Here is a 67,528-nt window from a genome sequence, read left to right as displayed (position 1 = left end):
CCCCAATTTCCTTGCTCCCACAATGGCGTTACAAAGGAAACACACCTGACTCCCGACCCAAATTAGGGTAGAAATGAGATCCAAACCCTGGTATTCACCGTCTTGGGTGAAGACGCTGGCATTAACGATAAAGCTTCTAGCAACTGCATTGCACACCAAATTTTACCCTTATGGGTAACTATAATCTTTGATTGGGAAGATATTTTGATTCGAGATAATAATCTCCAAGTTGATTTTGAATGTGAGCTAAAAAGAATCGTTATAAGTCAAGCACTACCTGTACTTATTTATTACAATTATTGGCTGCCCGTTTCGTAAAGAAATGACACTGGGCAGCTTACAGCATTATGGATATGCAGAGAATTCAATCCGAAGGCGGTGAAATTTTCCTGGCAAGCAAGTCCCTTCGTTGCTAACCGCATTCTGAACAAATAAATAAAAAAAAATCTCCTTTGCCATTCGATCTTGCAGGCTTTACCAAATCCACCCAGGGGGATGTGGAGAGGAGGATCGCAAGGCCATCAGGATGGCGCGATGGGAAGAGGGATCTCGAGGTGGTGGGCCAGCTGGATTTGGGACCTGGCCCTGCCAAGCATCCCATCTCTAGTTGTGCATGTATTTGGATGCAAAAGGAACACATACAGGGGTGTTTTTTCCCCCCACAAGCAATGCAACAATTATAATGCAAGTGTCACTCAGTACGTAAATGCAAGCAGCAGGATTATTTCCAAGTTGCAAATGCCAGAGGCTCTAAAACACTAAAGTGAAATAAATTTATAAGCGCACAGCACGGTTTTTGCCAGGCATTTAAGCCTTCCTACTGTTTTTCTCAATTTAGCATGAAGTGGAGAACCGGAGAGGGAATCAATCCTGCTACCCCCTGGCCTGGATTGGGGAGAAGCATCATCCAGTCAGAACCCACTTAGTGGGAAAGGGGAAAGGGGGAGAGTAGGAGAGAGGGAAGGAGAAGATATCCCGGTTATAATCTGTCACACTGTTTACCCCACGAGCAGAGAATTTTTAATTGAGCCTTCCTCCCTACAGACCTCATTACGACGATGGGGGGGGGAGGCAAAATCTCCATCCAAAGGCTCTGCTTTCAAGGCAGGGTTTTTAAGAAATGAGGGGCGGGGGGGGACAGAGGGGTTGTGTGCAAATTCAGGCAAAACTTGGGAGAAAGACAAAAAAAAGGGGGAGATGAAAGAAGGAAGGATCCTAGCATCTTAACGTCCTGGGTTTCCCCCCCCCCCCACTTTACCTTGTTCCAGAGCAAAACAAACATGCACCCTCCCCCTTTTAACCCCCCCTCTGCAGAAGATGAGAAATAATGCCCCCCTGCCTCCCACCCTCCACCAATCCTGAGAAGGTTGGAAAACAGGTGGAAGGACAGCCCAAATCCTTCTTGGTGGGCATGCAGGGTGATTTTTACACCTGCATGATGTATACCTCCAGGCCTTCTTAGGAGGAATCAGAGATAGAGGGAGGGTCTCCTAGGTTGCTGCCCCCAGACCCCAACCATCTGCAGCCCCACAGATCTTTAGCCACCAGCAATCTCTGCCTCCCCCCAGCCCCAAATCAGCAGAACCTGCAAGAAAACCCCCACCAATGCAGCAGGAAAGGCAGCTAGGACAGGTCAAACTGGAATAAAACAAGGAGACTGCAGTGGTGGGAGGAAGGAAGCAGAGGGGGGGGGACCCCCATTATCCCCCCTCCCTCCAGCGCTGAGCAGCCTGCAGCAACGGCCAGGATCTCCATCTCTCTCTCTCTCCCTCCCAGCCTCGCCTTCTCGCTCCCGCCTGGCAATCCCACAATAGCGGGCATAGGAAGCGATGCCCGCCCGGTGCCAGGCGGAGAAAATCTCGCTCGCTCTCTGGGTTGCCTGGCAAAGCAGCCGTCTCTCCGGGGCCCCGTTTAACGCCCTCCCGCCGCCGCCACCCGGCTTAAGCCTGCTAGCCAGGGGATGCGACCCCCAAGCTAAGCCAAGGAGCCCCTTCCTCTCCTCCCCCCGAGGCTCTCACCCTTCCGGGCAGGGCAGGAAAGGCAGAGGAAAGCGGCGCCCCCTCCCCAGCCGCCCAGGGGTTTTTTCAGGGGCATTGTTCTCCCACTGAGCGGGGAAGGTCGCTTAAGGCTGCCTATGCCAGACCCCTCCTCACCCCAAGACCCCTGCCAAGTGCCCACCGGTTGCACTCACAGCTCCTGGGGACCCTCGGCTCTTTCCTGCTGCAAATCTCGAGGGGTCCCAAGCTGCGAAGGGCCGGAGGGGCTACTCCGGGCTCTCTAGACCCCCCCTCCAGCCCAGAGGAAGTGGGGGTGCAGGAGGGGCCTTGAGCGCTGAGGATGCGACCCTCCTCTTCCCTGCCTCCAAGTACCAGAAGTTGTTTTTTTTAGGGGAGGGGTCTTCCAGCCGCTGGGGGGGAGGCAGGGCAGCCCGCACGGCTTAGCTAGGGGGTCCCTTGATGCGGCAGGCGGGGCAGGGGGGGGGCAGAGCAAGACCGCAGGTCTCTGGACCTCCCTCCCCCCACTCCCCTTGCAAAAGGACCCCAGCCTCAAATGCAACCCCGGATCGCTCCTTACGCCCCCCCTCCCCCCTCTCTCTGGGGAGCCCTAGGGAGGGGCGCCGAGGAGATGGGGAAGGGGCGCCAACCCCCCCTCCCCAGCTCCCTTTCCCACCCCATCCCTGCTTTGTCTGCCGTTGCCCCTTACCTGGCCGGGCGCGGCGCGATCTCGGAGCGGCTCCCTGGCAGGCGGCGATGGGGAAGGCAGAGCAGGGCGGGCGGGCGAAGCGGTGGCTGGGGGGGGGGACACACACCGAGGCGGAGCGGCAGCAGCGACACCCCCGCTCTTTGTGCGGCGGCTCCGCGCACCGCGACGGCTGCTTAGCCCGGAAGCTGAGTGCGCCAAGCGAGCGCCCCCCGCGCCCGGGAACCTGCATGGCTCGCCCAGCGCTGCCGGGGTGGGGGGGGGGGGGAGATTGATGGACTTGAGGTGGGGGGGGAGATGCCTGGATGGCTCCCGATTGGCAGCTGGGGAAGGGCGGTCTCCTTCTGCCGCTGGAAGGGGAGAATTCAACGCTAGACTGCCTTGCCTTGTGGGGAGGGGGGTAGGCTCCCTCCCTGGAGGGGGAGCAAAACCCAGCCACCGAGGGGAGGGGTACAAGGCATAAAGGGTTGGAAAGGAGAAGGAAATATTACCCCCCCCCCCAATCCCATCCGGGCCCCGAGGTCGCTTTCCGAGGTGCTGAGTTGCTAGCCAGTCTCCTCCTCCTCCTCCTCCTCCTCCTCCTCCTCCTCATCATCATCATCATCATCATCATCATCATCTCCCTGGGGTCTCCTTCAAGGTGGGCACCTCCTGTATCTTGTCCCGCATGGAGCGGGGAGGAAACCTTGAACGAGGCTCTTTTGGGATGCTCGGAGCAGCCCCTGTCTTGAGTCACTCCTGGTGACCCCTCCCTCCCCATTGGCAGGGAGTCACTTCTCCTGATGTGGTTGGACTACAAATCCTAAGAGGCACAGCCAGGATGGGGAGAGTTGACCTACACACACACACACACACACACACACACACACACACACACACACACACCAGGGGCTCCCTGCCAAGTCTAAAAATTAACCTTGGCAACTTTAAAGCGGCATGGACTTCAATTCCCAGAATTCCCCAGCCAGCGTAGCGTTGAAGTCACCACCCTGACTGATGAATTCTGGGAGGTGAAGTCCAACTTAAAAACCCCAGGTTGGGGGGGGGGGAAGTGCCTTAAACCATCTCTCTGGCCAACATTTAAATTCATCCCCCAGGTTTCAACACCTACAGTGGACACAAAGCCACATAAGACTCCTCAAGAGTATTGTGTTTCTTATCCATCTAGTTTCCTAATTACTTCCTCTTCTTGTGGCAATTCCCTGTTTTTCCAGTTTGGGCAAAGCCCATTTGGATTAAATTGACGTGGGAATTGAAGAATGAAGCCGAATGAGAATATTATAAGATCTGGGACAAATTTTATCGATGGTTGAACAAAAAAAATATGTAATGACTAAGATTTATTGAATGGAGATTAGAATTGCGTATGAAAGTGTAACAGTGAAAACATATAAGATAAAAACAAAGCAACATGATTGCAGTTATGATATTTTTATATTTGTAAATACTGAATAGACCAAATGCAAATAAGGATGGGGGTTATAATGTATATTTTTTATATCTTAGTAGGCATGACAAAGACTTTGGCAGGTTGGTTACCCTGTGTCCAATGTTTTAATTTATGTTCATTGAAAAACTTTGTATACTGTTGCTCTTTAATTTCACTGTAAAAATAGGACAAGCTGAATATATTAATAGATAGTAGAAATACACCGAAGGGAGGAGTAGAGGGATAGAAGAAAGAGGGGTAGAGAGGGTGGGAGAGAGGACTGGAGGGAGGGTGAGAAGGAAGGGAGGGAGTGTATCGGGAGAGAGGAGTGGTAGAGGGGGAGGGGAAGTAGGGTAGAGGGGAATGATGGAGGGAAGAAGGAAAGTTGGAGGGGGGCGAAAGAAAGGGTGTATGGAGATCAAAGAGGTATATTGGGTTTCTATTTTGGGGGGTAACAAGAGGAATGGCTGTGTTTATTGTTTGTTATATGGCCCCGGTTGTGCACAGTATATATGTGACTGTACGAAAATGAAAATGAGAAAATAAAAACACATTTACAAAAAAAAAAAAGTATAAACAAAAACTTTATTTAAAAAAAGAATATTACGCTTCATTTTTTAAGTCCTCCGCTTGCAAAAAAAATAAAAATTAAGCCCAGTTGAGAAGCTGGACCTCTGGCCTTTCAGCGGATTCTGGCCTCATCCAATGGACAGACATCCTTTGATAGCAAAAGGAGAGGGCGGAGGGGGGAGGAGGGGAAGAGGAACCGAATCTTGCCACTTTGCCAATTACAACCTGCCAGGATCAGAAGTTTGTTTATCAGCCAATAATTGCCCTGGGAATTGCAGGCAACAACACCACCACCAGCAAAAGGAGATCCTGTTTCTTCTGCCAGATGCTCACCGCTGCACCTACAGACCTGGTGAAATGTTTTCTTTTAATAAGAGACACAGGTGGTCCTTTACTTACGACGATAACTGAGCCAACATTTCTGCAGCTAAGCAAGACAGTTGTTGTTTTTGTCCCATCTTACGGCAGTTCTTGCCGACCGTTGTTAATAGCAATAGCAATAGCAGTTAGACTTATATACCGCTTCATAGGGCTTTCAGCCCTCTCTAAGTGGTTTACAGAGTCAGCATATCACCCCCAACAATCCGATAGATAGATAGATAGATAGATAGATAGATAGATAGATAGATAGATATAGATAGATAGATAGACAGAAACAGAGACAGAGACAGAGACAGAGACAGATAGATAGATAGATAGATAGATAGATAGATAGATAGATAGATAGATAGATAGATAGATAGATAGCAATAGCCATTAGACTTATATACCGCTTCATAGGGCTTTCAGTCCTCTCTAAGCGGTTTACAGAGCCAGCATATCGCCCCCACAGTCTGGGTCCTCATTTCACCCACCTCGGAAGGATGGAAGGCTGAGTCAACCTTGAGCCGGTGAGATTAGAACCGCTGAACTGCAGATAGCAGTCAGCTGAAGTGGCCTGCAGTGCTGCACTCTAACCACTGCGCCACCTCGAGGAATCCGGTTTCCCCGTTGACTTTGCTTGTCAGACGGTCGCTAAAGGGGGATCTCGTGGCCCTCCACTGCAACGGTCGTAAATGTGAGTCAGTTCTGAATTTTGATGACATGACCCCCAAGGGAAATGCTGCAACGATTCGTATGTATTGAAAAAATACATCATTTTTTTAAAAAGGGGCCGTTGTAACTCTGAACGGCCACTAAATGGATAGTTGTAAGACCAGGGTTACCTCTGCAATATTTACTTAGATTGTTTGCAAGACAGCATTAAGTCAAACCCACAAGTCACAGAGAGCAGAACTTTTGTGGTTTCCCAGGGTCTTTACGTAGAGGAAGTTTGCAAGCACCCACAAAGGGGCTTGTTACGCACGTGACCAAACCCTGTATGAAAAAGGCGTGTTATTTTTAGGCAGAAAGACAGAAGGACATGCTTGGCAGTCCCTTGTGGAGAGCAGTGGATTAAATAATTCAGCCTAGCACGCAAAACACATTTTCTCTGGCACATTTTGGTCCAGCGGCCCGGTTTACGAAGACATCAGACGTTGATCAAATCTATTTTTAAACCTCGCAAGAGCTTCTTAATTAAACGATTGTGAGCTTTGAATTAGAGGGGACTTCCTCAACCAGACGCGAAACTAGAATTTGCAACCAAGACCTATGATCTAGGCCACATTTTAAACCAGTGATTTTCAGTCTTGGGAACAAGAAGAGGTGTGGGCTTCAACTCCCAGAATTCCCCAGCCCAGCATGGCTGGCTGGGGATTCTGGGAGTTGAAGCCCACACCTCTTCTTGTTCCCAAGGCTGAAAATCACTGAGTTAAACCATTAAAACCATGGCTTATTCAATTTTTCCAGAAAGTAATTTGTGGCAAAAACTATGTTTCCTTCCTCCATCCATCCATCCATCCATCCATCCATCCATCCATCCATCCATCTCTCTCTCCTTTTCAGAAAAATATTCTATAAAATGTGCAGAGTTCATATGTTCAAACTTAATTAAGAGGACCATCAAGGAGGAATTTTATACTCTCTTTTAAGGAAAAATATCAAACCAAAGGAAGGAATGGAATATTTTGCCATCAATTTGATGGCCCATTAAAAAGCAGAAGGTGATTGGAAAGTAGGAAAGCATCCCATTAAAAAGGGCAGGAATGAACAAAGATTTGGGGAGGGCCTCCCATTTTCACCCCCGTTGGCCGATGTATTTAAAGGTGGCATTGTTTTTAATGAAATGTCACTTGGTTATTATTATTATTATTATTATTTTCATTCCGTTTGAACTCTTTAAACAAACCAACTGAAACTACTTTGCATGGTTTTTATTGGCTTGCAACCTGTTAAGATGAAAACAGTAAAGTTTAGATTTCTGAATATTAAGCTTCAGGAAAAACAACAACACAGATCTTCACCAAATATTGAGTGAGAAATTGCAGGACGCATGCATTTATAGCCCAGCTGAAATCCATTAATATTCATATTTCTTTGCTTTTGTTTTCTTAGAGAGGTGTTCTCCATAGAACTGCAAAACAAAAATGAAAAACATGTCACCTCTAAGTGAGGATCGGCCGATGTTAAATTACAGTCCAGTTTCCCGAATCGGAATAAAAGCTTTCGGTGTCAGCCAATGGCTAATTATCTCTGACTCACAGCTCACTTAAGACACTTTACTGGCTTGTGCAAACTGAAAACACGCCATCCAATTTGCTCAGATTTCCATTTCTCTCTAGAGTAAAAAAGGGAGCTGCATTATTACTGCAGGCAAACGAGGTCAAAATATCCGAGACACCAGATCTGCAAGGTTGCATAGTTCAAAGTCTTCGTGACCTTGAAGCAACTCTAGAAGTCCTCGACGTACGACCAATGGGACCGAACTCTCTGTTGCTAAGCGAGATGGTTGTTCAATGTGTTGTGAGAGAGGGTGAAAAGAAAGAGGTAAGGAGAGGAGGATGGAAAGGAGAGAAAGAGGAGGAGAGAGGGTAGAAGGGGATGAGGAAGAGTAGGAGTAGGAGAAAGGTACGGGAAGAAGGAAGGGGAAGGAGAGAAGGAAAGTAGAGAAGGGAGGGAGGGAGAAAGGAAAGGGAAAGGAAGATGGAAGGGAGAGAAAAGGCAGGAGAGCGGGTAGGAAGGGAAAGATGAAGAATAGGAGGAAAGGAGAGGTAAGGGAAGAAGGAAGGGGAAGGAAAGGAGGAAGGAAGAAAGTAGAGAAGGGAGAGAGGGTGGAAAGAAAGAGGTAAGGAGAGGAGGATGGAAAGGAGAGAAAGAGGAGGAGAGAGGGTAGGAAGGGGATGAGGAAGAGTAGGAGAAAGGTACAGGAAGAAGGAAGGGAAGGGAGAGCAGGAAGGAAGGAAGTAGAGAAGGGAGGAAGGGAGAAAAGAAAGGGAAAATAAGGTGGTGTTATAACAGGAGGAAGGGATGGTAAATAAAGCAACCCAAACTGTATATTATAACCTATTAAATGAAATAATAAATGTATAAGAATGATAAATGCTAAAACACTTGTAACCAAACGACATGCTATATGTGATGATGGGGTTTTTTTTCTCTGTTTTGTTTTTTGTTTTTGTTTTCTTTTCATTGTTGTGGGTATGTGTTGTCTATGTAACAAAATAATAATAATAATAATAAAAAAGAAATCCCCACAAATGTCTGATGCTTGTTTAAGATGAACAAACCCAGAGAGATCTAGCTTAGAGCATCTTCTCTTCCTTAAAATCTACAATTTTTTTCTTGCTTTTAGCACTCTTTCTATTAGTGGTTAGCTGCTATTTATGGACTATCATGAAAATATTCACTTTTAGCATCTCAGTTCTCTGCTGTTGGCGTAGCAACGTTAGGAAGCTTGATGGTACAGCTCGTAGTAACTTGTTTGTAATCACCCGTCATTTCCTACTGACATACGTTGGTAGCAGATATAGAGCAAAGCAAGGGCTTATTTCGGAATAAACTAAAACAGTGTTTCTCAACCTTGGCAACTTGAAGATGTCTGGACTTCAACTCCTAGAATTCCCCAGCCAGCGAATGCTGGCTGGGGAATTCTGGGAGTTGAAGTCCAGACATCTTCAAGTTGCCAAGGTTGAGAAACACTGAACTAAAATGACATTATGACTGGCTGAGGGAATATACTGGTCCAGTATCTGATTTCCCTTCGTATAAATGATTCTGTATTTGGATGGTTAGCTGGCTGAGATATTGGCATTTGAACAAAGAGCATTTATTTTGTGTTTTACTACTCTGGATGAAACGTTAACATATATTGCTAGTCCGTGTACGATATGCCGTGCGCTAAATAAATAAAGAAGTAAAATTCTGAATGTGGGAGTGGGGACAAGAGGGCGGTGTTTTCAATTACAGCAAAAAAATAAAAATAAAAAATCTACTGGCTCATTTCGATGCAGCCACACATTTTTCTTAGCTGGTTAAACAAATCTGGCTTCTAATTGCTCATTGCTTATTCAAAGGATTTGAAATTATGAGGAGCTGTAATAACTAGAAATAATTCTCTCAGGGCTAGCAGCTGATTTTTTTAAAAAGAGATTGAAAGATTCTGTTTCTTTATAGGTATGTATGTATGTATATTTCTTCCGATAGCCACATTTTTGCAAGCATACCAAAAAGGCAACCACAGAGAACCACAGGCTGCCTCAGAGCCACTGTTACAGGAGGGCAAAATTGCTCATATAATAACAACTAGGGTCTCGTTATTCAGTGATGCTTCAGAATACGAAAAAAAAAAGGCTTCAGGTGTTTTCTTAAGGGAATAGCGGAGTAATTATGACGAAAAGCACCTCTGGATCTCCACTGCTTTCTCCCTTGCAAATGGAGGTTTTTTCCCGAGCCCTTTCATTCAAGGGAGTGTAAAATTAGACCCTGGTCTTGCAACGGTTAGAGGAAAAAAACGAAAATCTTCATGAGCACCCAGCTGATTTAAGGAAATATCCATCCTCCGAGGTACAGAAAACACAGGCTCTCTGTTTTCTCAACACAGCCATGTTTCTCAACCTTGGCAACTTTACCTGGCTGGGGAATTCTGGGAATTGAAGTCCACCCAAGTTGCCAAGGTTGAAAAAGCCTCTCAAAAACTCAAAAACACCCACCGCTCTTTTTCTCCTTGGTTTTTAATTGTAAATTTGTGACACTTTATGTGAAGTTCTGCTTCCATATTTCCGGTTACACTGTTAATTGGGGCGCATTCCCCGAAATGAATGGGATATCTCAGCGGGAACTTCCACCGGCAATCCTGTTCCTGCCCTTTCAAAATAGGGGCCCTGAAGTTTTGGGAGAGGCCCACCTTGGATACGTGCCACAGAGAAGAGAGAGGTTCAAAGTCATTCTTTGGCTCCTGCGGTGCGGGATGGACGCATCCTTCATTTTTTGGAGAACTAAGCTTGCTCAAGTTCTACCAGCACCCCGTCACAGTCTTTGGGGTGCAGGAAAACTACCGGCTTTCCGTGAGCCCCGATTTGGGGTTCGTCACTCAGAACGCGGATATTTTTCCTCTTCAGCTCTTTGATGGCGTTGGCGATATTGTCCACCTGGCAAAACAAAGAGAGAGAGAGATCAGTTTTCGAAGAGTTGCTTGTCAGAAATAAAGACTTCTTAAAACCAGTAGAGAAAACCTCTGGGGCCCCAGATGTTCCTCAAATACAACGCTCAATGCGCAAGGCTATTGGGGGGGGGAGAAGGCTTGGAAGGATAGTTCAGTGCATTCATTGTCAAATGAATCACTGCAGTTGTTATATCAATAACACAGTTGTGGAGTGAATCTGGAGACTCTAGAAAGAGGGCAGAGAAGAGCAAGAAAGAGGATTAGGGGACTGGAGGCTAAAACCTATGAAGAACAGTTGCAGGAATTGGGAATGGCTAGTTTAATGAAGAGAAGGACTAGGGGAGACATGATAGCAGTGTTCCAATATTTCAAAGAATAGGGAGTCAAGCTATTCTCCAAGGCACCTGAGGGTAGAACAAGAAGCAATGGGTGGAAACTAATCAAGGAGAGAAGCAACCTAGAACTGAGGAGAAATTTCCTGACAGTTAGAACAATCAATGAGTGGAACAGAAGTTGCCTCCAGAAGTTGTGGATGCCCCAACACTGGAAGTCTTTAAGAAGATGCTGGATAGCCATTTGTCTGAAGTGCTGTAGGGTTTCCTGCCTGAGCTGGGGGTTGGACTAGAAGACCTCCAAGATCCCTTCCAACTCTGCTATTCTATTCTATTCTATTCTATTCTATTCTATTCTATTCCCCTATCAACTCCAATTATCAGAAGGGGCCCCAAGGGACACACTGCAATGGCCATGAGTCCCTTGCCAAGCATCTGAATTGTGATCACGTGACTGTGGGGATGCTGCAATGGCCATAAGTGTGAAAAACGGTTGTAAGTGGCTTTTTTCCAAGGCTGTTGTAACTTTGAACGCTCACCAAATGAACTGTTTGCAATTGAAAGACTATCTGCATTTCTAAAGCAGATTTTGCTCAGAATGATAAGACAGCAAGGTGATCCAACCCGTCAGTCCTAGAGGAGATCAACCCTAACTGCTCTTTAGAAGAGGAAACTCAAAGACTTTGGCCCCCTAAGGAGAAGGAAGAAGGACTCCCTGGAGAAGAGCCTCATGCTGGGAACGATGGAGGGCAAAAGAAGAAGAAGGGGACGGCAGAGAAGGAGGTGGCTGGAGGGAGTCATTGAAGCAGTCAGCGTGAGCTTCAATGGACTCCAGAGGATGGTAGAGGACAGGAAGGCCTGGAGGAACGTTGTCCATGGGATCAGACATGACTTCGCATCTAACAACAACATAGATATATATGTAGGTAGATAAATAGGTAGATAGATTGATTTAGATAAAGACTCACTACACCGGTCAGTCCCAGAGGAGATCCACCCTGACTGCTCTTTGGAAGGCCAGATCCTGAAGAGGAAACTCAAAGACTTTGTTCCACCTGATGAGAAGGAAGAAGGACTCCCTGGAGAAGAGCCTCATGCTGGGAACGATGGAGGGCAAAAGAAGAAGAAAGGGACGGCAGAGAAGGAGGTGGCTGGATGGAGTCACTGAAGCAGTCAGCGTGAGATTCAATCTCAATGGACTCCAGAGGATAATAGAGGACAGGAAGGCCTGGAGAAACGTTGTCCAGGGGGTCGCGATGGGTCGGACACGACTTCGCAACTAACAACATCTTTGATATGAAACAAAACCAGAAAATACCTCCAGGCAGATGTGATGCATCCCCCCGGACTTATTTTTTTGCAGGAATCCCGTGATGGGGCTTTTTTCTCCCAGGGGGTGTAGAAGCTCGAGTTTCGTGTTTCCCAGCTCCACGAAGACCGTGTAGACCCCGTGATCGGGGAGGGGAAGGACTTCGCTCACGCGGGCTTGTAGCACATCCCTGTAGAGAGCGGTGGCTTTTTCCAGGTCAGGCACGGCGATGGCCACATGGTTGAGCCGCCCCAACTTCCACAAAGCTTGTGGAATCGCCCGGTCTGAGGACCATCTGACCGTCGGAGAGCTCCAGTGGAGGCGCGTGAAGAGACCTGGGACAAGGAGAAAAACCACGTCTCCAGATGTGTTGGAAAGCTCGGGTGCTACGACTCGTCACCTCGGGTGTGTGTGTGTGCCAGGTGCAACCTTGCAGGTGTGAAGGACGGTAAGGCCAGGAAGGAAGAACGGTGGCCTTCAGATAACCCACCTCCCAGATATGGATGTGGAGGAAGATGCCATAAGATCATCGTATTTTCCTGGCATGTTCTGCAATCTTTGCTCCTTCTCCTGGTCTGAAAATTAAGGCGGCTTCAGTTGGATTGCACTCTAGAATATGGGTTTTCAACTTTGGCCACGTTAAGAGGGGTGGATTTCAACTCCCAGAATTCCCCAGAAAGCGTGGGAGTTCTGGGAGTTGAAATCCACCCCGCTTAACGTTGCCAAGGCTGAAAAAACACTGCTCAGTTTTTGGGTTGAAATGTCAGCTCAGAAGACAACCCAGATCTTACAAATATAAAGGTAAAGATTGCCCCCGCAAATATGTGCTACTCGTTCCCGAATCTTTTAATTTCCGAAGAGCCAGCGCTGTCCAAAGACGTCTCTGTGGTCATGTGGCTGGCATTCGCTAGCTGGGGAATTCTGGTAGTTGAAGTCCAGACATCTTCAAGTTGACAAGGTTGAGAAACACTGCACTAGGGTAAATGTACTATAAATCAGGGACTAACAAGATTGTTGAAAATGCTCCCTCATTCTCAAGAATTTAGACACACAAAGTTACCCTCCCAACAGCCAAATATCAAACTTTCCCAGAAGGACCCAGAGCCGGGTTTCCTTGAGCAGAAAATGTGGGTTGTGCACCCATGCCTGAAAATCCCCAAATGTCCTATACCATGTTTATAGTATCACAGTAGAAATCTTTTAGCATTTCTCTCCCCAGCTGTTAAGCACGCTGCAAAATGCCTGATGTTTCACATTCACAAATGTGTTAAAACTGCAAATATGAATAAGCAAATCCATTTTTTCCACCCCACATTAAGGCTGGGGGTAAGTAGAAGCAGCTGGTTCCCGCTGACTTCTTCAGACGGACATGAACGAAATCTGCACTTCTGTTGATCACATTTTGAACTAGTTGCCAATTTAGCTGTAGGCAGGATTGAGGGGCGAGGAACTTGCCCTGCAGGGACATTGGGGGGGATGGGGGATTACAGATGTGCCTGTTGGAGCTGCCACAACTCGTAGACAAATGTGACAAGCAGTTTACTGTCTGCTGGATTATTGGAAAGATAGCTGCAACAAAATAATTATGCGATGCAATTTAAAAAATGGTCTTGGAAGTCCTAAATGTTAGATATTATTATTGTGGTTGGTTGCACAGTCAGACAGATGTTTAGGCTGGATTTGGAAGGACTTGGGAGAGCAGATATTCTTATTTGACGATGTTAAAAGTACCATCATAGCTGTTTTTTAAATTATCGCTGTTGCACTTTATTATTGTTATTGTTTTTCAGTCAGATAGACTGTCTTTGGCATTTTTGTCAATCAAGTTCAAGAGTTTGGGGGCAGTGTTTTTCAAACTTGGGAACTTTAAAACGTGCAGACTTCAATTCCCAGAATTCCCCAGCCACCTTGATGAGTGGAGAATCCTGGGAGTTGAAGTCCATTGAGAAACACCGCTGTATCATGCCATTCAGGAGTACAAAATGAAGCTCCCTTTGAAAAGATACTATAGGACTGCCTCCCCACAGACACAGAGGGATATTGGGTTGTCTTCTCCCCCCGGGCAGGGCAGACCACACAATCTGCGATTCCCCCAAAGCAGGCAGGTAGAGACATGAGCTGCTCTGCGGTGGCAATGGAGCCTCCATGTACAGGAGCAGCCTACCCTTAGGATGCATTCCAGGCGAGGGAAGGAATTGCACCCCGCGACTTGCGCGCTTGCAAGCACCGTCCCAGGGAAAGAGCATTGCACACAGCTTCAATCCAGCTGTTGCAACCCTTTAATCTCGCACAGCGGCAGGATGGAGGGTTTATTTGCAGGCATTCATGCGCGGCTGCACCAATGCAAGCATTGCAAGCGTGCAAAAGGCCCCACCCGGCCAAGTTGCAAAGGGGTCTCTGGTGCAGAAAGCGCCTCCCTCCCCCTCCCCGTTTCTTCCCCCAACTCCCCAGCACGTACCTGCCACCAATTTCCCCTTGAGGGCGGCCATCTTTATACCTGGCAAGGCCAGCCTTGGCTCCTTCGCCTTTTCGGGCGCGGTGAAGCCAAAGAGGAACTGGCAACGGCGTCGCCGCGGGGCCAAAATTAGCCGGAGGAGGAACAGCGGCCGTTCGCAAAGCAGAGGAAGAACCGCCGCTAGGTCCTAGCGCCTGCATTTTTCAAGAGTCCCGCTCCCTTTCCCCCAATAGGTACTTTTTGACGTATATATTTCACAACCACAACCACAACAAAAAAAATAGAGGTGACAATGCAAGGCAGGGGATGCAGCACTTAGGGGCGGCGAGGCTCCTTCCGATCAGCGGGAGGTTGGAGAGCTGTTCTAAGGATGCTAAGGGGGGTTGGGTGCGTTGCAAAGCAGGGTTTTCTTTTTCCAAAGGCTGAATGCGCTCCGACGACGCCACCTGCCCCAAAGGACCCGCCTCTGCAGGCCGTCTGTGCATGCCCACCCAGTGCAAACGTGTCGCTCAGCCTTTCCATGGGATGGCCGCCCCACCTCGCAGGGCTGTTGGGAAGGTACAGGGGAGAGAGACGTAGGGAGGGAGAGAAGGGAGAGCTGTGCAATAAAAGCGTCCGTTGCCTTCACCCCCATTGCAAAAGGTTCGGGAGTTCCGCTGGTTTGCCCGGCCAGACAACTCGCCACCCTTGTAGAGTAGAGCCACCCGGACCTTTTCTTTTGCAAGCGGAACCTTCCTCCGCGGAGCGAGCGTTTCCGGGCGGAGCCGATTGGGGGACGGACGCGCCGAAGAGGCGCCCTACAAGCATGGCGGACCTCGCTGCGGCCCCGTCTCCACGGCAGCGGCTGGACACGTGTTTGGCGCTTCTGGGCGCCGCTGCGGGTCGCCCCGAGCAGTTCCTCAGGTAGAGACGGGCTCAGAAAGCGGGTTCCGGGCGGGGATCGGTCTCCCCCGAAGCGTCGCACTACAACGCCCATCGCTCCCAGCCAGCGGGGCAAGGCAGAGGGACCCTCTTGGAGGGCGGCTGCGGCGGCCGGCTCCGCGGGAGGAGAGCCTCCTCCGGCCAAGCACCCGCCGCGTCCCCGCCTTGCTGTAGCCGAGACTTTGGCTGCCAGGTGGAAATCCGCCCGGTGCAGCGCAGAGGGCGCCCGGTTGGGGAAGGAGGGTCGCCTTTTACCCCGGGATTGCAGGGAGGGTCCCGGATTGCTCCCCCTTCCTTCCTTGTGTTGTTATCCTCCTCCCCACGCCTGCCGGATTTGCATACCGGGAACGTTGCTTGCAATAAAAGAAAAATCATGTAGTGATTTATTAAGCTTTTTTTGCAGCTCAACTTTCAATGACTGAACGGCTCCCAACAGATAAATTACAGTACAATCAATGAAAGGTTAATAATATTGATATATGCTGTCCAGATCTCAATGACTCGGAGCAGCTTACAACCCTCAAATCAGCAATAAAGTCGATCAAACTTCATCATAACAATGGTGACTTATTAAGCTTCTATGTCACCTGGCTGTCAGCTACATTGGTTGGTTTTCAACAAACCACAAAAAACCCCAATAATGGTTTATTAAGCTTGCTTTCTGTCCAATTTTCTTTTTTTGAAATGTCCCCCCCCCCCAATTAACCACTCTTACACCATTAAATTTACAAGTGTGTCATCTGGGTACAATCTTTGTGTCATTATATTTAACAGTTACATCATTTTTTTAAAATCTATTTTTATCTTACCTTTACATTTCAATTGCCTTTTAATTCAACTCCCACCCTATAATTCTGCGTTCTTTCCCAAATTATTTAATTTTATAGCAATAGCAGTTAGACTTATATACCGCTTCATAGGGCTTTCAGCCCTCTCTAAGCGGTTTACAGAGTCAGCATATTGCCCCCAACAACAATCCGGGTCCTCATTTTACCCACCTCGGAAGGATGGAAGGCTGAGTCAACCTTTGAGCCTGGTGGGATTTGAACCGCCGAACTGCAGATAGCAGTCAGCTGAAGTAGCCTGCAGTACTGCACTCTAACCAGAAATTTTCTGTTTCTGTTTGTCTATATTCATTTTCTATCCAGTGATTAAAAAAAAAACATTCCCATCTCTTATCATGCTCTGATTCTTCCTTCTCTTTAATTGCCCAACGTTAATTTTCAGTGAGTCTGTGACTCACAGCCATCCAATGAAATGACAGTGAAGTGATGATTTATTCAACTTGTGTGCCACCAGATTCTCAACGGCTTTGGGTGGTTCATGAAGAGCTGAAGTGGCGCAGTGGTTAGGGTGCAGTACTGCAGGCCACTTCAGCTGACTGTTATCTGCAGTTCAGCGGTTCTAATCTCACCGGCTCAAGGTTGACTCAGCCTTCCATCCTTCCGAGGTGGGTGAAATGAGGACCCAGACTGTGGGGGCGATATGCTGACTCTGTAAACCGCTTAGAGAGGGCTGAAAGCCCTATGAAGCGGTATATAAGTCTAACTGCTATTGCTAACTGCTATTCATGAAACGAAGACCTGGAGGGTCAGCCAGGCTTTAAGAAGGGGCAAAAGTAATTTGATCTTGAGGGGGCCTGTAATCTCTTTGCCTTCCAGTGTCCAGGAGGGCCTTGCCGCTGAATTCCTCACCTTGACCAAAACGCTCTACGATTTCCATCACGCCCTTCGGGGAGAAATCGTGGCTGGGAGCCCTTTAGAACAGCTGGTGGTCGAGGATTTCGACGAGGAGCAGATCTGGCAACAGCTGGAGCTCCAGAACCATGCCGCCCTGGGGTCCTTGAAGAAAGCGGTCGCGAGAAACGTGGAGGACGAGGGAAAGGGGGTGCTTTCCCTCCTCCCAGACGTTGAGGAGGACGAGGAAGATGAGGCAGGAGATGGTGAGGAGGACATGGACGCGGAGGACCAAGCGGGGAAGGGAGCCAGCAGCCGTCACAGCGAAGAGGAAGAAGAGCTTGGCCAGATGCGAAGCAATTTGGAAGCCTCCCAAAATGGTCCTTTCAGCGACGAGGACTCTGAGCTGGACTTTGATATCGATAGGTTAGAGCAGCAAGCCCAAAGGTCAAAGTGCGTGAGGAAAAAGACGGGTTCAGACTCCCTGGTGGACGACAGATTTTTCAAACTCTCCGAGATGGAGGCCGCTTTGAAGGCGGAGGAGGAGAAAGAAGGGAGCAGAGATAATGACAGCGATGGAATAGATTATTTCGAAGAGATTTTCTCTGAAGATGATGATGACGAGGAGGAGGAGGAGTTTGGATCGAGGAAGAAGAAGGTAAGCGCTTGAGAGAAAATATTGTATTTTTATCAGGTAAATTTAGTCTGCTCTCAAAGGTGACTTGAGAGACCGCCTGCTGCCAATTACCTCCCATAGACCCCTTAGATCTCAAAGGGTCGGCCTCCTCCGGGTTCCGTCCACCAGCCAATACCATCTGGCTACGACCCGGGGGAGGGCCTTCTCTGTGGCAGCTCCGGCCCTTTGGAAGGAGCTCCCCGCGGAGATCTGGACCCTCACCTCTCTCCAGGCCTTCCGGAAAGCCGTCAAAACCTGGCTGTGCCAGCAAGCCCCCAGGCTTAGGGTTGATGAGTTCCCCTCCCCTCTCGACTGGTATGGCTGTGTGATTTTCGTGTATTTTAATTATGTGTACTGTTGTTTATGTCCCCTTTCCCCCCCTGACTTGTTCGCCGCCCTGAGTCTCTCCTGGAGAAGAGCGGCATACAAATAAACCAAATACAATACAATACAATACAATACATTATTTTGAGACCCTTTGAGGCAGGAAAAGAAAGAATTGGGTTTCAAAACCAATTCAAGGATTCAAGATTTAATTTATTTGTATGCCGCCCTTCTCCGGGAGGGACTCAGGGCGGCGAACAACTCAAAAGGGGAAAAGGGGACACAAACACAATACACGTAATTAAAATACACAAGAGTCATACAGCCATACAAGTCGAGAGGGGAGGGGAACTCATCAACCCCCAGGCCTGCCGGCACAGCCAGGTCAACTTAGAAGAGCTGACTGGGCAATTCTGGAAATTGAAGTCCACAGGCATTGCTGCAAACAGAATATTTATCCAATTTGTATAATTATTTTAAAGTTTTGCTTTGCATCCTTTGAAAGAAACTCTGGAAAATCCTACAGCAAAACACTGCAGATCTATCCCACGTATTTTGAGAAAGAACCGTCCTTTTAGTCACTTACATTCCAGGGTGTTCCAATATTCACTTCTGTTTTCTTCTTCCGCAGGCGAGTAAAAGTGCTCGCGATCTTAAATATCAAGATTACTTCGATCCTGTGGATGAGAGCAGCGATCCCCTGGATGAAAAGAAGGATGACCAAAATAGCCAGAGTGGAGAAGGTGGAGAAGAAGAGGAGGAGGAGGAAGAGGAGGAAGGCAGTGCTGAGAGCGTTCTCGAGTATGTGGCTCATCTCTAAAGGCTCTATTTTAATAAAGGAGTTACGAAATCTTTTAATACATCTATAATGCAAACTTTGTAGAAACCTCAGTAACAGGTACATTCAGTAAGAGCCAGTTGGTGTGGTGGTTCAATTGCTGGCCTAGAAACCAGGAGACTGTGAGTTCTAGTCCGGCCTTAGATATGTAAGCCAGCTTTGAGCCAATCACCAGGAATCTGTGAATCCTAGTCCCGCCTTAGCCTTGAGAGCCAGCTTTAAGCCAATCACCGGGAATCTGTGAATTCTAGTCCCGCCTTAGCAATGAGAGCCAGCTTTGAGCCAATCACCGGGAATATGTGAATTCTAGTCCCGCCTTAGCCTTGAGAGCCAGCTTTAAGCCAATCACCGGGAATCTGTGAATTCTAGTCCCGCCTTAGCCATGAGAGCCAGCTTTGAGCCAATCATCGGGAATCTGTGAATTCTAGTCCCGCCTTAGCCATGAAAGCCAGCTAGGTGACTTTGAGCCAATCACCAGGAATCTGTGAGTTCTAGTCCCATCACCTTAGACATGAAAGTCAATAGCAATAGCAGTTAGACTTATATACCGCTTCATGGGGCTTTCAGCCCTCTCTAAACGGTTTGCAGAGTCAGCATATCACCCCCACAGTCTGGGTCCTCATTTCACCCACCTCGGAAGGATGGAAGGCTGAGTCAACCCTGAGCTGGTGAGATTTGAACTGCCGAACTGCAATAGCAATAGCACTTAGACTTATATACCGCTTCATAGGGCTTTCAGCCCTCTCTAAGCGGTTTACAGAGTCAGCATATATTGCCCCCAACAACAATCCGGGTCCTCATTTTACCCACCTCGGAAGGATGGAAGGCTGAGTCAACCCTGAGCCGGTGAGATTTGAACAGCCGAACTGCAGTCAGCTGAAGTTGCCTGCAGTGCTGCATTTAACCACTGCGCCACCTTGGCTCTGGATGACATTGGGCCAATCACCTCGCAGGAATGTTGTGGAGAAAATAGGAGGAGGAAGGTGTATTAGGTATATTCCCTGCCTTGAGTTACTAATAAAGTGAAAAAGGCAGGATAAAAGTGCAATAAATAAAAATGCATGCCTAATGGATTTATTTGTTACTCTAATGTTGAATAGGAGCGCTGAGGACGTGGGCGAAATGATTCAGACTGAGCGTGGGAAGAGCAGAGACCCCCCCAAGAGAGTGACTTTTTCCTTGCCCTTCGACAGCGACGAGGAGGAAGAAACGGAGCCCCCATTCCAGGAAAAATCTAAAAAGGCCCCCGAAATGAAATCGTCCTTTGAGAAAAGGCAGGAAAAGGTGAACCTAAATCCATGTGGGCTGTTATCTGAAAGAATCTTTATAACTACCCTGTTTCCCCGAAAATAAGACCTCCACGGATAATAATCCCAATCAGGCTTTTGAGCGCATGGGCTAAAATAAGCCCTCCCCGAAAATATCGCAACACAGCAGCACCCATGAGGTGACCACCTTCGCTGCCTCCTGCATTTCAAAAATAATAAGGCCTCCCCGAAAGTAAGGCCAAGGGGGTCTTATTTCAGGGGTCAAAAGGAAATAAGACCCTGTCTTATTTTGGGGGGAAACATGGTATGAAATCTTCAGGCCGGAAGGGGAAAAAAAATGAAGCGAGGACGGGACAAGAAAAGGGTTAAAAGTGTTTTTCTCAACCTTGGCGACTTTAAGTCCTGTGGACTTCAACTCCCAGAATTCCCCCAGCCAGCTCTGCTGGCTGGGGGATTCTGGGAGTTGAAATCCACAGGACTTAAAAGTCCCCAAGGTTGAGAAACACTGGGTTAAAACATTTGGGCCTTGGGAATGAAAGTTTGCTCGTTTCCCCCCTTCCAGATGAGCGAAAGAATAAAATCCCTTGAAGAGGAGCTGCTGAAGGAGAAGCCGTGGCAACTGAAGGGCGAAATTGGGGGGCAGAAGAGACCCGAGAACAGCCTCCTGGAGGAGATGCTGCTGTTTGACCATGCCGTCCGAATGGGTGAGCCTTGAATGGAGCACAGAGACGGAAGGAAGAAATGCTCCTTAGCGTTTACCGTATTTTTCGGAGTATAAGACACACTTTCCCACGCCCCCCTTAAAAGAGACTGAAAAGAGGCGTCTTATACTCCAAATGTAGCTTTTTGGAAGCTTTTTTTCCAGCTCTATTGAGGTGCTAACAAGTGAAGCGCTCTTCCGCTTTTCTTATTGCTTCTCTCTCCAACGATCAGCTGTGCTGTAGAAGCGGTTTTTTAATCCCCCACGCTAAGGAGCATTTCTTCCCCGGGGGTAAAAAACATTCATGTGCATTCAAAACCAGCAAAACTTGCCAGACTAAGGATGCTAGCCAGATGTATACCTGATAGGCGGAATTTGTTTTTCCTATTTTCCTCCCCAAAAACTAAGGTGCGTCTTATAGTCTGAAAAATACGGTATGTGTTTGGTTTATTTCATTTTTATACAAATAAGTCATGTTGGTGAACGTTTCCAACCCACCTTCCTCCTCTTTATTTTCTTCACAGCAACAACCTTGTGAGGCGGGTTGGACTGAGAGAGAGCGATGGGCCCAAAGTCACCCAGCTAGCTTTCATGCTTAAAGTGGACTAGAACTCACCGTCTCCTGGTGATTAGCCCAAAGTCACCCAGTCGGCTTTCATAGCTAAGGCAGGACTAGAACTCACCGTCTCCTGGTGATTGGCCCAAAGCCACCCAACTTGCTTTCTTGCCCCAGGCAGGACTAGAACTCACATTTCCCCTTCTTTCAAAGCCAGCACCTGAACCAAATTGGCTCTTGTAGCTAGGAAAGCTGGCTCGTCCCTGGCCAAGATAGTTCCATCATCTCTTTATTTTCAAAAAAACGATACTGTTAAATCTCACTCTGGGCACGAATGAGAATGTATCTGCTGAAACATTATCTCCGCATTGGTGACAGGAAGGGCATCCGGCCAGTACTCGGCTCCATTCAGTCGCCCCAAACACCACCAATGCAGGGGATTACGGGAGTCTTTAAAAGTAGATGATACTGTTAAATCTTACTGTGTGTGTGTGTTTTTTTTTTAATGTGTGCGTTCTCAGCTCCAATGGTCACAGAAGAAACAACTCTTGAGCTGGAAGATATTATCAAGAGAAGGATAAAAGATCAGGTGAGTAAAAACTATTAAGTCTTTCTCTCATTCATGCTGCTTGAGAGAGGAACCTGCCCATTTGGCCACCCTAGCTGCTCCGTGACGCTGGTTTGCTGTTATTATTATTATTATTATTTATTTGTCTTGTATGCTACCCACTCCCGGAGGACTCCGGGCGGCTCACAAAAGACAAGGGAAAGGTGGGGAACAAGACAAAGGCAACATATTAAAAACAAAACCAACATTCACAATTTCCGTGGAGGTAGATGCTTCTCAGCTCCCCCCAGCCTGCTGGAAGAGCCAGGACTTGGTGGCTTTGCGGAAGACCGGGAGGGTAGTAAGGGTCCGGATCTCAACACGGAGCTCGTTCCAGAGGGCCGGAGCTGCAACAGAGAAGGCCCTCCCCCGGGGAGTCGCCAGCCGACATTGGCTGGCAGATGGGATCCGGAGGAGACCCAACCTGTGCGATCTAATTGGTCTGAGAGAGGTAATCGGCAGGAGGCGGTCTCTCAGGTTCTCTATGTTGTCTGGATTGTGGGTGTCCTTCCTTGAAGGAGGTACAGAAGATTGTTTTCCCATTTTCTAAGAACCCTTAAGAGTCTGTTGCTGCGGAATTTTTCTAAGGAAGCAATCTGGCGTTTCAGCGTTAAAAAAGGTTGATAAGTTTTCATGACTCTGGCATGCCTTTTTTTTTAAAAAAAATAATCCAATTCTTTACATTGTACAGATTTGTGTTCTTGACTCCTGCAATTTTGTCAAGCTAATTTTATGGCTTATTACAGAGAAAGAATTGCATGAAGGCGGAACTTAATCCAGAGCAAGATGTTCATTGCTATCTGCGGCAAGCATTGCTCTGGAGTTTCTTTTAAGAGACACACACACACACAAGAAACAGCCCCCCCCATGTTAACATTTTGTTTCCTAGGCTTGGGATGATGTTGTCCGTAAAGAAAAACCGAAAGAAAATCCATTTGAGTATAAGAAGCGTTTGACTCTGGATCAGGAGAAGAGCAAATTGAGCCTGGCTGAAATTTACGAGCAGGAATATTTGAAACTGAATCAGGTGCGTTACCGTCCGTTACTGAAATTTAGGCTTACCCCTCTGCCGAAGCGTTTTGCTTATTTCCACCGGACGACCCAGGATTTGATGGTTGTGCGAATTCAGTAGGGGGAAAAAAAAAAGAATTGCAAGCCAATTGCTAATTCTTAAGTTGGACTTCACTGATTTGCTTTTTGTTTTCTTATTCTGCTTGAATTATGTGTTAGGACTGGACAAGGTTACAAATATGACGGTTAGAAATAAAGTTTGGGTTTTTAAGAATAAAACAATGTGGAGATATCCTACATTTTTGAGAAATACTTCTGCAGCGCCCAAGTGTATCCTTGGTTGATACAGATTAAAAAGTTTCTCAGACCCTGTTTTATTCCCACGTATTCAATTTCTTGGCATTCAGCAGTAAAACACAACAAATCATTTTATAAAAGAATATAGCAATAGCAGTTAGACTTATATACCGCTTCATAGGGCTTTCAGCCCTCTCTAAGCGGTTTACGGAGTCAGCATAACGCCCCCAACAACAATCCGGGTCCTCATTTCACCCACCTCGGAAGGATGGAAGGCTGAGTCAACCTTGAGCCGGTGAGATTTAAACAGCCGAACTGCAGAACTAGCAGTCAGCTGAAGTAGCCTGCAATGCTGCATTTAACCACTGCGCCACCTTGGCTCTATCTAAGAAACCAAACTTTATATGAGATTAAAAATTAAGATACCTTCTATCCTGCCATTTTTTTTAAAAAAAGGAATTGCTCTCCTTAACCCAACGTTGTGTTAATGCAGAAAAAAACAGAAGAGGAGGAAAAATCTGAGCATGTTGAAATACAGAAAATGATGGACTCTCTCTTTGTTAAACTGGACGCCCTCTCCAACTTCCACTTCATGCCGAAACCGGTAAGTACGATGCCCCTGCAGACTTGGGAGCAAGTATTCTATGAGTAAAAGCTCAAAGTTTTGAGTAGAAGGGTTGAGAATACTTTGCCTGCTTGGAAGACTTTTAAAGTCCATATCTGTGTTTCTCAACCTTGGTGACTTTAATATGGGGGGGACTTCAACTTCCAGAATTCCCCAGCCAGCATGGGGAAATTGAAGTCTCCCCATCTTAAAGTCGCCAGAGTTGAGAAACATGGTTCTTTATGTTTTTATGTCTCTGTAGGATGATAAGGATGATGTGACCTGGTAGCTCAGTGGCTAAGACGCTGAGCTTGCCAATCAGAAAGGTTGGCAGTTCGGTGGTTCAAACCCCTAGCACCGCGTAATAGAGTGAGCTCCCATTACTTGTCCCAGCTTCTGCCAACCTAGCAGTTCGAAAGCATGCAAAAAACATAAATAGAAAAATAGGGACCACCTTTGGTGGGAAGGGAACAGCGTTCCATGGGCCTTTGGTGTTTAGGCATGCCAGCCACATGACCACAGAGACGTCTTTGGACAGCGCTGGCTCTTTGGCTTTGAAACGGAGATGAGCACCGCCCCCTAGAGTCAGGAACGGCCAGCACTTAGGTGCGAGGGAAACTTTTACCTTTAGGATGATAAGTAAAGAGGAAATGCAGCTTTTAGGCCTTTTACCCACCCAATTGCACTTCATTTATTTTTAGGACTGCAATGGTTGAACGACGATGTATATCCATCATGCCTCTTTTTTTTGTTTTTTCCTTCCCCCCGGTAGCCTGTGCCAGAAGTTAAAATTGTCTCCAATCTCCCAGCAATCACCATGGAAGAGGTGGCTCCAGTGCATGTCAGCGATGCTGCCCTTCTGGCACCTGAAGAAGTCAAGGTGCGGCATTAAGGTTTCTTGCTCTCCGCCACTAGCTGATCCCATCCGTGGGAATCTGGTTCCATGCCAGGCTGGGGTGAAGTCCAGGGAGGGAGCTCATGCAGTTGGTTTGATCCACACACCCTCCGAGGTTCTTCTGCTCTGCCTAAAGGGAAAGGATGTCATTTCAGTGGGTTTTGGGGCCGGTGGGGGAATCATTCCAGCAAACGGCTCCAAAGGGAAAACAAAATCTCTTGTGTTGTGGACATGTTAGTGGCGGGTCTGTGTTGGGTGTCCCGGAGATTTCTTTTTCCTTTTTTTAAATAGCATTTATTGAATTTTCCAACATTTAAAGGACAAAACACAAATTTACACTTACGACAGCTTTTCCATATCGGTATCAATATCTCTCTCAACAATCCTATTTACAAACATTATATTTCCATTTCACCACCCTAAATTATATCCTTATTTAGGTCAGAATAGCTTCAAGTTCAATATCATCTATTTCCTATGCCTTTTACATTCTATATATTATACGTCAACATTTTATACCCTAAGTTTTTACGTTTACTCTCAAGCCAGGAATACCATCTATTCCAGATTTGATAGTACTCGGTTTCCTCCCTTGCCTTCATTTCCATAGACAGCCTATCCATCTCTGCACCTTCATAAATTTTTCTTTTTTTTCTCTCTCTTTTTAAAATTTTTATTTTCCATTTTCATAACATATAATCCACATGTGTACTACTACATAGCCAATATCTTATTGTATTAAGTAGTAATTACATCAGTTCCTCTTGTCATCAACGCCCAGAAAGATAAAAACCCATTATTCATCTCTGCACCTTCATAAATTTTTCTTCTTATAATCGGGTCTGGGGGAGTATCTGTCTGCTTCCAATTCTGTGCTAACACAATTCTACTTGCAGTTAGAATATGTAGTGTTATGTATTGTAGTTTTCCCCCTCCATTTTCCCATCAAAAATACCCAGGAGAAACAGTTTCAACTCTATTCTCTATAGTTATCTCTTCCAGCCACTTTCTTATCTTAAGCCAATATTTTCTGATCTTAAGGCAGGTCCACCACATGTGGTGGAATGTTCCCTGCTTATACCCACATCGTCCCGGAGATTTCTGAGTTCCTTGCGAAGATTTGTGGGATCAAAATTGGTTTGTTGGTTTGGGTTTTTTTTTTTGGCCAAAATGCTTCACTCGCTTGTATTTTAGGAGAAGAACAAAGGGGGCGATGTGAAAACCAACGCCGAGAAGACCCCCACCGATAAGAAACGGGATCGCAGGAAGAAGAAGACGATGAAACGCCTGAGGCTGAAGGAGAAGGAGCGGAGGCAGAAGCTCCTGGAGAGCAAATCGGAACTCGGTGCCAAGCTCAGCAGAAAAGCCTCAGAGGCCCAGCTGAAAAAGCTGACCAAGGAAAGGGGCACCTCGCTGCTTAAGGTACGGTTAAGAAAGTGGGACTCAAGACCCCCAGACCCCCCCCCCCTAAATTTTGTCTGTCCGATGCAATAGCAATAGTTCGACTTATATACCGCTTCATAGGGCTTTCAGCCCTCTCTAAGCGGTTTACAGAGTCAGCATATCGCCCCCACAGTCTGGGTCCTCATTTCACCCACCTCGGAAGGACGGAAGGCTGAGTCAACCTTGAGCCGGTCAGCTGAAGTGGCCTGCAGTACTGCACCCTAACCACTGCGCCATCTCGGCTCTAGATAGATAGATAGATAGATAGATAGATAGATAGATAGATAGATAGATAGATAGATAGATAGATAGATAGATAGATAGATAGATAGATAGATGATAGATAGATAGATAGATAGATGATAGATAGATAGATAGATAGATAGATAGATAGATAGATAGATAGATAGCAATAGCAATAGCAATAGCAATAGCAATAGCAATAGCAGTTAGACTTATCTACCGCTTCATAGGGCTTCCAGCCCTCTCTAAGTGGTTTACAGAGTCAGCATATCACCCCCAACAACAATCCGGGTCCTCATTTCACCCACCTCGGAAGGATGGAAGGCTGAGTCAACCTTGAGCCGGTGAGATTAGAACCGCTGAACTGCAGATAGCAGTCAGCTGAAGTGACCTGCAGTACTGCACCCCTAACCACTGCGCCACCAGTTTTGCCGCTCCCCCCGCCCCCCCAAAAATTGGAAGCAACATCTGGCTTTGGGGTGAAATTGTCAAAAAATGCAGCCACCTTATCTCTGGTTTCAGCATCCAAAGTGGGATCATATGACCGGCAAGGGGGGGGGGGAGCCACTGGAAATGGATTGTGATTCCCGTTTTCCAAGTAGGTTGCAACTTCAGTCAGTCACTAAGGGATGAGTTGTAAGTCAGGGACTTTCTGTTTGCAGCTGATTTGAGCAAGTGCCGCAAATACAATTTGAAAAAAGATAATGGTACAATTTCTGGCTTGGGCTGACTCTGCTTTTTATCTTAAGGATTCAACCGTTACGAAGGATCTTCTTTCAAGAGTCTTGAAATGTTTGAGTAGAACTGACTTTCTCCCTGCCCTCTCTTAGAAAAACACACACACACACAGACACACTGCTTTCATCCTCCATCCTGATTAGCATGTGTGAAGCACGAAAGTGTCGATCTCTCTCGCCAAGTCCTTCTGGAGGGCTGCTGGGAAGATTGTGTGCTGCTTAACACAATGGCTGCCAATGCTTTTTCGTCACGGTCAGAGTACAAAATGGGCTTTCCTCCCCCCTGAAAGCTTTGTGTGATTTAGCCTGCTCCTTTTCACATTTATTTAAATCAGTGGTCTCCAAGCTTGGCAACTTTAAGACTTGTGGACTTCAACTCCCAGAGTTCCTCAGCCAGCAAAGCTGGCTGAGGAACTCTGGGAGTTGAAGTCCACAAGTCTTAAAGTTGCCAAGCTTGGAGACCACTGATTTAAAGGCTCCCGTTGTATTGAAAGGATAAGTGTGTTTCCACTCTGTGCCTTTCATTTCCGCCCAGTAAAAAGGCTTCTCCCCCTCTTTGCAGGATGACGGCCGAGACAAACCTTTGAAGTCCTCCAAGGCTTTCTTCTCCCAGCTACAAGATCAAGTGAAAATGCAAATTAAGGAGGCGAAGAATATTCAGAAGAGACCAAAAAAGCAGGCGCTCTCTGCCCAGAAGCTAAAGCTATGATACATTATGCATGTCTTGTTTTGTATAAATTAAAATAAGGGTTGGATTCTTCTTCTTATTATTATTTTCTTGATTTAAAACTGTGCTTTGAATTAAACTCCGTTGATAGGCACACATATCTCCCCTTTTCTCTCAAAGTCATCGCTGTACGCCATCCAATAGGGTCACATTTAAAATGGCCATAATGCCTTCCTTTGGCCAGTCTGCGGTCACCTCTGGCTACTTGTGATTCCAAGCATTTTTCGGTCAAAGGAGCAAAGGAATTAGGAGTGATGAGGTCCAGCACATAATGTTTCCCCTCCCAAATACCATGCCCCCCTTCACATAGCAGCCGAAGCAGAGGCTGACACCTCCGAGGCTCCTTCCAACTCCGTTATTCTGTACTCTGCAAAGGGTTTATTGTTTTTCCATGCGCTTGAATTCCTCCCGATGCCTAGGGCGATGGGTGGCTTCTATATTTCCGAAGAGCAGCCTGGTGTATATTAAAAACAATCCTTTTGCAGAAATTTAATTGTTAGAAGAGGGCTTTCATCCTCGTCTGGTTAAAGCAGCTCTGTTTTCTCATCTTAACAGCATTAAAAGAAAAGCAAGATAGCTCAGGAATCTTGATCACTATTCAAAGTGCTTAATTCAGTTTGGAAAATTACCTTTCAGGCTTATCGTTTGCTACAATTATCCCTTTTAAAGCTGAAAAGAAGTACGCCCTTAATGCCTTCTAGGAGAGCAGGGGAAGACAGCCGATCAAAAGATGCCATTTAGCACCTGAAATGAACAGTATTGGTTTAGTAAGGCATTAAATACTTTTTTTTCCCTTTTCTTTCTCTGGCTGCATAATTGTATGTTTTTTTTGCATTTGGGGCTTGTGGGGGAATCTGTCAAAGGCAATTAAACTCAGGCCGAATCTGGATTTGAATTGCTTTTCCAATTTTGGGCTAAAAGCAAATAGCAACATTTGCAGCATATTAAGGAGGAAACGTAAGGCTGCTGTCTTTAAAAATGGAAAAGCCGATCTAATTGATAGGAGTGTTAAGATTGTGTCAGCTAATGGAAGCAGCAGGGGGAAAAAAATCAGGGAAGTGGTGGGATTTTTCTTGCACAGAAATGATTTGTGTGCTGCCAACGGAACCATCAAAAAAGCTTTCCGGTGTAGGAACATCTGCATTTGTTCCAAAATCTTCCTTCCAGACCTGGCAAGTTAGATGCTTCTGGGGAATTCAGCAGAATTTGAAGTCAAAATTGCCTCCAGATTCTGTCCTAAATGTAAAAGGTGAATCTATCCTTCCTGGGAATTATAGAGAAGGATGGTGCTGGGCAAAGTGGAGAGATGAAGGAAGTGGTGGGGGGGGGTCCTTACAGGAGGAGAGGGCAAGGGGAGAAGGCTTTGGCTGCCAGTCTCCGGGAGTTAAACCTCACTTGGGGACATTGTTCCCTTTTCAAAGATACAAGAGCCCAGTTAACCTGTGGAACTCATTGCCACAGGATATGGAAACAATCTGGTTTAGGTACTACAGCAACTTGGCCACTTTTAAGATGAGTGGACGTCATCCCCCATCATTCCCCAATCATCGTGCATCTTGTTCATCCATCTAAAAGCATGCTGGCTAGGGGATGCTGGGAGTCGAAGCCCACCGAACGTTCCCAATTTGAAAAAAACACCAAAACTGGAGAGCTTTGCAAATAAGAGAGGTTGCAAAATAAGCAGGCAAGGATTGAGTAGTTTATCTACCCAGAATTAAAAAAAAAACTGGTTGCATTTCAGGCCTGGAAGGAAGGAAGGGGGAAAAAAAAGCTACTTTTACTGAAATTGGGGGATTGGACTCTTAAATATGAAGAAAAAAAGGCTGGACAAAATTTGCAGCTGTAATTTCTGGCTACCGATCGATCGCTCCAGCATCGATCTTGCATGCCTGGATCCGGGATGGATTGCAACGGCCTGGCGGCGAGATGGAACGTTGTGCAGGCAAAGAGGCTTCCCCGGCGCGCGGGAACCCATCGCATCGCGCATGCGCAGCCCGTGAGAGCCCCTGCAATTTTTGTTTGAATGAATTTTACCGCTTAGCTGAATCCGGGGCGCGTTTGAATCGCGCCCCTCTGCCCTCCCCTGCATTGCACCCCCCGCGCTGCTGTTTTCACCCGGGAAGGACGCCTTTTCCACCAATTTCCACAATTTTTTATTATTGCTTTTGCAAAATGCAATAAGGGATCCCTTCCAGGATGGAGCGGCAGGTACTGCGGACTAGACGCATGAGAAGGAGGAAGGGTTTTTTAAACTGCTCATTCTGAACTGGCAGCGCGGTCTCTGCGGCTTATAGTTTTGCTTCGCTTCGCCTTTGCCCCTCTGGTGGGCTTTGGGCTCCAGCTCAGAGTAAAAGACAATTTCCATGTTCAAGAGTTGGTGTAAAATGAAAGCTTGGAAATCTCAGCGGTGCAAGCTGAGATGGCAGCAGCCCCCCTTCAGCTGCGGAGAGCATCGCTCCGCGATATTTTGGGCATAAGCAGAATTGTTATTTTCAGTTTTAATGTAGGAGGCCCTGGGAAAACCTCTGCTTGTTATATTGGGCGTTAGGGAAGCACAAAGGTATTGCTTTTAGAAGTGGCTGTCATGGAAAGAAAAGGGAAAAGACAGAAAGACAAACATAGAAATGTAAATAAATAGAATATGTATGTACAGGTATAAATGTGGGAGATAAAAGGAAAATATAGAGACAACTATGTAAAGCTAGATGATAAATGATAGTAAGATATAGATTATTGATAGATGATAGAATAGATAGATTATAGATAGAAGGGTGGATGGATGGATAGATGATAGACAAAGGTGATATACAAGACAGACAGACACAGACAGACAGAAGATAGACGAGATAGATAGATAGATGATAGATAGATAGATAGATAGATAGATAGATAGATAAGATGATAGATAGATAGATAGATAGATAGATAGGATAGATTAGATAGATATAGATATATCATAGATAGAAAGGTAGATGACAGATAGATAGATAGATAGATAGATAGATAGATAGATAGATAGATGATAGATAGATAGATAGGATAGAGATAGATAGATAGATAAATAGATAGGATAGATAGATAGATAATTTTAAAAATATGCAGCAATGGAATATATCTAAACTCGGTCCAGAGTCTTTGAGAGTTGGGAGGTGTTATGGTTGTTAGTATAGACATAATCTACAATTAGATTCACAAAGAAGAATGAAATAATTATTTGTGTTACATGCGGGGACTCGTAAACCATTGAATGCACAATCTCTTCCACTAATGTCACTCTTAATTATACAGGGCGCTGAAGTCTTTCCGTGTTAAATCAACAAACCTGGACAATTTCAAGTTCTCCATGAAATTGAACTTGAAAGCAGATCTAGAAGAAATCGAGTTTTAACGCATCATCACCTCTCTACTAAAAAAAATTTTTTTCATCCGGATCCGCATAGGTGACACACGAAGGATCCTAGGGCTTTGGGCTCCAGCTTAGAGTAAAAGATTCATGAAATTCTTTGGCCCTTCTTGAAATGCTAACTCCCTGATTTTTCACAAAGGGGAAACACAGTCATCCTTCTTTGTGATTTCGTTCTGCAAAACCTTAACGTGGCTTCTGCTCTTTCCCCCCCCCCCTCCTCAGACAAGAGAGAAGAGAATGTGCAGCAAGTGGGATCGGAGAGAATGTATGTTGTCGTGAAACGAGGCTGCGAAAAGGCAGCCCTTCTGTTTTCACCATGCTTTAGGGCCTTGCAATGGCAGAGGACGGGCCTCCGGACCAGAAAAGACCCAGGAGAAAATTATCCCTCTCTAAGAACAATAAAAAACCTGCAAGGAAAAATGGCAGAGGGGGGCTGTCTGCAGCCCCAGAGTCTTCCTCCATTCTTTCCCTTTTTAACAATGCTCCCCCCGCCAGAATTGCTTGTCCCTTGTGTGGCCAGACGATACCAAGGTACAGAATCAACCAGCACATTGACGAAGAATGCAAAAATAATCAGAATGAGGACAACGTGGATGCAACTGGCTTAGCATCCGCTGTCACCCCCGGGCCGTCATCTGAACCTGGGCCTGTCAGTTCGAGTCCATATTTTGCCGCTAAGCTCTCAACACCAGAGAAAAACCGCAGCCTTTCCAGAGGAGACAATGGGGAAACAGAAAGGGAGTCGGGAGAACAGACCAGTCCTTATTTCAAGAAAGTTGGAAAACCAGCCCTGCTTGATGACCAGCTTAGAGATGGTGCCATTAAAAATATCTCCGTGAGAACCCTGTCCACCAGATTGTCCAGGAGGTGGCGTGGTCGCAGCAGGGATGGGTTGACTCAAGGTGGCCAACCTTCTCCAGCTCAAGATGGCATCCCAGAGCAGAAACCTAACCAGAAACCTTGGGGTGAAGATTCCCTGAAGGAGGACCAGTTGTCCCCATCAAGATTCGGATGGGCAACTGGAGCTCTGAATAAGGAGGGTGATATCTCAAGTTTGGGGCAAGAAGATGACCCAAGACCTCTCTCTGATGGCCTGAATGATCCTGCTCTGGCATCACTCACTTGCAGAGAACTTGGGCTGCCAAGAAAAGGCCACCAGCGGGTAAGTAACCCCCAGAGGGATCCAGATGTTCAACGGTTGGGAATATCTTCAGTAGTTGAGGAGGAAGGCGTGACAGCCAGTTATCCGAAAGGAGAGCCACCCAAGTTGGAATCCCAGAGTTTCTCCTCCGACAAGCCAGATCCAACGATAGAAGAAGACAATCACCATGAGATGCAAAAGTTCTCCAGTTCCACAGGAGATGGGATGGAACGGCTTTCTATGGACGATGAGGCAGGGGCCGGAATTGAAGTGGAGGATGAATTATGTTTGGCAACTTTAGAAAAAGCCAGTTTTCCACATTCAAGTGAGGAGGTTGGGCCTGGCCTGGATTCAGCTGGACACCCTTATTACCTCCGAAATTTCCTCATGGTCCTGGAGGCCGTGCTGGAGAACGAAGATGACCGGAGACTCTTCAGTGAGGACGATTCGGAGGCCATTTCTCGGTTCTACAAGCTTTCAGGTAGCTTTCATTTGTAATTGGCTTAATGACCATGGGATTCGCTTAATGACCGCAGTGACAGGCTTCACAAATGTGTATAAAATCCAATTTGGTCATGTGGTGACTTGATTTACGAGCAGAATTATTTATGATAAGAATTCTGGTTTCAGTTGCGATCAGAAGCCAAGGACTGACTTACCTGTAAGTGTATTTAAGACTCTGCATTTAGCTGGTAAACCGTTCCATTTATCTAGAAAGTCTCACTTTTTATCATTAAAAATGGCTTGACACGTCAGAGAAGTTGGGTCAGCCGAACTTCCTGAGCGAGATTATTTGGCAAAAGGTCCAGTTGTTTCCCCAGAATTTCCATGCAATGCCACTTTTCCAAACATCTTTGTAAAATATATATATATATTTTCTTCTCTCGTTACAATTCCGTTGCAGCCGGTGGACAGAAACTCTACGTCCGGCTTTTCCAGCGTAAATTGGCCTGGATAAAGACGAATAAAATAGAATATGAAGAGATCAGCTCAGAACTTTCACCGGTCATCCTAGAGCTTGTCGAAGCAGGGTTCCTGCAGTCTGGTAAGTCCACTAGGAAGGTGGGTTCAAAGCTATTTGGGTCCACTAATTTAGAGACTTCCCTGCTAGCCAAAGAGAGTCGAAGCTTCTACATCAGTGACCCAGAGTTCTTGGGGGGGGGGGGCTGATAACCACATTTAATAGGAATGGAAGGGGAATAGGAATAGAGCTGGAAGGGACCTTCGAGGTCTTCTAGCCCAGCCCCCTGCTCAAGCAGGAGGACCACTACATTTCAGATAAGTGACTGTTTAAGTTATGGAGTGCCCATGATTTCTGGAGGCCAGCTGTTCCACTGGTTAATCGTCTTCCCTGTTAGGAAGTTTCTCCTTGGAGAGGTAGGGGAAGAAGAAAGAGGTAAGGAGAGATGGGTGGGAGGGAGAGAAAAAGAAGGAGAGGAGGGAGGAAGAGAGAAAAAGAAGGAGAGAGGGTAGGAAGGAAAAGAAAGAGTGTAGGCATAGGGGAGAAGTAAGGGAAGGAAGAAGGGGAAGGAGAGGAGGAAGGAAGGAAGTAGAGAAGGAAGGGAGGGAGAAAAGAAAAGAAAGAGAAAATAAGGTGGTGTCAAAGCAGGTGTGAAGGATGGTAAACAATACATTCCAAATTATACCTTATACCCCTTTTAAATGGAATAATAATAATATAAGAATGGCAAAGAAAAAGAATAATTATGTGAATGTATACCTATAACCGCATGTAAGAGAATAAATGACAGTAAAAATATAAAGCACAATATAGGTAAATAATACTTGATCATAAGTAGCTAAGTACAAATAAAGAAAGAAATGTATATAAAAATGGATAACGAATAAGGAGATTATGAACGCAGGATAGAAATGTATAGTAGGGAAAACACTAACTGCAAAGAAACCGATTCGGAACTGCGGTATGATATACGATGGAAACTTCTTGTTCCTATGTTGTTTTTAAGTTATGTGGTTGTTTTTGTTGATGTGTTTATGTGTTCTGTTGATGTGCCAAGGTGGCGCAGTGGTTAAATGCAGCACTGCAGGCTACTGCTAGATCAGCAGTTCAGCGGTTCTAATCTCACCGGCTCAGGGTTGACTCAGCCTTCCATCCTTCCGAGGTGGGTAAAATGAGGACCCAGATTGTTGGGGGCAATATGCTGACTCTCTGTAAACCGCTTAGAGAGGGCCGAAAGCCCCATGAAGCGGTATATAAGTCTACTGCTATTGCTATTGCTTATGGGTATAAAATTTTTTTAAAAATAGGAAGTTTCTCCTTAATTTATATCCCCAACGTTTGTCCGTTTTTTCCCTCTTCGCAGAGGCCGAATTGCAAAACCTATCAGAAGTCCTTGACTTACTTTCCGCCCCCGAGTTGAAAGCTTTAGCGAAAGAATTTCACTTGAAAAACCCAACTTCTCCCAAGCAGCAACTTCTGGAAGATTTCCTCCGGTTGGCAAGACAGCGCTCCATCTTTGGCACGTGCCAAGCTGGGATTGGCAGTGTCATTCTAAAGAGGTATTTTATTTTATTTTATTTTATTTATTTATAAAATTTATATGCCGCCCAATCCCGAAGGTAAAACGTTCAGGGCCCTGGTAAAAGAAACGGGGCAGAGAGCAGAAGTCTGCACCAGAACAGAAAGAAACGGAGCAGAATCACAGAGTTGGAGAAGAGGTCTTGGAGGTCTTCTAGTCCAACCCACTGCTCAGGTGAGAAGCCCTAGGCCACTTCAGACAAATGGTTGTCCGATCTCTTCTTAAAAACCTCCCGTGTTGGAGAATTCATGACTTCCGGAGGCAAGCGGTTCCACTGGTTAATTTTGCTAACTGCCAGGAAATTTCTCCTTGGTTCTCGGTTGCTTCTCTCCTTGATTAGTTTCCATCCATATCAGGAATAATCTGATTCCTCTAATGCAGTGTTTCTCAACCTTGGCAACTTGAAGATGTCTGGACTTCAACTCCCAGAATTCCCCAGCCAGCGAATGCGAATGCTGGCTGGGGAATTCTGGGAGTTGAAGTCCAGACATCTTCAAGTTGCCAAGGTTGAGAAACACTGCTCTAATGGAGCAGGGAGTTAATTTTGTGTTCATTAAGGACAGCAGAATCAGCCGTCTTTGATATGTCTTTAGGATTCCCCCATCCCAGGCTCTTAATTCTGTTGATAGGACAGAATTGTAAGGCGCAAAGACCAGGCGTTTTTTTAAATTATTATTATTTATTTAATGGAATTGTTGAGGCTTCTGTGAATGATGCCCACATTTCCCTCCGGGGAAGGCACATCGAAAGAGCAATTGTCTGCTGAGAAAAAACTAGGTTAAGGACGGAGGAAAAACTCCGTCCTTAACCTAGTTTCTTCTCAGCAGACAGTCGCTTTCCAGTCCTGCTTCCTTTGATAATGCAAACTTTGAATGTCGTGCTAATTCTGAGAGGCCAGGATTTATCTGGATGGATGCGTGGATAATTGGCAGATCTTGACGCTTCAGCTGCGAGGCTGTCTTGGGGAAAAAGAAGGTGGAGGAGGCCAAATGACAGCGCTAAGATGAAAGGAGGGATTTTAAGGAGGGATTTGGGGGGATTTAAAAAAAGGAAGGATGCTTGGAGGGAATGGGAAAGAAGAAATGTCACTCTAGAGCAGGGGTCTCCAACCTTGGCAACTTGAAGCCTGGAGGACTTCAACTCCCAGAATTCCTCAGCCAGTAAAATGAGGGGTTCTCATTTTACCCGCCTCGGAAGGATGGAAGGCTGAGTCAGTCAGGATCAAACTGCTGGCAGTTGGCAGAGTTAGCCTGCAATGTTGCATTCTAACCACCAGGAGGGAGGGAAGGGAAAGGAAAGGAAAGGAAAGGAAAGGAGGAAAGGAAAAAGGAAAGGAAAGAAGGAAAGGAAAGGAAGGACTAGAAATAGCCCTTAGACTTATATACCACTTCATGGTGCTTTTACAGCCCTCTCTAAGCGGTTTACAGAGTCGGCCTTTTGCCCCCAACAATCTGGGTCCTCATTTTACCCACCTCGGAAGGATGTAAGGCTGAGCCTGGTGAGATTTGAACTGCCAAATTGCAGTCAGCCGGCAGTCAGCAGAAGTAGCCTGCAGTACCGCACTCTGGCCACTGCGCCACCGTGGCTCATACCTACAACCGCACCAATTTAGGATAGCTATTGTGTTCCTTATCGTAGTTATAAGCCAGGTACTAGTCGCACGGTTGCTACTTCTGCAGCTGGGTGGAGAGAATTCTAGCCCCGATTCCTTCTCTTCCTGGTTTCCAGGGCTAAAGTCCTTGCGGGGAAATGCATCAAGGTTTGTCGTGAGGCCCGGGCTGTTTTTTCCCGCGTGCTGCTGCTTTTCTCCCTGACGGATCCCGTGGAGGAGGAAGAAGCCGGAAGTGGCGGCCAAAGGCAACTTTCTACGGTGCTGATGGTCAACATGGGCCGGACCGTCTTCCCCACTTACACAGTCAACAGGAAAACGCCAATATTTCAAGATCGGGATGATTTCCTTCGGTAGGAGAGAAAATTAATTCTAGGTTTGTCTATGGAGACTCTCATTCATCCAGATCATGTTCTGTCCCAAAGGTGCTTTTTCTTTAATTTCAAAAGGAAAACTGGACTTGTTTTTTTCCCCCTTGAAGACGTTTTACTTCTCATCCAAGAAACTTCTTCAGTTCTGACTGGGTTCTAGGTTTTAATCTGGGTTCTAGGTGACTCTTGTTTCTTACACAGATTTTTCTTTTCCCACTGAGAAGTTCCGGTCAATATATATTTCATCCTCTTCCTTTTTGTGTGTGCAGCCATCCTCTAAGAAAATGATCTTTGTGACCTGAATGATGTTAGGGGGACACAAACACACACACACAACACACACGGTGTGTGTCCTGGTCACAGACAATCCTCACAACTTTTTTTTGAAGCCCACGAGATAGCTCTTGGTTTTTGATTTTTTTTTTTGATTTTGTTTGTTTATTTTCAAAACAAACATATATTGTAGAAAGTATATCAGCTGGTTACAAAAAGCTTTTGTGTATCTCTTCCACCGTCATCAAATATAATTCATATTAATTCAAATATCTATATTTACTATATTAACATCATCATACCTCCACTTTTATTTGACTATCGTTATTTAAACATCCTTCATCCTTAAATATACCAAGATTCAATCCATAACCACATGCTGGCATTTCATTTACTTATTTGTAAAATCCTCCGTTAACATTAAGTCCTCATATCCTGTTTTAGCTAAACATCCATAATATTTAATACCAAAGTTTTCTAATCCTCCATGTATATAATTTATTATCATTATCCTTTCTTTATTTAACTATGTCCTATATCATAACATTTTCCCCCTATTAGTTAAAACTTAACTGTATATAGTTTTGTTTTTTTATTATAATTATTATTGTTATTAATAATCTTTATATATAGTCCAAAAATATTTCTAACCTTCCCTTCTCATATCCAATTATTACTTATCTTAAGAACTCAACATTGTATACATTACTATCGTTATCAATTTTTATTTAACTATACCTATTACCAATGGATTTAACTAAGTTTAGCTAAACAAGAGATAGATCTTGTTTTAAGGGGCTCAGCACTGAACTTTTCTTTAAAAAAATTAAGTTTGTTGTTGGTCGTTCTTGCTTCCGATTATGTGCCCGCGAGACATTTAGTCCTCGGTTACTGACTGCCCTGTTTAGCAACCAAAATCATGATGGTGTTGAAACAGTTTATGATCAGTTCTTGCACAGAGGGCTGCCGTGATGTTCCTTGCAGTGACTTGCTCAAAATTGGGGATTTTGGCGGCTTGCACGTTGATGATAGTCCAAGTCAATGGGGAAGCCGGAGGGAAGTCGCAAGTTGCAATCCTGTCATGTTCCCCTTGACTTAAGTGGGATTCACTTAAATGTCCGTGGTGGAAGTGAGGTGGTAAGTGTCACGGTCATGTGCCGTCTCACTTAACAACTGCGTCTTTTAGCAATGGAGTTGCAAGTCCCAATTGAGGTCACTAATCGAGGACTACCTCTTGCCATAGTGATAGGATAAGGCGGGGGAAGCGGTCATCTTCAGAACGAGTTGCAACATCTGATTTTAATTTTCCCGCAGGTACGCTGCCGCTGCGCACACCTCCAATGACATTTCCGTGGCCATGACCGGCGGGAAGTGGGAAGAGGCGCGCTGCCTGTACGAGACCGCGAAAGCATCTTGGCAGGAGCTGAAGGGACACCTTTCCCTCAGGTGTGTAGATGGAGGGGTGGGAAGATCCCCCACTGCAATGAGAATGGACGGGAGGGAAGAGATGCTGCCTAAGGAAGAATCCAACAAGAGAGGACGTGGCCCTGAGCTGCATAACGGGAAGAGAAAGAAACTTGAGAGAGGAACCTCCTCAGCCCTGTAAAAGAAGGAGATTTGACATCCGATCGACATGGTGGCCTAGTGGTGAAGACACCCTCCTCCCACTCGGAAGGTTGGGAGTTCGATCCTAGGTAGCGCCAGAGGTTTCTCAGGGTGCAAAGAAAAGATATTTGCTGTGAACTCCGCATGGGCATCGGGAAGGGCTTCCGGCCAGTAAATGCCCAGCTCCATTCAGTTGCCCCAACTCTACCCCGAATTAAGGAATTACAGGATCATAAAAAGGGAATTTTTAGGTCAGCCTTTTCACCTAGAAAGACAGGAAGTGCAAACAGGTGAGCCAATTCTACTTTGTTGTAAGGCTACCTTGGCAGAGGCTGATAGATTAGAAATGGAAGATGATGGAAAGAAGGAAATTTTGATCACAGACAGACAGACAGAGAGAAGGAGAAAGAGACAAAGAAAGAGGAGAGAGAATAAAGTATAAATGTATTCATAACTGCTGGGAAAATAGAAATCCATTTCCCCCCATGATTTGCCATTTCTTTAATATATATGCAGTATATACCATATTTTTCAGAGTATAAGACACACCTTTCCCCCCCTAAAAGAGCATGGAAATGTCAGTGCGTCTTATACACCGAATACAGCCATTTTTGGCCTCCCAAAGCCCCGCCCCCGCGTCCCATTTTTGCAAAAAACAGATCATTTTTCGCAAAAACGGAGGTGTTTTTTGCCTTCCCCCAGCCCCCAGGAGCACTCTGCAGGCTTCAGCAGGGCTGGGGGAAGGCAAAAACACCTTCATTTTTGTGAAAAACGGCCCGTTTTCCTCCAATTTTTTGCAAAAACAGGCGTTTTTGCCTTCCCCCAGCCCTGCTGAAGCCTGCAGAGTGCTCCCGGGGGCCGGGGAGGCCAAAACCTTTTTTCTCTTACTTACCTCTTTGAAATCTTGGTGCGCCTTATCCACTGGTGCGCCTGATAGTCCGAAAAATACGGTATATAGCCGAGAGATTTGGTGTGCAATCAGCCATGACCTGCCGAAGAAGACTGACTTTCGTGTTTCCTCGTGCAGCCATCACCGAGCCCTCCCAGAATACCTGCGGCGTTTCACCGTGGGGTGGGTGTACACCCGGATCCTGTCGCACGGGGTGGAGATCCTGCAGAGGCTTCACATGTACCAGGTAATCGATCTCTTCAAAAGGTCTCCACCTTCATGTAGGTCGCCGGGGGGGGGGGGGGGGGGGGGGCTCCTGCCCAAGGAGGGACTAGCTTTGAACTTGGGTTTCCTGAACCAGCCCATAAATGAACCATTGCCTCGCTTAACGAGAGAGACTGTTCGCTTTGCGACCACGGCATCATTTTACGACGATAGCGTTAACTTTAACAAACTTCTGCAAATCAAAAAAGGCTCACAAAATCAGCTTGGTCCTCTAATTCAGTGTTTCTCAACCTTGGCAACTTGAAGATGTCCGGACTTCAACTCCCAGAATTCCCCAGCCAGCGAATGCTGGCTGGGGAATTCTGGGAGTTGAAGTCCGGACATCTTCAAGTTGCCAAGGTTGAGAAACACTGCTCTAATTGACTTGTTTTTTTTTTAGTATATTTTATTTTCATTTTCATACACTCACATGTATACACCATACAGTATTAAACAATAATTGCATCAATTCCTCTTGTCGACAATGCCCCAGAAAATAAAAGCCCAATATACCTCTTCCATTCTCCATACACCTCTTTCTTCCACCACCCTCCAACTTTCTATCTTCCCTCCATCATCCCCCTCTACCCTACTTCCCCTCGCCCTCTACCACTCCTCTCTCCAGATCCGCTCCCCCCCTTCCTTTTCGCCTTCCCCCCCCCTCTCTCCCATCCCTCTTTACCCATCCTTCTTCTTTCCTACTCCTCCTCCCCTCCGTGTATTTCCACTATATGTTGATGTACTTGGCTTATCCTATTTTTAAAGAAAAATTAGAGAAAAACAGTATACATGTGAAGTCACATTGCATTGAGATCTAACACATCATGTCTAGCCAAATGTATATCCCTCCCTCCCTCCCCCCCGACCCCCCTCCTCCTTCCCCCCCCCCCCCCGACTTCCCAGAACCCGTACACGGTATGGATTTTTAACAAACACAGTCTAAAATCTATTGAGAAAAAAGAAATAAAGAAATTAATAACATCTCTACATTGATCTTAGCTTCTTCTTGCTAAGCTAACTTTAAATTGACTTGTTTTATAGCAGTAGCAATAGCAATAGCAGTTGGACTTATATACCGCTTCATAGGGCTTTCAGCCCTCTCTAAGCAGTTTACAAAGTCAGCATATTGCCCCCAACAACAATCCGGGTCCTCATTTTACCCACCTCGGAAGGATGGAAGGCTGAGTCAACTTTGAGCCGGTGAGATTAGAACCGCTGAACTGCAGATAGCAGTCAGCTGAAGTGGCCTGCAGTACTGCACTCTAACCACTGCGCCACCTCAGCTCCTATTTCTTAGACATATATACAGAATCAGCCTCTTGCCCCTTCCTTCCTTCCTTCCTTCCTTCCTTCCTTCCTTCCTTCCTTCCTTCCTTCCTTCCTTCCTTCCTTCCTTCCTTCCTTCCTTCCTTCCTTCCTTCCTTCCCACTTAGTTAGCAATAGCAGTTAGACTTATATACCACTTCATAGGGCTTTCAGCCCTCTCTAAGCGGTTTGCAGAGTCAGCATATCGCCCCCAACAATCCGATGATAGATAGATAGATAGATAGATAGATAGATAGATAGATAGATAGATAGATAGATAGATATAGATAGACAGACAGAGACAGAGACAGAGACAGATAGATAGATAGATAGATAGATAGATAGATAGATAGATAGATAGATAGATAGCAATAGCCATTAGACTTATATACCGCTTCATAGGGCTTTCAGCCCTCTCTAAGCGGTTTACAGAGTCAGCATATCGCCCCCACAGTCTGGGTCCTCATTTTACCCACCTCGGAAGGATGGAAGGCTGAGTCAACCCTGAGCCGGTGAGATTTGAACCGCTGAACTGCAGATAGCAGTCAGCTGAAGTGGCCTGCAGTACTGCACCCTAACCACTGCACCACCTCGGCTCAACTTGACCATTGCAACTTAAAACCGTGATGGGCATGCTCCATTATAAGCCATAAGCCAAGAACTACCTGTAGCGTCAATCTTTTCTTACTTTTTTTAAAAAAACAACAACATAGAGAGCATTTTGATAACTTCTCGCCATCTGGAGGTGCGCGATGTGGCTGGTGGCCAAGAAACACTTTCAAGATCTTCCGCCTCCTTCACATCCTCCGCAAGCTATTAATGTTGGTCTATTTTTAAGCTTTGCTCTTTCCCCGCTGCTATTTTTAACGCTTGGCGTTTCCACGTCTTCGGAAGAAGCCTCTCCAAGACTTGGTCCTTCTGTTCTCCCTGCTTTCCGCCCGACAGCAAATCCTTCTTCAATCTCTCCATGATCACAAGGTGTTGCCTGGCCACATCCATTGCTGAGTCGTGAGGCTGGCCACGATGCTGGGGTCTTCTTGCCAACCAACTGGGCTTGTCCTTCTGCAACCTTCTCATGAGCTTCTCTGTTCCCCCTGGCTAGGAGGCCGTGGAGCAGCTGCAAGAACTCCTGGCTCAGGAAGACTACTGCGTGGACAGCCGAGGGCAGTGGTGGGAGCGCCTAGCTCTGAACTTACACCAGCATTTGAAAGACACCAAGAAGGTAAGGTGCCTGGGGTGTGTGGTCTCCGTGGTTATGGTGTCCTGGTGGTCCAGGATGGGCTCTCCAACATTGTTCTTGCCAATAGCGTTCTTGTTGAACTGCCTGAGACTTCTCGGGAAGCAACAATGGAATGGAAAACTACTGGTGACCTCCTACTGCTGCACCGTAGAGCGTATTTTAACTTACTGCGCCTGTGTGTGGTTTGCCAATTGCACCATGGCAGATAGGAAGGAGCTCCAGAGGGTCAATGCCATTGCCCAGAGGATCATGGGTTGCCCCCTCCTCTTTTTGGAAGAGATTTAGAGTTCCCGCTGCCTTAAAGTTCAAAACATTTTTTTTTAAATATACTTTTTTTTTTCCATTTTCATAACATATAATTACATGTATACTCTTACATAGCCAATATCCTATTGTATTAAGTAGTAATTACTTCAGTTCCTCTTGTCATCAATGCCCAGAAAGATAAAAACCCATTATTAGCTCTTCTGCTCTCCATACACCTCTTTCTTCTACCTCTCTCCTACCTTCTTTCTTCCCTCCATCCTCCTTTCCTACTCTACTTCCCCTTCCTTTCTCCTTCTCCTCCCTCTTCATTCCACTCCTCCTTATCCTCCTCATCTTTCCCCCTTACCCTCTCTCCTATCCCTCTCTTCCCATCTTTCTTCTCTCCTCTGCTTCCCACTCTTCTACATCCTTTCTTCCCTCCATCATTTTCTACTCTACTTCCCCTTCCTTTCTCCTTCTCCTCTCTGCATTCCACTCCTCCTTATCCTCCTCATCTTCCCCCCTTACCCTCTCTCCTATCCCTCTCTTCCCATCTTTCTTCTCCCCTCTGTTTCCCACTCTTCCTCTCATTGGTGTATTTCCGCTTCTGAGCAAACTCCATTCTATGTTGATGGCATTTATGCTTCCATTTCAATATACTTAACATTTAAAGGAAAAAAATAAGAGAAGACAGTATACATGTGCAATCATATTACTTTAAAATCTAACACCCCTCGTCAAGCCTAATATTCATCCCTCCCAACCCCCCCCCCCCAGCCTTCCCTCCCCCGACTTCCCAGAACCCATACACGGTATAAATCTTTAACAAAAACCATCTAAAATATATTGGAAAAAAGAAAGTTCAAAACATTCTTAAAAGATCATTTCATTCTGGGCGCCATTTTTTTTTTTGAACTATTACCATCGTGCAGCCGGTACAGGACAATAAAAACAAGGAGAAATAGGCTGGAAAAAAAAGCTTCTATCCCAGGGAAGTAACCAGATTGAATTCTTCTACTGCACAGTGCAATATTAATGCAATATCAGGGGTTTTCCGTTTTAATGATATAGAATGTGAAGGAGGTGTGTTTGTGTCCTTATTTTTATAATGCACACTGAAGGTGGCGTTTAATTTCGTTGTACGAGGTGCAGTGACAATAAACTAAATTAGAAGACCTCCTTCTAGGGGGGGGGGGGGGGGGCTCTCTGGCCTCTGGATCTTGTTTATTTTCTGTTCTTCGTCTCTCTGCAATCGCTGGTTGGCTGCTAGGCTGTTGCGTCCATCCGGAAAGGCCTCCTGGATTCCTTCCTTCGCCCATGCCACCGGCTCGGTCTCTCCCAGCGAGTCCAACGGATGAAAGACGCCCCGTCTGGCCAGAGGTTCAAGCGTCTCCTTCTCGATCTGCCTCTCCTCTCTGTGGAGGACGTTACCCACGTAAGTACTCGACTTACGACCGAATTACAGCCTTAAGGCATGGTGGTCGTTAGTGGGGGGGTCACACGTGAGCAGACCGGGTCTTTATTTGACGATGGTCATTAAGCAAATGCTCTTGTTGTTAAGTGAGTCGGTTTTACCCTTGGAGAATTGACGTGGTTGCCAAGGACCCACAATGTCATGTGACGGCATGGGTGGCCTTCATAACTTTGAAACCAGATTGTGAGTGTTTTGGGAGTGGCCCGTTGTAACTTGGGTCGCTAAGCAACTGGTCATAAGTTGAGGGCCATCTGTAGCTGCTGGGTTCCCTACCTGAGGAAATTTCTCCTCAGAGAAATGGGGATGTTTTCTAGGCCTCAGTTTAAAAGATCTCAATTAATGGCGTAGGTCCAGGGAAGAGCTATAACCACGACAGTGGAAAGACTGGAGGTCCCAAGTTCTACAAGGAATGGCCCAAATGTTTGTCGATAAACTTCGTCCTGCAACCACTGCCTAACCCACCCTTTCCACTCCAGAGTTATGCTGGTTGAGGAAACCTCTGGAGAACTTGGGGTGGGAGGAGAAGACATCCCTGGGCTTCCTTTACCCACTCTTTCCACTCCAGAGTTATGCTGGTTGAGGAAACTTCTGGAGAACCTGGGGTGGGAGGAGAAGACATCCCTGGGCTTCCTTTACCCACTCTTTCCACTCCAGAGTTATGCTGGTTGAAGAAACTTCTCGAGAACCTGGGGTGGGAGAAGAAGACATCCCTGGGCTTCCTTTACCCACTCTTTCCATTCCAGAGTTATGCTGGTTGAGGAAACCTCTGGAGAACTTGGGGTGGGAGAAGAAGACATCCCTGGGCTTGCTTTACCCACTCTTTCCATTCCAGAGTTATGCTGGTTGAGGAAACTTCTTGAGAACCTGGGGTGGGAGAAGAAGACATCCCTGGGCTTCCTTTACCCACTCTTTCCACTCCAGAGTTATGCTGGTTGAGGAAACTTCTTGAGAACCTGGGGTGGGAGAAGAAGACATCCCTGGGCTTCCTTTACCCACTCTTTCCACTCCAGAGTTATGCTGGTTGAGGAAACTTCTGGAGAACCTGGGATGGGAGAAGAAGACATCCCTGGGCTTGCTTTATCCCTTAACCAGGATTCTTCCTTGACTCAGGTGACCATCAAGGGAAAACTCTGCCCACAGACCGGGATGGGCAAATCCGTGTTTATCCTGGAGAGTCAAACGGAGGGAGCAGAACTCTTGGCGGTGGTCTGCTCCGTTGAGGAACTGGCCTTAGCCCACTACAAGCAACAGGGCTTCGATCAAGGTGACCTTTTTCTTATTTTGTTTCGCTCGGTTGCATCACAGGGAGAATAAGGAAAGGCCTCTACTGCAGTGGTCTCCAACCTTGGCAACTTTAAGAACTGTGGACTTCAACTCCCAGAGTTCCTCAGCCAGCTTTGCTGGCTGAGGAACTCTGGGAGTTGAAGTCCACAAGTCTTAAAATTGCCAAGGTTGGAGACCACTGCTCTACTGGAGCCACCAGGGCAAAAAATGTCCTTCCAGATTAACTTCTCCAAGCACCAGCGGGGTGTAGCTATGGAGAGGACTGGCTAGGAACTGGGAGACTGCGAGTCCCTAACTTCCCTTGGTGACAGAGCTGGTGAGAATGACCCTGGGGGGAGGAGGAAGAATAGAATAACAGAGCTGGAAGGGATCTTGGAGGTCTTCTAGTCCAACCCCCTACTCAAGCAGGAGACCCTAGACCGTTTCAGACAAGTGGCTGTCCAGTCTCTTAAAAACCTCCACTAGGAAGGAAGGAAGGAAGGAAGGAAGGAAGGAAGGAAGGAAGGAAGGAAGGAAGGAAGGAAGGAAGGAAGGAAGGAAGGAAGGAAGGAAAACAGAGCTGGAGGGGATCTTGGAGATCTTCTAGTCCAGCCCCCTACTCAAGCAGGGAGACTCTAGACCGTTTCAGACAACTGGCTGTCCAGTCTCTTCTTAAAAACCTCCACTAGGAAGGAAGGAAGGAAGGAAGGAAGGAAGGAAGGAAGGAAGGAAGGAAGGAAGGAAGGAAGGAAGGAAGGAAGGAAGGAAGGAAGGAAGGAAGGAAGGAAGGAAGGATAACAGAGCTGGAAGGGATCTTGGAGATCTTCTAGTCCAACCCCCTACTCAAGCAGGGAGACTCTAGACCGTTTCAGACAAGTGGCTGTCCAGTCTCTTCTTAAAAACCTCCACTAGGAAGGAAGGAAGGAAGGAAGGAAGGAAAAAAACAGCTGGAAGGGATCTTGGAGGTCTTCTAGTCCAGCCCCCTACTCAAGCAGGAGACCCTAGACCATTTCAGACAAGTGGCTGTCCAGTCTCTTCTTAAAAAACCTCCATTAGGAAGGAAGGAAGGAAGGAAGGAAGGAAGGAAGGAAGGAAGGAAGGAAGGAAGGAAGGAAAAAAAACAGCTGGAAGGGATCTTGGAGGTCTTCTAGTCCAGCCCCCTACTCAAGCAGGAGACCCTAGACCATTTCAGACAAGTGGCTGTCCAGTCTCTTCTTAAAAAACCTCCATTAGGAAGGAAGGAAGGAAGGAAGGAAGGAAGGAAGGAAGGAAGGAAGGAAGGAAGGAAGGAAGGAAGGAAGGAAGGAAGGAAGGATAACAGAGTTGGAAGGGACCTTGGAGGTCTTCTAGTCCAACCCCCTACTCAAGCAGGGAGACTCTAGACCGTTTCAGACAAGTGGCTGTCCAGTCTCTTCTTAAAAACCTCCACTAGGAAGGAAGGAAGGAAGGAAGGAAGGAAGGAAGGAAGGAAGGAAGGAAGGAAGGAAGGAAGGAAGGGAAAACAGAGATGGAAGGGATCTTGGAGATCTTCTAGTCCAGCCCCCTACTCAAGCAGGAGACCCTAGACCGTTTCAGACAAGTGGCTGTCCAGTCTCTTCTTAAAAACCTCCACTAGGAAGGAAGGAAGGAAGGAAGGAAGGAAGGAAGGAAGGAAGGATAACAGAGCTGGAAGGGATCTTGGAGATCTTCTAGTCCAGCCCCCTACTCAAGCAGGAGACTCTAGACCGTTTCAGACAAGTGGTTGTCCAGCCTCTTCTTAGAAACCTCTGGAATTGCAGGCTTGACACAGCTGGCAAGTTTGAGGTCAAGGCAGAATGCAAGGCTGGATTGATGATGATCAAAGGGGCTGGGTTGTTTTGCCTTGGCACGTAAAAATATTCCGAAATGTTCCTTGTGGCCCCCACTTGGGCTCCTCCTCAGGCATCCATGGCGAAGGGTCTACATTTACTGCCCTCTTTGGGCTCCTGATGTGGGACGTCCTTTTCATGGATGGCATCCCCGACGCCTTCAGGAACCCATACCAGGTAAGCGTTGCGTTCGGAATGGGCAAAGGGGTGGAAGAAAATATAGCAATAGCAGTTAGACTTATATACCGCTTCATAGGGCTTCCAGCCCTCTCTAAGCGGTTTACAGAGTCAGCATATTGTCCCCAACAACAATCCGGGTCCTCATTTTACCCACCTCGGAAGGATGGAAGGCTGAGTCAACCTTTGAGCCGGTGAGATTTGAACCGCCGAACTGCAGATAACAGTCAGCTGAAGTGGCCTGCAGTACTGCACCCTAACCACTGCGCCACCTCGGCTCCCCAGCTCAGGGTTGAATTGTGGGGTCCCTGGCGCACTCTGAGCTTGGCGGGTTTTTTTTGCAGACATTGCAACACCCTACTAGGTAATATCTTCAGTGCTGGAAGGTGGTGGGTTGGAGGAGGAGAGGGAAGAGGGCTGTGTAGCCCTTAGTGCCTCTCTGAGCTTGGTGATTGCCCTGCAGACGTTTCATGACCCAACTAGGGAACAATATCAATGCTAGAAGGGAAAGGGGTTTGCAGAGTGAAGGAGGAGGACTGTGGAGTCCTTGGTGGCTTTCTTGCAGATGTTTCATGACCCAACTAGGGAACATCATCAGAGCTGGAACGGAGAGGAGGAGGACTGTGGGGTCCTTGGTGGCTTTCTTGCAGATGTTTCATGACCCAACTAGGGAACATCATCAGAGCTGGAACGGAGAGGAGGAGGAGGAGGACTGTGGGGTCCTTGGTGCTCTCTGAGTTGGTGGCTTTCTTGCAGATGTTTCATGACCCTACTAGGGAACATCATCAGAGCTGGAACGGAGAGGAGGAGGAGGACTGTGGGGTCCTTGGTGCTCTCTGAGTTGGTGGCTTTCTTGCAGATGTTTCATGACCCTACTAGGGAACATCATCAGAGCTGGAACGGAGAGGAGGAGGAGGACTGTGGGGTCCTTGGTGCTCTCTGAGTTGGTGGCTTTCTTGCAGATGTTTCATGACCCTACTAGGGAACATCATCAGAGCTGGAACGGAGAGGAGGAGGACTGTGGGGTCCTTGGTGCTCTCTGAGTTGGTGGCTTTCTTGCAGATGTTTCATGACCCTACTAGGGAACATCATCAGAGCTGGAACGGAGAGGAGGAGGACTGTGGGGTCCTTGGTGCTCTCTGAGTTGGTGGCTTTCTTGCAGATGTTTCATGACCCTACTAGGGAACATCATCAGAGCTGGAACGGAGAGGAGGAGGACTGTGGGGTCCTTGGTGGCTTTCTTGCAGATGTTTCATGACCCTACTAGGGAACATCATCAGAGCTGGAACGGAGAGGAGGAGGACTGTGGGGTCCTTGGTGCTCTCTGAGTTGGTGGCTTTCTTGCAGATGTTTCATGACCCTACTAGGGAACATCATCAGAGCTGGAACGGAGAGGAGGAGGACTGTGGGGTCCTTGGTGCTCTCTGAGTTGGTGGCTTTCTTGCAGATGTTTCATGACCCTACTAGGGAACATCATCAGAGCTGGAACGGAGAGGAGGAGGACTGTGGGGTCCTTGGTGGCTTTCTTGCAGATGTTTCATGACCCTACTAGGGAACATCATCAGAGCTGGAACGGAGAGGAGGAGGACTGTGGGGTCCTTGGTGCTCTCTGAGTTGGTGGCTTTCTTGCAGATGTTTCATGACTCAACTAGGGAACATCATCAGAGCTAGAACGGAGAGGAGGAGGAGGACTGTGGGGTCCTTGGTGCTCTCTGAGTTGGTGGCTTTCTTGCAGATGTTTCATGACCCTACTAGGGAACATCATCAGAGCTGGAACGGAGAGGAGGAGGAGGAGGAGGACTGTGGGGTCCCTGGTGCTCTCTGAGTTGGTGGCTTTCTTGCAGATGTTTCATGACCCAACTAGGGAACATCATCAGAGCTAGAACGGAGAGGAGGAGGAGGACTGTGGGGTCCTTGGTGCTCTCTGAGTTGGTGGCTTTCTTGCAGATGTTTCATGACCCAACTAGGGAACATCATCAGAGCTGGAACGGAGAGGAGGAGGAGGAGGACTGTGGGGTCCTTGGTGCTCTCTGAGTTGGTGGCTTTCTTGCAGATGTTTCATGACCCTACTAGGGAACATCATCAGAGCTGGAACGGAGAGGAGGAGGACTGTGGGGTCCTTGGTGCTCTCTGAGTTGGTGGCTTTCTTGCAGATGTTTCATGACCCTACTAGGGAACATCATCAGAGCTGGAACGGAGAGGAGGAGGACTGTGGGGTCCTTGGTGCTCTCTGAGTTGGTGGCTTTCTTGCAGATGTTTCATGACCCTACTAGGGAACATCATCAGAGCTGGAACGGAGAGGAGGAGGACTGTGGGGTCCTTGGTGGCTTTCTTGCAGATGTTTCATGACCCTACTAGGGAACATCATCAGAGCTGGAACGGAGAGGAGGAGGAGGACTGTGGGGTCCTTGGTGCTCTCTGAGTTGGTGGCTTTCTTGCAGATGTTTCATGACCCTACTAGGGAACATTATCAGAGCTGGAATGGAGAGGAGGAGGAGGAGGACTGTGGGGTCCTTGGTGCTCTCTGAACTTGCTTATTTTCTTGCAAACATTTCATTACCCAAGTAGGTAACAACTTCAGCTCTAGGAGGAGTGGGGTTTGCTCTCCTTCCAGCCCTGATGATGTTACCTAGTTGGGCAATGAAACGCCCGCAAGAAAACCGCCAAACTCAAAAGGGCACCGCCAAGGACCCTCCCACCGTTCAACCCTGAGCTGCAAATACTCTTTTATCAAAAGATTCTTATTCCGCCTTTTATGCGTGGGGGGGTTTTAAGTGGGGTTATCCGCTCCCTCCCTAGGCTTTCCCCCTGGACCTCTACACCAGCAGTTTTTACAAGAACCGCCGGTCGGCCATCGAGTCCAGGTTGCAGTCGGTGCGCGAGGCCTCGACGGAGACGCTCCAGGAGTGGGTGGGCGAAGTGTGGGATGCCCAGAAGGGCAAAGCGTCAGGGCTGATCGACTGGGACCGCTTCTCTTCCCTCCAGCAAGCCCAGGTGAGTGGGAGGGAAGGGCACCTTTGCAGACACCCGCAGGGCCAGGTTCCCTCCTCCTGACGTCGCCAGAGATGGTTAGAAAACCACCCCAGGTTCTGGAAACTTCGGAGCCCTGCTGCTAAAAAAGGGGGATTCTGGGAGTTGGAAGTCCATCCATCTTAAAGTCGCTGAGATATGTAAGCAGTCCTTTGCGTTCCAGCAAGGAAGATATGGGGGCTCAGTGGCTTAAACACTGAAGCTTGTCGATCAGAAAGGTCGGCAGTTTGGCAGTTCGAATCCCTAGTGCTGCATGAGTTCCTGTAACTTGTCCCAGCTTCTGTCAACCTCGCAGTTCGAAAGCACGTAAAAAATGCAAGTAGAAAAATAGGAACCACCTTTGGTGGGAAGGGAACAGCGTTCCGTGCGCCTTCGGCGTTGAGTCATGCCGGCCACATGACCATGGAGACGTCTTCGGACAGCGCTGGCTCTTTGGCTTTGAAACGGAGATGAGCACTGCCCCCTAGAGTCAGGAACGACAAGCACATACGTGCGAAGGGAAGATATAGTTAACCTGCACATTAAAAGAAATAAAATAAGGAGCCGCTTTATTACTAAAGTAGCTTTTAAGTTTCTGGAAGGGGCTTCTTGGAAATTTCTCAGCTACCTTTAGGACCGGAGAAGGAGAGAGAAGCCAACAGCATACAGATCAGGGGTGAAATCCAGCAGGTATGGACGGGTTCTGGAGAACCGGTAGCGGAAATTTTGAGTAGTTTGAAGAACCGGCAAAGGCCACCTCTGGTTGGCCCCAGAGTCGGGGAGGGACTGGAGATTTTACAGTATCCTTCTCCTGGAGAGAGAAGGAAATGGGGTTTTTGCAGTATCCTTTCCCCTGCCACGCCCATGGTAGTAAACCGGTAGTAAATAAAACATTTGAATTTCACCACCGACACAGGTGTACTTTTGCAAACAGATTGCCTGGCTTTTCAGAGCAAATCCCAGAAACAGAACGAGATTCCCGCATGTTGCTTTGCTGGAAGTGGGGGGGGGGGGTCTTCCCAAAGTTCTGAAAAAAGCCCTCCCCCCCTTCCCTCTGTTTTGCAGAGCCTGGTCTGCTGTTTGGGGGGCCCGTTTCTGAGTGGAGTTTGCCGGCGTCTCTCCCAAGATCTACGCCACTGTAGAGGGGGCCTCCCCGATCTTGTCGTCTGGAGCACGGGAAGCCGGCAATATAAGGTGCCTTTGCAGATTTATGTATTTATTTTTATCCGTTTTAGAAATAAATAAATTTGAGTCACACCAGGCGACTCAAGGCAGCTTAACACGGCTATGAAAACCATGAACTGCATTCAGTTTTGGTCGCCACGATGTAGAAAAGATGCGGAGACTCTGGAAAGAGTGCAGAGAAGAGCAAGAAAGAGGATTAGGGGACTGGAGACTAAAACATATGAGGAACGGTTGCAGGAACTGGGGATGTCTAGTTTAATAGAAAGAAGGACCAGGGGAGACATGATAGCATCGTTCCAATATCTCAGGGGTTGCCCCAAAGAAGAGGGAGTCAAGCTATTCTCCAAGGCACCTGAGGGTAGAACAAGAAGCAATGGGTGGAAACTAATCAAGGAGAGAAGCAACCTAGAACTGAGGAGAAATTTCCTGACAGGGAGAACAATTAATCAGTGGAACAGCGAAGGGAGGGAGGAAAGAAGGAAGGAAGGAAGGAAGGAAGGAAGGAAGGAAGGAAGGAAGGAAGGAAGGAAGGAAGGAAGGCCAATGGATGGAAACTAATCAAGGAGAGAAGCAACTTAGGACGGAGGAGACATTTCCTGACAGTCAGAACAATTAATCAGTGGAACAGAAGTTGCCTCCAGAAGTTGTGAATGCCCCAACAGTTGGACTAGAAGACCTCCAAGGTCCCTCCCAACTCTTGTTATTCTATTCTATATAAAAGAAATAAAAAGAATAAAGTAGTAAATTAGTAAAATAATACCCCCCCCTCCTCGCCCATCCCTGGCAACAGCACACTTTCATACAAACCATTTCATCATGGGTTGAACCTCCTGGGGGGGCGCCAAGAGACGAATTCCCAGAGGTGGGGAAGAGTTGATACTTGGAAAGAGTTTTACGGCTAGAGATTTGTCTTGGACTCACAAATCACAAACTACCCGTAGTCCTCAACCTTACGACGCTTAGCGAGGGTCTCTCCAGAGGTTACTTGGGACTCGGCTCCAACATGGCTGCACGCCCCACCCTTCCTGGGGTCACGTGGCTTCATTTTGGGGGGGGCTCAGAAACGGCCCACTTTTACAGCCGTTCGCAAGATTGTGCGAGCGCGTTTTGAGATATTTTTCTATATTTTTTGGGGGTGGTGGTGGTGGGGAGGGAGGCACTGATTTTGTTCATCCAGATTGTGGAGTGACATTTGCACGCTCTCTTCCGCCTCTTCCCCAATTCAGCTGGTGGAAGTCAAGGGTCCCGGCGATCGGCTTTCGCACAAGCAGACGGTGTGGCTGGACGAGCTGCAGAAGCTGGGCGCGTCGGTCGAAGTTTGCCACGTAGAGGCGGTCGGGGCTAAAAGTCAGCGCCTTGGATGAAGGAAGGGGGGGGGGTCTCCCCACCCCCAACTAACACAGGGATCGGGGATCCAGTGGAATAAAATCTTCCGATACGGCAATGGGTTTCCTTCTCTGCTTCTTTCTAATCCGCTTTGGATTCGCTTTGAATTTTCCACCCGTGCGCTCACGCTGAAGACGCATTTCAGGCTGAGTGATTGGAAGTGGGCGTCTCCGAGGCTCAGGTCGGCCCATGGGGAGCATTTCCCAAGTTAAAGGACAGCACTTAAGACTTATATACCGCTTCACAATGCTTTGCGGCCCTTTAGATGGTTTCCAGAGTCAGCCTGTTGCCCCCCCCCCCCCAACAATCTGGATCGTCATTTTAACTGACCTCGGAAGAACGGAAGGCTGAGTCAAATCTTGAGCCAGTCCGGATCGAACTGCTGACAGTGGGCAGTGAGCTAACCTGCAATCCTGCATTCTAACCACTGGGAAAGAAGAAAGGAAAAGAATGGAATTCATGGCCCTCCATAGTATCCATGGCTGTCACATGATCCCAACTTCTAATGGTTTCGCCAGAAGCTGGTTGTTAAATTTCGACAGAAAAAGTCCCAGAAGAGGGCAGATTGGTTTTTTATTAAAGTCTCATTTATTTGCAATTTCATACATTATGGCAGATGGAAGCAGCTTCTCCGTGTCAGCTCAGGCAGGCCCATGCTTAGGACATCAATACTTTAGGTGAGGGGTGTCCAATTTTAAGACTCGTGGACTTCAACTCCCAGAATTCCCCTTGCCAACCATTTCCCTCATGCTGGCTAGGGAATTCTGGGAGTTGAAGTCCACGAGTCTTAAAATTTGCCAAGGATGCACACCTCTGCTTCAGTCTTCCTAAAGCATTAAAAAAAATGGGATTTCTCTCCGGTCCCATTTTCATAAAGAGTCACAGAATCCCACTTTCCTGATGGCTTAATTTACTTTTCCTTGGGGGAAAAAAAGTCAAACATGCTTGACTTTTAAAATACACTTTTAAAAATTAAAAAAAAAAGCCAGAATTTAACAGGAAGGACCTTCCACCAGAGTGAAACACACCTTTAGGATTGGGATCTGCTTAAGAAAACTAAACACTCATGGGGGGGAAAAAACACACCCAGAGTCACCTTCCGGCACGCTGCAGCTAAAATCTACTTGACAGTATCAAAAGCGGTGGGTTTTTTTTATTATTATTATTTTTACACAAGTCTTAATTACAGCAACCGCCTCCTTCAGCTCAAGCAGCCCTCTTGCTGTTAAGCAAACATACAAAAATAACCGTCTCTTGTTTTGCACAGTTACAAAAACTTCACCGTGGAAAGTACCTGCTTTGAAAAAAATAGTAAGAGTTGGGGGCTGCTCATTGGTGTTGGGGGAGGAATACCCCACCCCATACTTTAAGTTCACAAGCGCCATCGAGTTGGTAGAAGGTAAGACAAGAGCCAGGTGAAAGCAACAGACCATTCATGGTCTCCAAGCAGCTGGTCCTTGTTTCTTAAGTCTACTGATGGGCTTTGAAACCTTCTCGAGAGAAGCTCTCCTATCTTCTGGAGCTCCCTAACACAGTGTTTCTCAACCTTGGCAACTTGAAGATGTCTGGACTTCCAAGTCCCAGAATTCCCCAGCCAGCATTCGCTGGCTGGGGAATTCTGGGACTTGGAAGTCCAGACATCTTCAAGTTGCCAAGGTTGAGAAACACAATTCCTTCTTTGGGGGAAAGGACCCTTTTGTCCTATCCAGGATGAAGACCAAGGAGCAGCCATCCATCCATCCACCTCAATCAACCAACCTATTCTCCACATCACCGCATGGCACACAAAGGCACTGGCAGAGCTACTGCAACCACGTGGTCAGTCAGGGAAGTTTTGAGAGTTGGGCCATCGCAATCGGACGACGCCAAGAGAAGACCCAATTTGTGCCCAGGAAAAGGACAGGATATGTGGAGGCTTCAAGAGGTTGCTAAGCCAAACCAACCATGAAACTTTTAAGATGTGTAGAGGTCAACTCCCAGAGGAATACTGGAAGTTGAAGTCCACACATTTTAAAAGTTGCATGATTGGGAAGACTGGTTTTAGAAGTCCTCATCGGCACGTCCCATGAAGGAAAAGGTCATTTAGACCACCTGAAAGGCCAACAGGTTCCCAAGGCCGAATCACTCGCAACTTCCCTTCATTTCTGATCACCAGAAAGAGGTATTTTCACTTAAGACTAATTAAGATTCTATGATCTGAGACACCCATGTCAGGTTCCTCTGCTAAGCACGATGACCTTAACAATAAATAATGCTCATTTCATGAGGCCTCTTTCCTGCCAAATCAACTTAACAGATGTGCTAACATGGGTAACCTAACTGTAGTTAATCTCCTATACCTGCTTCACACACTACCATCACACAAAGCCATTTTCTTCCCATTTGATCAGGGCAACTATTTGAAAAGCAAAGATCCGCCATCCCACAAGGGTTAAAAAAAAAAAAAGTAAAGTCACACGTTACAAAAATGCACACAATTTAAAAAAATCCCTGTTAAAAAGAGCGTCGGGGGTACAATAGACATCTCAAAAGTTAATCACCTTAACGTAGTTACCGTTGGGTTTTCTTTTTTGCAAAATATATATACTCATCGCCCCGCTTTAATTAGCAAAATTTAATACATCTGAAATGCCGTTAAGACTATTATGCATTAAATAGAGAATCTGTTAAGAAAGCCCCCCTTAGTAAAAAAGGAAATTGATTTCTCCCACATCCCTACGAAAAATCCTGGACGCAAGAAACTCAACCGTAGGAAAACCAAACTTTTGCTCCCTTGAAGAGGATTGAGATAAAAGCCTTCGGTTATGTCATTGAAGGATCAGCAGCTGGGGGGAACCACTGTAGAAACCTCTGGGGGAGGGAGGGGAGGAGATCATTAGCAGGCTTGGGAAGGGGACCCCAATTCAAGAGGGGCCAGTGGGACAGGTTGTATATGGCACGTTCAATTCCCAGGTTGCCCCACATGGGGCATATGGGGAAGGGGGTCAAACAGGATCCCTTCCTTCCTGGTCCCAAACACCAGAACTGTGCCCATGTGCTATCTGTCTATTGTTGGATCAACTCCAGCATCTCAAAATGTTTGAGAACCTCTGGGGGTGTCCTCTTCTCCCAAAGGAACGGGACACAAGCCGTTTCCCAGGCAGCATCCATTTCACGAAACAGGCTACGTTTCCATGGTTTCCTGACCAGGCCTTGAAGCCCCCTTCCCACTACAAAATGGCGGAAAACACATGTCTACGGCCATGCCTGAGACAAGACAGGTGACTAGATGTCCCTGGCGTGTCCAGGTTGCCCCAAATCCTCTTGAAATCCCCCCCATGCTGCCCCACCACCCTTCAGGTTCTGCGATCAGGGCCCCGAAACGGATTCAACCACCGTCTGGGTTGAGTTCAACCTTTAATCGGTGTTTCTCATTCTTGGCAACTTGGAAGGCGGGTGGATTTCAACTCCCAGCAGTTCTGGGAGTTGGAAGTCCACCATCTTAAAAGTAGCCAAGGTTGAGAAACACTGAACTAAACTGTAAAAAAAGAAAGAGAGAAAGTCCATAACTATATATATATATATATATAAACCAGTATTTCCTTCCAAGAATGTTGATTCTAACCAAGCCCATTCGAGGCCCCATTCAGAGTCAGTAATACTCAAAAGAGCTGTCAGTTAAGATTTCTTTCCCTGGCTAGAGGATCACAATCCTTAAAAGCACCTCCAGAAATCACTACGAAGGAAACCGGAAACGGGCGGCAGAATGTTAGCTTATCAAACGAATGTAACTGAGTTCCGGGAAAAATACTAACGTCAATGCAAAAAAAGGCACTTTTAAGGCTAGTGTTTTTAAAAAGGTTGTTTTTGCATACGTGCTGATAGAACAGTCTCAAACCACGATGTCTGGAGCCGATGTGGGCAGCCGTTTCTCTCTTTGCCCTTTAACCAGGTTAAGGCCGTAAGATTTTTTTTTTCCAACTAGTTTTTTTCTTTCCCACGATTCTAATCAGCTAAGAGACACCAACCGTCCCACCAGCAACAACACATTGGCAGCGTACGCGATTCGGGAGGCAGATTTTTGTAAACTACAAGGCAACCTCAAAGCCTAAATAAGTAAAATAGAGAGCTGGGCCAAACGTAACCATGATGAGCAAAAAGGGAGGCCTAAACTTAAATTTTAATTTACTTCAATGGAAGGGTAAAAATGGCTAAATTTCTGGCTGAAATTCACAGCAATGTGAACTCTGAACTCCTCATGGGATTGCTCTACCACCGAAGGGGGTAAAATATTGCTCCAGTATTTTGCGCTGGTTAAATCACCCTGCAAATCTTTTTGTTTCTTTCTTTGCTATTTCTCTTCCTCTTGTCAAGCTGCAGGCTTCAGCCAGCAACTCCAAAAGAGGAAACCTCACAAACAAGAAACTAAACACAATGCCCAGCTGTTTGATGTATGGGTGTTATCGGTGTGTGTGTGTGTGTGTGTGTGTGTGTGTGTGTGTGTGTGTGTGTGTGTGAATCAAGTTCCCTATCAACCAAGACAGCAGGAAGAACTAAGAAAAAGACCCATCAATGGATCAGCTGCAACGTTAAAACAAAACAATAATAATAATAATAATAATATTCTGTGCATTATGAAAACACGAGGATTTTGCCTTTAAATACTTTGTGCAAAAACATCAAATATAAAGTTCTGGCTAGCGGTGGTCGAATTAAGACCGACGTTTCTTCGGTCTCCGTTCGCTCCCAGGGGTTAGTCTTCGTTGGCAAGGGTCTCGGTGGACAACCAGATTTTGGCACCGCTCAAGAATTTGCTCAGAGGCGTGCCCAGGATGCTGCGCCGGCAAAGGTTGCCCACGGGGGAGAATGGAAAAGCGGAAGAGAGGAAGTCGGGCGTGGCGGGGCCGTCATTGAGCCCGTGGGCTCGGAAATACAGCCGACTCTGGTCCTGCTCGGACGCGTTGGCCAACAACGGGGGGTTGCCGTTGTGTTGCCTCAAGCCCCGGCTCAAGGATTCCACCTCGTCGGCCAACAGAGAGATCTTGTGGAAGGCTGTGATGGAACCGCCGTGCTTGATCTGGGCCTCGGGGACCCAACGGAAGTAGCAGAGTTTCCAAAGTTTGATCTGCGTCCCGGAGAGGCGGGGTAGGATCACGCCGTGAAGGTCCGCTGGCTTGGAGAACCAGTCTCGGAAATACTGTTCCATGCCGTTGGTAGTGTTGTCCATGTGATGAAGGAAGTCGGGTCTTAGTTTGAGGATGAGGGAGTTCCTTCTGGGGAAGAAGTCTTGTTCGTTGATGATGCCGTTCTTGAGGGAGGACGGGAAGCCTCTGAGGGTTGAGCTGTAGTTTTTCTGGGGAGAGAAAGGGGGAATAAAATGGGTTGTGTTTCCCATTGTTCACTGCACCAGATTATGACGAGATCCATGCTAAGTGAATCAAGAAATGCAATTAAGGAAATTGCAGGTATGGCCCATGGCTATCGAGTCCAGAATTCTGCACGTCCCCCCGCAGGGGGAAGTAAGACCTCTAGCAACATATTGAGATCCCATATGACCATGAAAGATCTGTCAGGAAAGGCCAAGTTCATCTGTTGTTAAGGAGAGGCAGACAACGGATAGCAGTGATTCTTAACCTTGGCAACTTTAAGACATGTGGACTTCAACTCCCAGAATTCCCCAGCTAGCACGGGGAATTCTGAGAGTTCAATTGCATAGAGAGAGAGTAAGAGATATACAAGCAGTGATGGGTGAAACACATCTAAAGTCTGCAACAGGCAGATAATATTATGAAGAGGCTCAAATAGACACCTCTGCCAGGCCTGCAATTATATTCCTTTTAGAATTTTGGCCTGCCATACTTTCTCTTATTTCATTATGCTGTTTCATTAGTATAGTCGATGGGATGGGGGAATAGACAGGAGTAGGATTGTGGAATGTATTGTTATCATTCTTTCCTAGAAGACCAAGGTCGTCTTTTGTCTCCGCACTTTTACACCTGACCGGAAGCAGCTGGGTGTGGATGCCAGCGTGGGAGAAGATTGGACCATGTGATGGATTGTGGGTGTGGGGGACAAGATCATGAACTTTTAACTGGGTGGGATTCTGATGTCATTTCCAGCATTGGGATTAACACAGATGTGCTAAAATGTCTGCTTTATTAAATTGGAACTTTAAGGATCGTTTTAGCAATAGCAATAGCAGTAGACTTATATACCGCTTCATAGGCCTTTCAGGCCTCTCTAAGCGGTTTACAGAGAGTCAGCATATTGCCCCCAACAATCTGGGTCCTCATTTTACCCACCTCGGAAGGATGGAAGGCTGAGTCAACCCTGAGCCGGTGAGATTTGAACCGCTGACCTGCTGATCTAGCAGTAGCCTGCAGTGCTGCATTTAACCACTGTGCCACCTTGGCTCTGTTTTGCCTTGGACTCTGATTTAATTCTACATGATACTTGGAACGCTGACAACCTCCCTAATTCACAGAAGTATAAGAGTGGGGGGGAAAGTCCAGCACAATCAGGCCTGCAAAGTTGTTACGACAGCAGCCAATCTCAAATCAAAATAACCTTCGCCCGGAGCTGGTTTTCTGATCCTGACGAGTCCCACACAGACCACCCAGTAGGGGTCATAGGAAGGAAATGCTTTGAAAGAGACTCACCTAAATGGGTGTCCTATAAATCAGTCACTTTGCCCGTCCTTACCTTTGATCGTTTAAAGGATTTCACGGTCCCGTTGCACACACAGGGTGTGCTCTTCCCAATGTACAGGGGGTTGTGGAACAGCAGGCGGTCCCGCGGTGTGAGCTGAAGGGACCAATCCCAAACGGAAGGGAATTTCAGGCCTTTCTCGTCACCCAGCTGGATATTTTTGCTGATGGCGAATTCCTGGAAGCAACCAAATGAAAAGATGTCAAAAGATGCGCAACCGAGGCTCCCTTCCTGGAGTTGAGATTTAAGTCCACTCTAAGGGCCGAAAAAGGTTAAAATCAAAGTCCAGCAACGTCACAATCCCACAGCACAAAAGGTTCTGTGCCTCACACACTTTCCTTGAAGGGTGTAAACCACACAATGGAAAAAGCGCCACTGAACCACAACATGCCATCCTCAGAAACAGCCGTCCCACCTGTAGCTACCACGACAGAAACTCTCCTGCCTCCAGGTAAGGCCAAGCGCTTGACACATTTCAAATGTTGCCCCAATGGCTTGGCCCTTCTTAAACCGGTTGGCCGTATGTTGCACCCACCGTGCTCTGCTTCACTCTCTGATGTGGAGAATTGAAGAGGAAAGTACCAAACAGTGAGATGCGTGTGCTGTCGAACAATATGGTCAAGTAGGCTTCGGAAAACTCGAAGGCCGACGGGTACTGCTCAAGCAGCTGCCAGACACAGTCAAGGAACACCAGGAACAAAGGAGACTAGAGGGAGGAGACGACAACTGGTTAAGATACAAAAAACCCCTGCAGAAACTGATTGCAAAACAAATAAAAAGCTTCTTCAAGTTGAGTTCAACTCTTGTTGACTTCATGGACTCAACCATGAGTTGGCAGACTTTTTTAATGATTGAATTGAATTTATTGCATTTATATGCTGCTCTTTTCCCCGAAGGGGACTCAGGGCAGCTCACAATCCAAGTCAGGGAAGGGGGTACAGATAAGGGATAAAAAAGACGAACAAAACAATACATAATTTAAAAGCACACAACAACCATACCATTCGAGGAGGGGGGCAAAAGCTCTTTAGCCCCAGGCCTGTCGGAACAGCCAGGTTTTAAGGGCTTTGCGGAAGGCCTGGAGGGTGGTGAGGGTTCGAATCTCCACGGGGACCTCGTTCCAAAGGGTCGGAGCAGCCACAGAGAAGGCCCTCCTCCGGGTAGTCGCCAGTCGACACTGGCCGGCGGATGGAATTCGGAGGAGGCCTAATCTGTGGGATCGAATCGGTCTAGTGGAGGTAATTGGCAGCAGGCGGTCTCTCAAGTACCCAGGTCCAATACCATGAAGGGCTTTATAAGTGACGACTAGCGCCTTGAAGCGTATCCGAAGACCAATAGGCAGCCAGATGTCCTTTCATACTTCCTAGTGTCCCCAACAGCTGTGGGATTTCTCTCTGGTTTCCATCCAAGCATGAAGCAGGTTTGGCACTCTATATATATTTGTTTAGTGGGAAGATCAAGATAGATTCACTAAATTCCACCCTTAAATGTCTTGGTCCAAGCATTTTTCCATTGATTGTACCTGGACTCACAAGAACTCAAGCTGCAAACAGGATTGTCAATGCACGCTGGGTTTGTCCCCTGTTCCCCCGTGTCCCTTGCCCACTCTCCCCTCTTGAACTCATCACATCATTACCTTTTCTGGGTGGAGAAATGCCTAGCTAACTACCCCTAGATATTTCTTCAAGTTGAGGTTTTTTTTCATCCTATTACCTCTTTGTCAGATTTCTTCAAGTGATTGCACCTGTCCAGAAACGGGTGTCCTGCCATGACCCACTCCTTCTGAATCAGGCTCTGAAATCCAGCGATGGTCCGAAAATGGGGATCCAACATCACTTGGATAAGAGATGCCACACAGCAGCTTAGGTCTCGCCCTTCTTCCTCTGTGGAAGAACAGATGCGTTGTTAACACAAAAGTGCTTTCCGGGGTTGTGTAGCTTAACCAGAGTCCCTGCTCAACAGGCGACCCTCAAGAAATAGGAACATCCGTTGCGGAGGAAGTTTCATGGACATTGACAGAAACCAGCTTCAAATGCCCTACACGAAGGTCAACAATTAATGCAATTAATCTGGTTTAACGTGTCTCTATACCAGATGAATGATGGATGAGAGAAGAACAGAGTTCTGTTCATGGCATGGAGTGAAGATAAGTCTATGCAAAAGAACTGGAAGAATTAACTCAGATTAGGGTGTCAACACTCCCTTAAGTAATTATTTTTGCTATAAATGTTTAATTAAGGCCACATAAAGGATGTTAACATGAGCATCGACGTGAGTTTTCAAAACAGACTAGCTTACCTTGCAAAATTACTGAAACGTGTTTGCTGTCCAGCATGTAGACCAGTTCTGCAGAAAGCTTCAGGAAGATTCTAGATCAAGAGATCCCCAAAATCTAGATTACTTTAGATGGACATACAGCTCTAATTATCACACGTCATTTCCAGAAAGTTTAGCTTTAATGCCTGGCAATGCGGATTTCCCCAGAAAGAGATTCCGGTTTTCAGAATTAGGGTCTTCTACAATTGGTGACCATAAGAAAGGCTGAGCGCCAAAGAATGGAAGCCTTTGAACTCTGGTGCAGGAGAAGACTCCTGCGATTCCTTTGGATTGCAAGGCCATCCAACCGGTCAGTCCTAGAGGAAATCAACCCTGACCCTCTTTAGAAGATGAAACTCAAAGACTTTGGCCAGCTAAGGAGAAGGAAGGACTCCCTGGAGAAGAGCCTCATGCTGGGAACGATGGAGGGCAAAACAAGAAGGGGATGGCAGAGGAGGAGATGGCTGGATGGAGTCACCGAAGCAGCCAGCGTGAGCTTGAATGGACTCCAGAGGATGGTAGAGGACAGGAAGGCCTGGAGGAACGTGGTCCATGGGGTCAGTGATGGGTTGGACACGACTTCGCAATTAACAACAACTGCTGTAGGTAAGGTTCTTTCTGTGGATCGTTTGCAAGTCCTATAACTTCTAACTCTTTAATTGACATTGTTTTTATGGGAAGTGGCCCTCCAGATTTCCTGGAGAGAGGATTCCAACCACTTTACCTACCTCACGTACTCTAGCCAACGCGAATTATCCAACAAGGACAGCCACTTCTCCTCCGTTTCTTCAAAAGGCTCTGAGAGAGAAAAAGAGAAATTATTTTCAAATACCAGCATTACAGAGTGAGAGGACTCTCTTTGAAAAACAGCCACAGCACAAGAGGTTCCATGTTGCTTAATCATGAATGAGGAGCAGTAGTGATGAACACGTTCCTTAAAGGCTTGCGTGCAAATCCCTCCAGTACTTTCAACTAAGTGTTGTGGCCCACCAGCGGCCAGAAGAGCTGGAAGCAGATTCGGACAGTGAGGAGGTTGGGGAGGAAGATGGGCCAGTCCTGGAGTCTGGGGAAGGCTCGGATGAAGGCTCTGTGTCGGAGGCAGAGAGGGGGGCAGAGCCATCCGACAGTTATCAGCTGCCTTCGGAGTCAGACATCAGTGAGGCAGAAGAACAGCTGGAGCCTGTTCCCAATGTGCGCATGCGCAGAGCTGCCAGACGAAGGGAGCAGCTAAAGAACAGGGGTCGACTTGGGAGTAAGGCCACAGGGGGACGATGCATGGCCCCTCCCAGAGGAAATAAAAGAGGAGCGAAAGGGGAGTGGAGTTTGCAGGAGACAATTAGTTCACTTAATTGGTTCGTGACTCTCCGAGGCTCCTTGCCAATTTTTGCAGATATCATCCTGGCAGCTCTCCAAGCCAGAGAAGGTCTGTGACCGTAAATCCTCCCTGGAAAGACTTTGCTGGATGTGAATGAGCGGAATTCACAGCAAATTAATAAAAGGGTTTTTTGTCAGGACAAAGAGTTTGCTTCATGCTCTCGGGAAACCTCTGTCAGAACATTAAACCTATGGGTGGCCTTACTAAAAGTATGGTAAATATTAACCAGATTAATTTTTTGCCCCCCAAATAACGCTGTGTATAGATATTTAAAACCTTAGGCCGAGATGGGAGTCAAATCTGGACATTCGTCTCCCAGGTGACATGAAGGAAAGTGGAAATGATATTGCAATCCTCCAGCGGTTATGTTCTCTGTGTCTTCAGAATTAAAAATAATCTGGGGTATATATTTAGAAAACACGGAAGAAGCCATTTCTTCTTCTTATCCCACGACTTATAAGATTGGAGAGTGGTTGCCACCAGATGCTGCTCCGTGTTATTTCAAAAATCCTTTTTGAACTCGTCTTTAAGAAGTTTAACATGTTTTACATCTGCTCATCTCAGATTTTATGCCTCTTTGGCAACACAAGAACCAACCCAGGTTCAAAGGGCATTACCATTCACACACAACTGCTTCAGTTTGAGAAAGGCCATCTGGATTTCTTGAATATTCGGCAGGCATTTCTCCAGGTCAGATTTGTAAACGTCGCTCCTCTGGGGGTGGCTTCTGGTGACGGCGTTGCAAATCCTACAAGGAAAAGGAATCGTAGCAAGGACATCTTTAGAAAGTGTCTCGTGACAGCTTCGCCCCACAGCTGGCCCCCAAAGCCCCTTCTCAGCCCGGAGTACAGCTGCAAGCTCGCCCTCCCTCCCCCAAGCTGCATCCTGTGGTTGGGCACACCCAACCGCAGGCTCAAAAAAAACCCTGCTAGGAAGCACCAGATGGGCACAGAAAGGGGCGGGTGGGTAAGAGAAGTGACCCCCATCACACCGTACTTCAGAACCCAGAGTCAACTCTCTAGTCTTTCTGTGAAGACTTGACAATGTGAAACAGGGTTAAATGATTTATGAGGATATCCCTTAAAGTCAATAAATCAGTTCTCCTCAATTTGATGCTCTAAAATCCATCCATCCATCCATCCATCCATCCATCCATCCATCCACATATCTGCAATTTTCACCACTGGTTATCTGGAGGGAGATGGTGGCTTTAAGAGGAGCCCATCACACAGGATGATAGGGCTGGAAATCCATCCATCCATCCATCCATCCACATATCTGCAATTTTCACCACTGGTTATCTGGAGGGAGATGGTGGCTTTAAGAGGAGCCCATCACACAGGATGATAGGGCTGGAAATCCATCCATCCATCCATCCATCCATCCATCCACATATCTGCAATTTTCACCACTGGTTATCTGGAGGGAGATGGTGGCTTTAAGAGGAGCCCATCACACAGGATGATAGGGCTGGAAATCCATCCATCCATCCATCCATCCATCCATCCACATATCTGCAATTTTCACCACTGGTTATCTGGAGGGAGATGGTGGCTTTAAGAGGAGCCCATCACACAGGATGATAGGGCTGGAAATCCATCCATCCATCCATCCATCCATCCATCCATCCATCCATCCATCCATCTGCAATTTTCACCACTGGTTATCTGGAGGGAGATGGTGGCTTTAAGAGGAGCCCATCACACAGGATGATAGGGCTGGAAAGGACCTTGGAAGCCCAACTCCTGCCTTAAACCATCTTGGTCAATGGTTGACCTCGCTTTTATTTTGTCTCTCTCTGCTTTCATCATCTTGGGAAGAAAGTTAGATTGAAAACATGATAAGTGAAAGCCAGCCACCGCAATCCCTACCGTTGGTCTATTTTTCGTTGCTGCAGGCTGTCCTTGATGTGGGCCATCCTCACCAGAGCGTTCCCGTTGGAATGGTTCCAACACCACATCTAGGAAACCAAGGTAGAGGGGGTTAAGTCCCAGGTATCCCAACGGCATCTTATGAATCCGTCTTGGTTTTCAAGGGATTGTAACAGATGGAAGATTCAGAAAGCGCCTCTGAGCTGCTGAAAGTGGGTTTTTCAGGGGCTCAATAATAGGGCAAAGAGTAGGGGACCTGGAATGATTTTTGGGAGGGCTCTTGACCCTCTTGGCTACTGTTTTATTTTGTCTGTCTGTCTGTCTATCTATCCCAACACACCTTCATTCTTTTGGTGTTGTTTTTTTTGAATTTTTATTTTAAACACATAAACACATCAACAAAAACAAACACATGACTTAAAACAACATAGGAACAAGAAGTTCCATCATATAGCAATAGCAGTTAGACTTATATAGCATTGGCTGAGCCGAAATGGGTGGCCCCATGGGTGTGTTTGTAAAGTGTTGGTGTGTTGCATTGTGAAGTTGGGGGAAGAAAGATAGCAATAGCAATAGCAGTTAGATGTATATACAGCTTCATAAGGCTTTCAGCCCTCTCTAAGCGGTTTACAGAGTCAGAATATCGCCCCCAACAACAATCCGGGTCCTCATTTTACCCACCTCGGAAGGATGGAAGGCTGAGTCAACCCTGAGCCGGTGAGATTTGAACCACCGAACTGCAGAACTGCAGTCAGCTGAAGTGGCCTGCAGTGCTGCATTTAACCACTGCGCCACCTCGGCTCTATTATACAGCAGTTCTGTATCGGTTTCTTTACAGTTAGTAAAGAACATTTCTATCTTGCATTCATGGTCTCCTTAATCGTTATCCATTTTTATGTACAATTCTATTTTTATTTATACTTAGCCATTTATACCAAAATATTGTTTACCTATATTGTGCTTTATATTCTTACTGTCATTTATTCTCTTACGTACAATTATAGGTATACATTCACATAGTTATTCTTTTTCTTTGCCATTCTTATACTTTTGTTATTCCATTTAAAAGGTTATAATATACAGTTTTGAATTGCTTTGTTTACCATCCCTAGCACCTGTTGTAACACCACCTTATTTTCCCTTTCTTTTCTCCCTCCCTTCCTTCCTCTACTTCCTTCCTTCCTCCTCTCCTTCCCCTTCTTTCTTCCCTTACCTCTCCCCTACTCCTACCCTCTCTCTTCCCCTTCCTGCCCTCTCTCCTTCTCTTTCTCTCCCTTCCACCCTCCTCTCCTTCTCTTTCACACACCTTCATTCTGTTGTATGCCTTCCTAGTTGTCCTCAGAGTAGGGGAAGGGTTAATCTAGGGATGTGTTTCTCAACTTTGGTTGCCTGAGGATGGGTGGCTTTCAACTCCCAGAAATCTCCAGCCAGCATAGGAATTCTGGGAGTTGAAGTCCACCCATCTTCAAGCTGTCAAGAGTGAGGGACACTGATCTATGGTGTCAAAACATCAAGAACCAGACTGCTCCCTTTCCAACTAACAGATTTAAGAAGCTTATGCCTTTTAATAAAATTTGTTAGGAAATACCAAACTTTTGATTTTTTTCTGGATCCCAAAGTGCACTGCGGGGAGTGGGGGGGAGAGGGGGGAGAAGCACAGCCCCCCCCAGCTAAAAGAAGACAAACCCATCTGACCAGCCTCCATTTCCTTCAGTCTGATAATCCACCCCACTCCCTTCTGTCTCTTTTGACACTTGAGAAAGAAAAGGCCATCGCGCTTCATCTTCGCACTTACTGGCATCCGTCGTCCGGTGAAGGAGTAAGAGTACAGCTTCAGATCTTGATCCGCCAGAGAGGAGGGGACCACAAAATATTCTGGAAGACTTCAGAAAGGAAACAGGAAAAAAAAAGAAAACACCACTCATCTTTGAAAGTGTAAAGTCAGTCACTTGAATTCCAACCCAATGTTCTCCCCGAGAGCCTGAAGCAAAGTCCTTGTCCCGACAAAAACCCCTTTTATTAATTTCCTGTGAATTCTGCTCATTCACATCCAGCAAAGTCTTTCAAGGGAGGATTTACAGTCATAGACTTTCTCTGGCTTGGAGAGCTGCCAGGCCGATCTCTGCAGAAGTTGGCAAGGAATCTCGGAGAGTCCCGAACCAATTAAGGGAACTAATAGTCTCCTGCAAACTCCACTCCTCTTTCGCTCC

At 46.8% G+C, this 67,528-nt stretch overlaps 5 protein-coding genes across 6 annotated transcripts in view; 2 read left to right on the top strand and 3 right to left on the bottom strand.

The window, feature by feature from the left end:
- The window catches only part of APBA2 (amyloid beta precursor protein binding family A member 2), a 66,947-nt gene extending 64,138 nt beyond the window's left edge, over window positions 1–2,809 (bottom strand). For both annotated transcript variants that reach the window (XM_087703966.1, XM_087703967.1), the window contains exon 1: window positions 2,704–2,809. The gene's annotated coding sequence lies outside the window, so the exon portion shown is untranslated. The remainder of the gene's footprint in view (window positions 1–2,703) is intronic.
- Window positions 2,810–9,773: 6,964 nt separating this feature from the next.
- Window positions 9,774–14,410, bottom strand: MCEE (methylmalonyl-CoA epimerase). Its single transcript, XM_014073835.2, has 3 exons — window positions 14,320–14,410; window positions 11,871–12,196; window positions 9,774–10,206 (listed from the first exon to the last, which is right to left on the bottom strand). Exons 1-3 carry the CDS (start codon window positions 14,348–14,350, stop codon window positions 10,054–10,056), a joined length of 510 nt encoding a protein of 169 aa, XP_013929310.2. The 5' UTR covers window positions 14,351–14,410; the 3' UTR covers window positions 9,774–10,053.
- A 675-nt stretch (window positions 14,411–15,085) lies between these two features.
- Window positions 15,086–27,872, top strand: MPHOSPH10 (M-phase phosphoprotein 10). The gene is made up of 11 exons (XM_087703975.1): window positions 15,086–15,219; window positions 16,899–17,571; window positions 18,545–18,714; window positions 19,852–20,035; window positions 20,582–20,723; window positions 21,797–21,864; window positions 22,772–22,909; window positions 23,684–23,794; window positions 24,567–24,674; window positions 25,884–26,111; window positions 27,675–27,872. The coding sequence occupies exons 1-11, from the start codon at window positions 15,122–15,124 to the stop codon at window positions 27,819–27,821; spliced, it is 2,067 nt and encodes a 688-aa protein (XP_087560101.1). The 5' UTR covers window positions 15,086–15,121; the 3' UTR covers window positions 27,822–27,872.
- Window positions 27,873–29,900: 2,028 nt separating this feature from the next.
- FAN1 (FANCD2 and FANCI associated nuclease 1) lies at window positions 29,901–53,053 on the top strand. Its single transcript, XM_087703974.1, has 14 exons — window positions 29,901–30,047; window positions 31,468–32,867; window positions 33,291–33,431; window positions 34,711–34,906; window positions 36,655–36,888; window positions 38,494–38,625; window positions 39,812–39,920; window positions 42,345–42,464; window positions 43,999–44,163; window positions 45,313–45,466; window positions 47,386–47,489; window positions 50,289–50,483; window positions 51,564–51,692; window positions 52,910–53,053. The coding sequence occupies exons 2-14, from the start codon at window positions 31,580–31,582 to the stop codon at window positions 53,045–53,047; spliced, it is 3,105 nt and encodes a 1,034-aa protein (XP_087560100.1). The 5' UTR covers window positions 29,901–30,047; window positions 31,468–31,579; the 3' UTR covers window positions 53,048–53,053.
- Window positions 53,054–57,680: 4,627 nt separating this feature from the next.
- The window catches only part of MTMR10 (myotubularin related protein 10), a 27,679-nt gene continuing 17,831 nt past the window's right edge, over window positions 57,681–67,528 (bottom strand). Inside the window, exons 8-16 of the mRNA XM_087703965.1 lie at window positions 67,114–67,201; window positions 65,319–65,407; window positions 64,065–64,195; window positions 62,801–62,870; window positions 62,055–62,125; window positions 61,470–61,639; window positions 60,292–60,462; window positions 59,751–59,933; window positions 57,681–58,401 (exon numbers count right to left, since the gene is read on the bottom strand). Of these exons, the coding sequence (XP_087560091.1) occupies window positions 57,802–58,401; window positions 59,751–59,933; window positions 60,292–60,462; window positions 61,470–61,639; window positions 62,055–62,125; window positions 62,801–62,870; window positions 64,065–64,195; window positions 65,319–65,407; window positions 67,114–67,201 (1,573 nt within the window). The 3' untranslated portion in view covers window positions 57,681–57,801. The remainder of the gene's footprint in view (window positions 58,402–59,750; window positions 59,934–60,291; window positions 60,463–61,469; window positions 61,640–62,054; window positions 62,126–62,800; window positions 62,871–64,064; window positions 64,196–65,318; window positions 65,408–67,113; window positions 67,202–67,528) is intronic.

This window comes from Thamnophis sirtalis, unplaced genomic scaffold (genome assembly GCF_051295495.1).
Source record: "Thamnophis sirtalis isolate CommonGarterSnake01/CBP01778 unplaced genomic scaffold, rThaSir2_p1.2 scaffold_2, whole genome shotgun sequence".
Classification (NCBI taxonomy): Eukaryota; Metazoa; Chordata; class Lepidosauria; order Squamata; family Natricidae; genus Thamnophis; species Thamnophis sirtalis.
Note: the sequence above shows the minus strand (reverse complement) of the source record. Positions and strands in the feature narration are given on the sequence as shown.

Excerpts from the sequence above, each read along its gene's own strand:
- MPHOSPH10 (XM_087703975.1), top strand. The coding sequence starts at position 15,122 with ATGGCGGACCTCGCTGCGGCCCCGTCTCCACGGCAGCGGCTGGACACG. Across the intron at positions 15,220-16,898 it reads CGCCCCGAGCAGTTCCTCAG|TGTCCAGGAGGGCCTTGCCG; the intron begins GTAGAGACGGGC and ends TTTGCCTTCCAG. Across the intron at positions 18,715-19,851 it reads AGTGCTGAGAGCGTTCTCGA|GAGCGCTGAGGACGTGGGCG; the intron begins GTATGTGGCTCA and ends AATGTTGAATAG.
- MCEE (XM_014073835.2), bottom strand. The coding sequence starts at position 14,350 with ATGGCCGCCCTCAAGGGGAAATTGGTGGCAG. Across the intron at positions 12,197-14,319 it reads CAAGGGGAAATTGGTGGCAG|GTCTCTTCACGCGCCTCCAC; the intron begins GTACGTGCTGGG and ends TCCTTGTCCCAG. Across the intron at positions 10,207-11,870 it reads TGCATCACATCTGCCTGGAG|GTGGACAATATCGCCAACGC; the intron begins GTATTTTCTGGT and ends TTGTTTTGCCAG.
- FAN1 (XM_087703974.1), top strand. The coding sequence starts at position 31,580 with ATGGCAGAGGACGGGCCTCCGGACCAGAAAAGACCCAGGAGAAAATTA. Across the intron at positions 39,921-42,344 it reads AGAGGCTTCACATGTACCAG|GAGGCCGTGGAGCAGCTGCA; the intron begins GTAATCGATCTC and ends CCCCCTGGCTAG. Across the intron at positions 42,465-43,998 it reads ATTTGAAAGACACCAAGAAG|GCTGTTGCGTCCATCCGGAA; the intron begins GTAAGGTGCCTG and ends GTTGGCTGCTAG.